The sequence below is a fragment of the Hevea brasiliensis genome, chromosome 9 (genome assembly GCF_030052815.1).
Source record: "Hevea brasiliensis isolate MT/VB/25A 57/8 chromosome 9, ASM3005281v1, whole genome shotgun sequence".
Taxonomy (NCBI): Eukaryota; Viridiplantae; Streptophyta; class Magnoliopsida; order Malpighiales; family Euphorbiaceae; genus Hevea; species Hevea brasiliensis.
Genome location: NC_079501.1, coordinates 98,170,625 through 98,242,713, shown reverse-complemented (window position 1 = coordinate 98,242,713; position 72,089 = coordinate 98,170,625).

The following is a 72,089-nucleotide window of genomic DNA, read 5'->3' as shown; positions in this document are numbered from 1 at the left end:
TAACGCATCATAAGGAGTAGAATACAACACCATCAAAATTTTCATACACATCACATCATAACAGTAAAAAGGCAATTTGGAGCACTCACACACCCAATAATGTTCAAATAGTACATATATAGGAGCTGATCCCCTAACAGCTCTCTTAATCCGACCTCTGCCAGCGAGTGTCTCTCAAGCCGGACTTTCGTTTGCTAAATCAAATGCGGGGGCCAGCGAGATTATCTCGAGTCGTGCCTACCCCAACTTATCCATAAAGGACAGCGAGTATCTCTCAAGTCACATCTACCCATCATATCCATATCTAACACCACACACCACACGCACGCCAACGCACGCACACGGCTCCAAATTACCATAAACAACATCCATGGCACTTTATCAATTAAGAATGCAATGTAAAATGTGCCTAGTATTTAACTACATAGATACATATTTATAAGTGATGCATGGGCATGCCTGAACATATAATAATATTGAAATTATAATTAAAATTAATATTTTACTCATAGACTTGAACTGAGGTCACTACGGCGGCTGGACAGAGGAGGAAGGCTATTCCGGCTCACCTGACAATTTCATTGCAATTGTTTAATATATTTGACTCAATACAAGTTTAGAAGGACCAAAGACGCCCTAAGTTGTGCTGAAAATCCGACAGAATAACTCTTATACCTAGGACCTACCCAATCTGTAAAAAGATTAAAAATACACTTCTATATCGACAAGTCACACATCTACAACTCAATCACATTACATGACCCCTCCTAGGCCCGTCCAAACAGTCAACAGCCATAATTTGAAAAATTACAATTTAATCCCTAAATTACCCTTTTTTGCAAAAACTACCCAAGTGAGCTCTAAAAATTCTAAAACTTTGCCCTGTGGTTCTCAGCAATATTATTAAGCTAATGCAAAAGGAATTATAATTTTCGAACCTACCATGAATATTTTATAGATTTTTAATCGAAATTAGGCATTAGATAATTAAGAAAAAATAAGGTTCGGATTTACCTATGTTAATTCCGACCTTGGGGACGTGTCTGGAACATTTGAAAATGGTAGGGCAGCCTATAATTTTGACCCAATTCTAAAATTTTTTTGGTAGCCTGTCTGCCCAACCCAAAATTGCAAACCCAAGCAACTATTGAATTTCCGCGAATTGAAGGTACGTACGGGAAGCCCACAATACGGGGGTTATTATATAATTTTTACGAAATTTTCTAAACTCATTTAATACTCGAAAAAACACTGCGAAGTTTCGCGGGACCCACTAGAAAACGATGTCGGAAAAATTCGAAACGAGTATTGCTGCGAAGCTCTCGTCGAGTGGAGCACTCTGCTACTCTCCAATTTTTGGTAGGGCTTACGATTTTCGAGAAATCTAGCCCAAAATTCAAAATGGATTAAAACTTTCCGATAAAAAATTAGACAAACCGCTCGATGGATTTTTATATTCTTAGTGTCTATGGAAAACTTTCGAGGTGTAGATGTGTTTTAGGATAAGACCCGGTCCAATCGGTGACCGAATCTGCCGGAATCGACCAGGGAAGATGAAGAGTAGCGCACGCAAAGGGAGAACTTTGGCGCGACTTTCCAGCCAGTTGGGGCATCGGTCGGCAGCTGGGAGGTGTCCTGGAGGTGCGTCGGCGACTGGGAAAGGCTGGGGTGGTGGCTAGTCGGTGAGGGGAGGAGAGAGAAAATGGAGTGAGAAGAGAGGGTGTTGGGCGCGCGAGGGAGAAGAGGTTCGATTCGACAGGTCCGAACCGATTCTATTCGATTTGATTCAGGATACCTGAAATTGAATTTTTACTTTACCTTGGGATCGAAAACGATGCCCAAAAATTTTGAAAAAATTCTAAAAAATTTAGAAAAATTTGTAGAGTCTAAATATATTTTTAGTTTTGTCACGTGGTTTTTAAATTAATTTTTAAAAATATCAAAGTTTTATATTTTTGAAAAATCGAACCTGATTTTTAAAATTCGAAAAATTTCAAATAATTTTCTAAAATTTAAATAAAATAAAATATTAATATTTATCTATAAAACAATTAATTTAAAAATTAATGGTGTTACATAACATTTTAATAAGATTATTAAAGTTTAAAAAATGAAAAATAATATCTATTTTTCAAAAGAGAAAAATGAGTTAATTTACCCTTTAACTAGAAATATATTTTCCGTTGATCAATTTTTTTAAATATTCTAAACATTAAAAAATACAGAAAATATTTTTTAGAAAAATATCTTTCATAAAATAAATAGGGCCTTAATATCATCTTCATTTAGTGTGAGTGTTGATTTCTATTTTGTTGAATCTATGTACAAAGCATAAAACTTATTTTATAGAGATTTTTTTTTTTAAAATAATTGCGGTTCATACTCTTTGTATTCATCATGTGCAACTAATTTCTAGATTTTTAATGGGTAATTACCATTTTTTAAAAAAAATGGATATTAGTTTATAGTTAATTTGTTGATATTGCTAATAAATTAAGTATTCTATCAGATCTATATGTTTCGGTATACAATATTAAAATTATTTTACATTTAAGTTAAATTATATTATATTGATATAAAATAATTAACTATTATTAACATGTGACAATTAAAAAAAAAGTTTATTCATTCCATCTACTTATGATTGTGAATAATTTATTTTATTAATATATTAAGTTAAGTTATCAAATTATTTTCAATTTTATAATTTTTTATATAGTAAAAGTATATCAAATTTTATCTATTTATTATTTTATAAAATTTTAATATATTTAATTTATTTGAAAACTTTCAATGAGTTTTGATTATATTAATTAAAGTTTTATTTGGGATCATAATTAAAATATTTTAAAAAATTAATTTTAAATTGCTTTTCTTTTAAAAAAAATATTATTGAGTTTTAATAATTAAAATATATTAATTTTAAATTTTATAAATCATTAATAAATATTTTAAAATATTATTTCAATAATAATTTAAATAATAATAATACTAAATAGACTTTAATAACTATAATCTAATGATTATTTTTTAAATTTTCACTATCTTCTCCATGAATGAGAAGAAAAGGATGAAGAACATGTAGAATTAAACAAGAAAAAGCAAAACAATGGAGAACTCAGGCTAAGGGATAATACTTAAAGCTTAATTACACCCTTATATTTATTAGAAAAGTTCAGTTTATTTCATTTTTATTTTTTTAATTTAATCTAAAAATTATATTTTAAGTTTAATTTATCTTAAAAATAGAAAAATAACCTTCTTAGTTTTTGAGTTTAAATTAAAAAATCAAGAAATTTAATCAAAAAATTAAGAAATTAAAATTATTAATTTTTTATTTAATTCAAAAAATAAAAAATTTAATTCATAAATTTTAAATTAAATTAAATTTAATTTTAAACTTTTAAATTAATTTAAATAAAAATTTAAAAATAAATTCAATTGAATTTTCTTAGGCTAAATTTAACATTTTTCAAAGGGGCATAAATGAAGTGGTGAGGAGAGGAAGAGTGATGAAGCATTAGGGTTCCCACATCGGTTGTGAATGCGTGTGTGTATGGATTTATAAGTATGTGCTAAGGCTCCACTCAATCAGTAATTGCTTGAATGTGAGTGTTGATACATTAACTCCTATACTCTTGTGTGTGTATTTGCCTTTCGAAAGAAAGAAATAAATAGGCTTTGAGCCGATTGTGGTTTGGTCAGTATGGTATGGTTGAGGTTCTATGTGAGTGAGTTTATAAGCACATACTAAAACTTTATTCAGTCAGTAATTATCTGAGCCCAAGTAAAGCCAATCTCAGAAAAGGTATATCATTAAACTGTGACCTTGGGTATAAATAACCCTTACAAGATAAGGTTTGTTATGATACAGCTATTGTAACAACACTTAACATTTATCTCTACAAAAATACACCTCTATCTAATACACTCTCTCAAGTTGAACTATCGATATGGGAAGATAGTCAACTTGGTTCGTAATTGCTGAAAACGCAGTTTAGTCAACGGCTTTGTTAAAACATCAGCGATTTGATCCTTTGTAGAGATGTATCGAACCTGAATATCATTAGACTGAACTTTATCACGAACAAAATGTACATCTATCTGCACATGTTTCGTTCTGCTGTGATAAACTGGATTTACCGTAAGGTTTGTAGCACCCAAGTTATCACTCCAAAGAACAGGGATTTTAGTTTGTACCCCCAATTCTTGTAGCAAGTTTCGAATCCAAAGTACCTCAGAAGTTGTGTTTGCAATGGCACGGTATTCTGCTTCAGTTGATGAACGCGAAACACTTCGCTGTTTATTGGACGCCCAGGAGACTAGATTCCGGCCAAGATAAATAGCAAATCCGGTCGTAGACTTGCGATCCTCTATGCTGCCCGCCCAATCAGAATCACTATATGCAGAGATTTCATAAACAGATGATGGTCGAAGAAGTAGGCCATATTCAGCTGTTCCCTGTAAATAACGAAGTACACGCTTCACCGCTTGCCAATGTTCCTCAGTTGGTCGATGCATATACTGTGCTAATCTATTTACTGTAAATGAAATCTCAGGCCAAGTGAAGAGAAGATACAATAAGCTGCCAATGGTACTTCGGTATAGCGTGGGATCTCCAAAACCAGAAGAAGAACATTGTAATCTGGAACTTGGTGCTTGTGGTGTAGTAACAGATTTGGAGTTTTCCATTTTGCATTTCTTCAATAAATCCAGAATATATTTTTGTTGAGTCAAGAGTAACGAACCATTCTGCCAATACACCTGTATTCCCAGGAAATAGTGTAGACGTCCCAAGTCTTTGAGCAAAAATTTCGACCTCAAGTGCTGCTGCAACTCCTTTTCCAACATTTCACTAGTTCCCGTCATGACCAAATCATCAACATATGTCAAGCAATAAAGCACATCACTGCCTCGCCGAAAAATAAATAGAGAGGTATCAAGCTTGGACTGCACGAAGCCAAAGTGAAGAAGAGCTTCTTTAAGACAGCTATTCCATTGACGCGGCGCTTGTTTTAAACCATACAGTGACCGTCGAAGTCTGCAAACATGGTTTGGCTTTGTATCATCAATAAAGCCTGGAGGCTGTTGCATGTAGACCGGTTCGTCTAATTGACCATGTAAAAAGGCATTAGAAACATCATATTGTTTAACAAACCATTTTTGAGAGACTGCAAGACTCAAGATCAATCTAACTGTCACTGGTTTAACAACTGGTGAGAAAGTTTCACCAAAATCTACACCAGGTCGTTGGTGAAACCCCTTTGCAACAAGCCGTGCCTTGTAGCGTTCCAAAGAACCATCTGAATTTTCCTTGACTTTAAACACCCATTTGCAGCCGATTACATTAGCATGTGGTGGTTTTTCAACAAGCTCCCAAGTCCCAAGCTGAATTAATGAGTTAATCTCATTATCAAGTGCCTCACGCCATTCTTTAAAGCACTTTGCTTCTGTAACTGTGGCAGGTTGTAGAGGTGGTGTAATTGCTGACAATGTCCTGGGCTTTGAATGACCTGTCTTTGACCTTGTAAGCATAGGATGAGTATTCCCCAGTGGTGCAGGTAGAGGAAGAACTATAACCGACTGATCTGGTTGTACCATTGGAGACAGTTGCGTGTCTGACAAATTTGAAATAGGAGCAGGTAGGGGCTCTGAGTCTGAACCCGATGCAACAGAAATAATCTCAGTATTAGAAACAACATTCGGTTCACGTTGAGAAGACACTTTTGGAAGTAAATGTACTGGTGGTGGCCCAAGAATACCGCGGCTTGAGTGCACAGATTCAGGAACATTATTATCCTGTACTTTAAGAGATTTAAAAGGAAAATTATGCTCATCAAATACCACATGTCTGGATATATACAACCGTTTTGCCAAAAAATCATAGCATTTGTACACCTTGTGCACCAAATCAGAGCCAAGAAAAATACATGGTGAAGACCTATTTTCCAGCTTATGTTTATTGTACGGACACAAATAAGGATAGCAAAGACATCCAAAAGTACGAAGACTGGACAAATCAGGCAAAGCTCCAAACAATTTTTCATAAGGCGATTTATGTATTAAAGGAGTTACTATCCTATTAATCACATAAGTTGCAGTTTCAAAAGCAAAATCCCAGTAATCCAATGGTAAAGTAGCAAAATTCAACATAGCCAAACCAGTTTCCACAATGTGCCTATGCTTACGCTCAGCACAACCATTTTGCTGTGGCGTATAAGGACAAGACAAATGCAGTGAAATCCCATTATCAGCCAAGTATGTAGCAAGAGACCGAAATTCGCCTCCCCAATCACATTGAAACATTTTTATTTTGCGATCAAAGAAAGTCTCAACAAATTTTTGAAACTTAATAAATGTAGACAGTACATCAGATTTTCGTTTGAGACAATATAACCATGAATATTTGCTGAAATGATCATAAAAAAGAACATAATAACGATTACCATTAATAGAAGGAATAGGGGAAGGACCCCATACATCAGAACAAATAAGTTCAAGTGGAGCAGACGCATTAAAAGTAGACAATGAAAATGGTAAACGATGTGATTTACTAACACAGCAAGATGAACATAGTTCTTTTTTATTGGAAGAAAAAATAATTTTATTATGCTTCAAGGTTGATAAAACAGCTCCATCATGAGCATGACCAAAGTAGAATGCCAAGACCGGAAAGAAATATGATGCATAGCAGCAGTCGGAAGACTAGATGCTGAAAGTTTATAAAGACCTTGTTCAACTGGGCTTTTGTGAAGAACCTTCCTCGTGGGGATATCCTTGATAAGAAAACAGTCAGGAAAGAACTCAAGTGAGACTTGATTATCATTTGTAAAATTTAGAACTGACAAAGAAACTAAATGGAGATTGAGCAGAAACAAAATATTGTTCAAACGAAAATCATGATTATTGTTCAATATTGTAATCGCCTACATGTGAGATGGGAATTGTATTACCATTGCTTATCAGAACTTCATCCGTCCTGTATATTCAGAATCAATCGTCAAGTTTCCAAGAGATCCTGTAAGATGGTGTGTAGCACCAGTATCAACAATCCAAGGCTGTGGCTGTGCACGATATCCCTGTGAACCTGAAGCAGCATTCCAAGCGTGAGCCGAACCAACAGGAACCGAAACTGTATGATAAGCTTGTGGTGGTGGCAAAACCGTTCGGCGTTGACTTGGACATTGTCTGGCAATATGACCCGAACCATTACAGTTATAACAAGTAGCGTAATCAAAATCGACTCGAGATTGCTGTGGTTGAACAGTAGGCGTCTGATAATTCTGAAACCGACCACCACTCTTACCGCCTCGATTACCTCGACCACCACGCCTTCCACGACCATTCGAATTAGAAAACCCCATCGCAGGTTGCTGATTACGCGTTGTAAGCAACACAGTCATTGGAGAACTAGAATTTTCATATTTTTTCTGCTGCAATTCTTCAGACAACAATAAACCATACAATTCTTCATAAGAGGGCATCTGCAGTTTCGCTTCAATGGAACGCACAAAAGGACGATAGTCCTGTCCCAACCCATCAAGAATCGCTCCAACAAGATCATCACTTGAAATCGGATTATTAAGTGCAAGAAGTTGATTACTAAGGGATTTTGCTCGCTGCATATAGACTTCAATCGAGTCTGTATTACGTTCCAAATGATGAATTGCGTGTTTTAAATGACGCACCTGGGCAGTATTCCCAGCCGCAAAACTCTGCTCTAATCGCGTCCAAATCTCCAATGCAGATGTAGCACCAACTGAACTCGATAACAAAGCTTCAGAAAGAGAAGCGTGAATCCAACTCATGACGATCTGATCCTCACGAAACCAGATAGTATAAGCTGGATTGGGAATAGAATCAGGCAGGGTAGGATTTGGTGGAACATAATTTTTGTCGATATGTTTATCAAGATTATAGCCACGCAATAATGGTAGCATCTGTGTCTTCCAAATAACATAATTGAGAGGAGTAAGCTTAACATGAATCTGATTGGAAACATTGGGAATAGTAGTAAAAGAATTTGAGATAATCGAAGAAGAAGAAAAAGAAGAAGAAGAAATAACAGCAGGAGAAGGAGACTCATCAAGAGCAGACTCTGTAGACATGATGAAAAACGAAAAAGAAAGAAAGAATTAACAAGAAAGGTGTTTAAACCCTAGGAGGGCTCTGATACCATAAAGCCAATCTCAGAAAAGGTATATCATTAAACTGTGACCTTGGGTATAAATAACCCTTACAAGATAAGGTTTGTTATGATACAGCTATTGTAACAACACTTAACATTTATCTCTACAAAAATACACCTCTATCTAATACCAAGTGACGGCCACTGACGAAAGCTTCAACAGTGCAGCCTCAGACTGACTTGGCAAACAACTGAATTTAAATTAAATCAAAGAAATTTATTCTAAATAATTTTATTTTTAATTGCTAAATTATTTAATTGCATTTCATTTAATTTTTTTTATTTTAATTTCACAAATTATGAAAAATAATGTGTCACACCTTACCCCTCTGTATGGCATAAGATGATCCTATAGTATACCCAATGAATTACCGACTCCGTCTACCGATAACCCATTAAATACACTACAAGGGATTTTAAAATAATTTTCTTACTTTTTGAAAGTGGTGAGCTTTTCTAGCAGGTATTAAAAACATTTACTTGAAGTTTAAAGATTTGATAAAACTTTTGTCTATTTTTATTTTTTTGCAAAATTTAGAAAAATTTTGGCAGAGTGCCGACTGTATTTGAGAAAACCGAAAATTTTACATGTAGAAAACACTTTCAATATAACACTTCATCAATTCACAACCACCATTATAACTCAAATCAGCACAATTTCCTCCAAACTCCACAATTCAATCAATATTTCACAACTCAAAATTTCAATTCAATTATTTTCAAAAATAGTAATAATTAATTTCATACACATTGCATTAAAGAAAAATTAATTTACATTTATCAGTTCAAAATTTACATCAGAAAATCCAAAATAATATTATTACAAAATCTGTACAACTACTCATGACCACTTTACAAATGTACATACAGTCAATTACATTAAAATAAACATGTACAATCAGGGTATAAAATTATACCCGACAAAAGGTCCAGAAGTAGCTCTGAAATCCCCAATAGCTCACTCTGCTCTCTACTAGTCTCTCTATCTGCAACAGCAATAAATAGCCATCGCTGAGTACTATGACTCAGTGGTGCACAACATACTAAAATAAAATCTTATGCATAAATCAATTCACATTTATTCACATATGGTATTGAAAATGAAAAACAAATACAAAACACAATTTATAATTTTAGTCAAAACAGTCTCATTTCGGAAGTCGCAAAACAGATTTCATAAAAATACACAGTTATATCATGCCATCAGTACAATGTTCATCTTAATAGCTGGAGGCTTATGAGAAATCTCAAGACTAGCTAGCTCAAACTATGGGTACCCATTCAATTTCTTCCTCTACTGGCACACACCTTAACACTTCAGCTAGAGAGGGAATTCAAAATTCAAAACTAATTCCTCCCACTAGGCATGCTAGTGAAACATTCAGATATATGGTCATGACACTGTGGTTTCAAAACTATCTTAACATTTTACTAACCATTTATTGACAATTCAAACACATACAATTAAATTCCAATAATTTAGGTGAAAAGCATAATATTCATTTCATTCACAAATTTGTAATTAAAATAAATCACAATTTATTCATCAAAACAAATTATCATGAGAATTTATAGAAAAATTTTATGTTGTGTGTCGCAATGGGATTTTGCGGTCGCCCGGACGATCACTCACCGAAGTGGGAAAGAGTGAGGAGTCGCCACCTTAGTTTTGAGGGGAACTAAAGAAAACCATTTAAGAAGATAAATAAAGAATGAAACCACTTCAAGACAGAGATTCTAGGTTCGGGGTCCGTAAACGGGTGGGGAAGGTGTTAGGCACCCCACCTCGTCCCTTAATAAGGGTAGGTAGATTTAATTTTGCGTCCTTTATAAATTAGTTAGAAGGGCTCGGATGGGAATGTTAGTCCTTTTGGTAAAAGGAATGTTTGATTTTTCACTGATTAGGATCACCCAGATACATAAGTAAATGAGACAACCTTAGTGAATTACTTTTGCATGTTAATTTTACTTAAAAAGGAATGTTTTATTTAAAATTTAATTTAGGAGATCGGATAAGAACTCTCCCCCGATCCTCTTTTAGATATTCATTAAAATTTTGGTTGGGGATCTGATAAGGACTCTCTTCCGATCCCTATTAAATATTTATTATATATTATATTTTGGGATCTGATAAGAACTCTCCTCCGACCTCTTTTAAGTATTCATTAAAATTTTAAGTCGAGACCTGATAAGAACTCTCCTCCAATCTCTATTAAGCATTTATTAAAATTTAAGTCGAGACCTGATAAGAACTCTCCTCCGATCTCTTTTAAATATTTATTAAAAATTTTGAATTGAGGTCGGATAAGAACTCTCCTCCGACCTCTTTTAAGTATTTATTAAGATTTTAAGTCGAGACCGATAAGAACTCTCCTCCGATCTCTTTCGGATTAGCAGAGCCTGGAAGGGGCTTTGCCGATCTCCGAATTTCAATTTCAGCTACATGTCACAAGAACCTAAAACTAAGGTTTCGCATTCAAAAATGCTGGAGGTTAGGTTTCTTGATACCCTATGACTAAATGGGTAATACTAAACTTGATTTACCGACCTTCCATGTAGTCATTTCACGATACCTATTAATGTCCGATCTGCTTTCGCCTAGTTTATTTTGGTTTTATTCCTCTTCATGGTATCTTGCCGAATTCCTGCTCACGCCACCTAATAGTTTGGCTATTTTCCGACGTGTTATTCAAGCTTTCTCTTGTAAAAGAGGCCCTTAAGTTGCAGATACCTATATTTTGCCCGACCACTTACACGCTACTAGGAGCTAAAAGCTCGTATTCGTAAATGACGAAATTGACGAAATGATGGACCGATCACTAAAGAGATAATTCGAGAGTAACGTTCTTTGAGATTTTTTCTTAGAATAAACTTAGAGTAAACTGCACGTAGAGAGAACAAAGAAAGTGCGAAAAGTAAACGCAAATACTTAATAAAACAAGAATATGAACTCTTACCGTGAGGAGCCAAATATATTGAAATAACTGAGGTGGTAAATAGTGATGAAGATGGCGGATTGATCACCGAGAGTTGATGTCTGTGAGGAGCCAAATGTATTGAAATAACTATGAGGTGGTAAATAGTGATGAAGATGGCGGATTAACCACCGAGAGTTGATGTCCGTCGTGAAACCGAGAGATGCTTTAGCTAAAAGTTAACCGGGTAAGAACCAGGTGGAAGGAAGTTGAGCTTGAAAATAAGAAAAGAAAGCAAAGATTACGAGATTATGACCAGATAATGAACAAACTGCAAATTTAGATTTCCAGTATTCAAAATCTTTTCCAAGAAAACACTCCTGAAAACTAGTTTCAAAAGTCTTTTGATCACTACAAAGCAGAGTAACAAACCGAATGAAGTTTGAGTTCCTCCACGATAATAGCAGCCTCTTGTCTATATTTTTGTCCGCTTTTTTCGTCCCCAATAGCTTTTTTCATGCAGTATTTATAGGAATCGGGTGCTCCCATGAAGGGTCGATTCATTTTGAGGGAGATGGAGGGTCGATTTTGAAGTACATGATCGGATGTTCAGAATTAAAGAGAATCAAAACGAATGGTCGAGATCGATTATCTAAGTATTTGTCCTTTTCCTCTTTTAATCCGACGGTCTTGAATCCTCTTGTCCGAACGATCCGAGGGTCGAGAGTGAAAACGCCGGTATTGTCATCTTCTTTTGATCCAAGGGTTCCTGATTCATCCTTACAAGTGAGATCAACGGTGGAGATTGGGATGTACAGACTGTCATGACATACCCGCACTCACAAGATTAAGGCGATTCTTAGGCGTATGCGGTGGAGATCTCGTCACACGCTTTAACTACCTCGCTCCGATTCGACGACGGTTATTGGAATTTGTCTTATTCTTTTTGTCTTCCGATCCTCCTAGCTCCTATTCCGATCTCTCATGCCGATCTCCTATCTCCGATCTCTTTTATCCCTTGATCACCGATTCGGTCCAAGCATTAATTACATCTCGATTTTCAAACGCCCGCTTGCTTTCCGCTCAGATTAAATGCCCATTTTCCCTATATATACCATCGTTGATAGTGGCATTTCCTTCATTCGATTTTTCTCTTTCTCCTTGTTTCTTGGTTCTAGCTTCCGGGAAAGTTCCGCTACAATCGTGGTTTTGATCCTCTTCCGATGGAATTCTATTCTCGATCAAAATTTACGATCCCGGTGATTGGATGGTCCTAATTGACGATGGTGAGAGAACCGATTTGACCGATCCGTATTGCGGGCTTTGGTTGTACCGATCTCGAGTTGCTCAACTGAGTTCATTCGGCTTCTCATCACATTGAGTGTTCCGACAGCGGTTTGCTCCCACATTGGGTGTTCCGACAGCGGATGAAGCATCCGGTCGGCAATATCCTTGGGATCAGTTATAAACTGATCCTTAGATCACCTGGGAGTATCCTTGGCATTAGTTATAAACTGATCCATGGATCTCCTGGGAGTATCCTTGGGATCAGTTATAAACTGATCCTTAGATCAGCCTCTTCAGATAGGATTTTTCACCGGTCTCTAGAGATCACAGAAATGATGTGATCCAATGTTAGTGTAATCCGATCTCTAGAGATCGCCCAAATGATGTAGTCTGTCCTTTATTGTAATCCGATCCCTAGAGATCGCCCAAATGATGTAATCCGATCTTTTTGCAAATAAAGACTTTATTTAGCAGTTATCATCTTATTATTTTTGCATTGATTATTTTCCGATCTCTAAGGTGGTTATCCGATCTGGTTCTTTACTTGAATGACACTTGACTAATCCTTTATTCAAAATATTTAACTTATTATGCCGATCTCCAATTAATCGATCTCTGAACATTCGGATATTTGAGAGAAGTGTCGTAACATTGCCGAGTCTCACCAATCGATGCGCCGCTAGAACCTCGCGAGCATTAAATGCTCTGACTAGTATAAATAGGGGAGGGTTAGCCGCTTGTTCTCTCATTTCATTTTCGCCTCCGCTCATAGCTTCAAGTTCTCTCATTTTCTCAGTTCCCGACGATTAGACTCGTAAGGACTTTGATCTTCTTTTTGTTTAAGTTCTTTGTTTCTTTTGAAAATGAGCGGTGCCGAAGGTCGAGAGCGCGAGCCCTCCTTCCATTGAGTTCTCTTGGTCATCGTCCCGATGAAGAAGAGGCAACGCCAAGCGCGCAACTGGACCCCTTAGGGTCCTCGCCTGTGTCGGGTCTGTCGTACCATTAAGGCGCACGCGCTCTTCTTTAAGGAGAGAGACCCTTCCTATAGACGAAGCTTCCATCGGTTCTTCGAATCCGATCCGCAATCGCTTGTTCAAGAATACAACATTTGTCCCGATTCATATGAGTGATCAAGTGCCATGGCGATCTTCGTGTCGATCATTCTTTTGAAGAGGATGACATGGTCATGGTGTACGAAGAACGCTTAAAGGCCGGTCCGAGGTTCCCTAGCCGATTTCTATAAGGAGGTCCTAAAATTTCACCGAATATCCATTGTTCAAATCCACCCCAACTCGTGGCGGATCTTGGTTGCTTTCCGAGGTCTATGCCGAGCTAAGGGAATCGCACCTACAGCCTAAAGTGTTCGCCAAGCCGCACCGCTAACTCACCGAAAGGACGATGACCATCGGTTCTTTCAGCGGCTAATTGCGGGCTCTTTTCCGATCCGCCTCGTCTCTTAAGAACCGGAAGAATCGCTTCTTCATTGTGAGGAGCAAAGATCCGAGCCGCTGAGGACTTCCCGCACTGGTGGTACCAGTGGACCCTTGCTTCCAACCATATTACCCCGAGCGAAGAGGAAAGTTTGATAGTGATGGATCAAGAGTGAGGCTGCCACTAAAAAGTATTCTTGTTTGGATTCGGATCGCCGAGCCGCACCATTGGACTGCTCACCGCCATCGCCAAGACCGCGAACTTCCGCTCTCTAACCTCGGCATCGGTATTTTCTATATCTCAATTCTCACGACCTTAGTGATCTCACTAACCTTTTCTTTGTGCAGTATGGCGGGTGGTGAGGGTTCAAGGAAACTAAGAAGGAGAGAGAGATCTCCTAAGATAAAGGAGATAAAGCGTCGAACGACTCCAAACGCCTGGCCACGAACCCGGGAGATACAAAGTGATCCTCCCCAACCTTCGGTCCGCCGACCACCGGTTACCCGATCTCCTCCTAGATCGGAGGAGCAGCCTCCGACTCTTGCAGCTTGTTCCAAGCAGGAAGGGGGCCTTCTCAAGCTTCGGGAGGACCTCTTCTCGGGCGCCAAGTCGATCGATCGCTTGAGGAATAACCGATCACAAGGAGAACTCGATTTCGCCAAAGTCCCGGGTCTACCATCTTCTTTCAGAGGATCGGACAGTTATCCTGCATGGTCTCGACGACATATTGACTCGGACCATGAGCTTAAACGTGGAGTGTCCGTGAACCGCACCATGATCCGAGAGGATTCAGCTACCGGGTAAGGAGATCGGAAGAAGAATCGAGGTGGATTCCTCCGATCCCAACTCTCATCCGCCGGGATTATATATCTCAAGTCGAGGGACGGCAAAGCTCCATGAAGACCGGTTGGCCGAATGTAATCGTGCTTTGATGAGAGGGACCGTGCTCTTAAGGAAGTCCAGTGCTTCATGCCAACGGTTGCTGTGTCGCTCAACTTATAGAGGAACTTGAGGCGAAGGATAAGGAGCTTAAGGAGAAAGATAAGGAGCTTAAGGAGAGGGATGAAGAGATGGTGACGGAATAGCCGAGGCCTATGTGAAGGCCCACAAGGATCTCTTGGCCGCACTCCGTGAGCGTTACCCGTAAGAAGACTTTTCTTGGATGGCCGATGTGGCTCCTGAGGACAATGATGAAGACAGAGAGGAAGAAGCAGAGGCTGAGAGGGAGAGAGGGAGTGATCCAAATGAAGATCAGGCTGGGGGTGATCCCCCAGCCGAATAACTTGTACAAATTATTACATTAAATTAAATTCCTTTTGTTCAATGAATGATTGTGATCGGAAAATTTTAAACCATTATTTGTCCGAGTATTTGATTGTATGAGCACAAGAAACAAAAACTAAATGTGATTATTAATCTAAGTTTGAGATATCTGACATCACTTTTAACATGAGTTCGGTTGGTAAGAAATGCTGAACAGAACTTGACCGAAAATTAAACTCGAACACTTAATATAGGAATCGAACCAAAACTTTAGCTCTTAAACTTTCGGAATGGAGGTCGGCAATAAACCGGTAGGAAAAGATCTAGTGCCCGCTCATTTTATTCATCAACAGAGATCAGAATATTCTTGACAGTCCTAAATCCGACATCGGGTTTGAGAGGTCGGTAAAATGATTTTGAGAGATCGGCGAGGCTTTAATGAATGTGAGGACTTAGCATTGATTCAATTCTCTGTGAGGAGAGATCGGAAATGTGACCGCCTATCAAAGAGGGACTGGAAACGTGATTAGCTGTTCAAAAAAAGATTTTTTTATTGATTCTAGGGATCGGCCAAAATATGGTGTCGATAATGCCTCTTTTACATAATTTCAATTAAAGGAAAAATTTCCGTATAGGAATTATGTAAAGATTCCGACTCATATTTTGGACGATTAGGTATTTGAAATTAAGGAACTAAAGCACACCTAAATTAATGACCTAGAGAATTAAAATCAACTTGGATCTAGAAACCAGAGGTTGATAACAGGAATGTAAATTGCATGAAATTAAAATCAACTTGGATCAAGGAACCAGAGGTTGATAGCAGAAATGTAAATTGCATGAAATTAAAATCAACTTGGATCAAGGAACCAGAGGTTGATGGTGGAAATTTAAATTGCAGGAAATTAAAATCAACTTGGATCAAGGAACCAGAGGTTGATGGTGGAATTGCAGGAAATTAAAATCAACTTGGATCAAGGAACCAGAGGTTGATAGCGGAATTTAAATTGCATGAAATTAAAATCAACTTGGATCAAGGATCCAGAGGTTGATGGTGGACATTTAAATTGCAGAAATTAAAATCAACTTGGATCAAGGAACCAGAGGTTGATGGTGGAATTGCAGGAAATTAAAATCAACTTGGATCAAGGAACCAGAGGTTGATAGCAGAAATGTAAATTGCATGAAATTAAAATCAACTTGGATCAAGGAACCAGAGGTTGATGGTGGAAATTTAAATTGCAGGAAATTAAAATCAACTTGGATCAAGGAACCAGAGGTTGATGGTGGAATTGCAGGAAATTAAAATCAACTTGGATCAAGGAACCAGAGGTTGATAGCAGAAATGTAAATTGCATGAAATTAAAATCAACTTGGATCAAGGAACCAGAGGTTGATAGCAGAAATGTAAATTGCATGAAATTAAAATCAACTTGGATCAAGGAACCAGAGGTTGATGCAGGAAATTAAAATCAACTTACAAGGCGAGTCTAACCCTGACACATGAAGTTCTTTCCCTGAAGAAGTGTACTTAACAAGATAACGAAGGCGAATGATTAATGGAGGAGGAGTTGCAAGACCTGACCTATGATCTCATTCTTTCGGATACCCCTTTTTCATTCCCGACTTTCTTCTTACTCTACGGAGAGCGCCCTTGCAGGTTTTCACTTTCTCTTCGTCCATTCGACCAGAAGCGCCCTTTCGGGTTTTCACCTCTAGAAGTTTTTTTTTTTTTTTTTTTTTTTTTTTTTTAGGCTATTTCCTGCAAATCTCATAATAAAGTACGTGAGGTTATCAATTTTCAAATTCAAATCTTATGGCAAAAATTTTAACTAATTAATAGCGCATTAAACAAAGAGAAAGGATAGCATGGGGAAAATAACAACAGAAGGAGTGAAGTATAACTTTATTAGAAAGAATAGACTTTCAAAGGAGAGAAAAAGGTACAAAGATAGATCTCACATATTCCTTATGGTTAGTTTTAAAGTCTTTAACCGCCATTATTTCAAGTTCTCAAGCTTCATGTCGCGACGCTTTCTTATCCCTCCGTGGTTTCATCCCCTCTTCCTTCTTCCCCCACATTGGTTCTTGGGATGCCCTTTTGGGTTTTCACCCCAATAATTTTTTTTTTTTTTTTTTTTTTTTTTTTTTGGATGCCCTTTCAGGTTTTCACCCTTTCCCCTTTTATGCATAGTATCTCTTGACAAAGGTTTCGGCATTGATCGGTCTCGAATTCTTCACCGCCTATGTGGGTCAAGATCAAGGCTCCTCCGAAAATGTCTTTTAACCACATAGGGTCCTCATAGGTTGGTGACCACTTGCCGGGGTCGCTTTTGGTTCAAAGAAGACTTTCTTCAAGACTAGGTCCCCGGGTTGGAATTCACGCAGCGTACATTTTTATCAAATGCCCCGCCATTCTTCTCTCGTATAATTGTCCGTGACATGCCGTTAACCTTTTCTCATCCAAAGAAATTCAATCGATCCAACCTTGATCGATCCATTCTCGACTCTTCGATCCTCGATTCCTTCAAAATCCTTAGGGACGGATTTCAACCTCAATAGGCAATACAGCTTCCATACCGTAGACCAGTGAGTATGGAGTTTCACCGGTCGAGGTTCTTACTGAAGTCCGGTATGCGTGAAGAGCGTAGTGAAGCATATCATGCCACTCCCTATATGTGACCGTCATTTTCCTGATTATTCTCTTGAGGTTTTTGTTTGCGCCTTCCACCGCTCCATTCATCTGGGGACGGTATGGGGAGGAATTGAGGTGTCGGATTTTGTATTGATCACATAATTCCCGAATCTTCGGACCATTCAAGTTCTTGGCATTATCAGTGACAATTTCATTCGGAAGACCATGCCGGCAGATGATATTGCTTCTGAAGAATTTGAGAAACGTGTTCGCGTGATGTGAGCATAGGATGTCGCCGACCCACTTGGAGAAATAGTCGATGGCTACAAGGATGAATCTGTGCCCATTGGATGCCTTGGGATTGATGGGACCAATCACATCTATGCCCCACATTGCAAAAGGCCATGGTGAGACGAGATTGAACAGCTTGTGAGGTGGCACATTTATCTGATCTGCAGAATCGACACTTGTGGCACTTCCTAAATACTCGATGCAATCCTTTTCCATTGTGATCCAAAAATACCCACATCGCATGATTTGCTTCGTCATCATGTGTCCATTGGCGTGAGTGGCACAATTTCCCTCATGAGTTTCACAGAGGATTCTCTTTGCTTCTTTTGCATCTACGCATCTCAGTAATTCGCCGTTGGAGCTTCTTTTGTATAGGGTTTCTCCACTGGGAAAGTACCCTAATGCTAACCTCCGAATCATCTTCTTTTCATTTTTGCTTACCCCTGAGGGGAATTCTCTGGTTCTACAGTAGACTAGGATGTCATGATACCAAGGCTTTCCGTCGGGCTCTTCTTCAATCATGAAGCAATAGGCTGGCTCATCCCTTACCTTAATCTTCAACGTCTGAAATGTCTGCCCTTCTTCGATTTGAGCCATAACAGCTAGAGTAGCTAAGGCATCAGCAAATTGATTCTTGTCTCTACTCAGGTGAGTGAAAGAGATTTCTTCGAATTTCTTGATCAACTCCAGTAAGTACTTCTGATATGGGATCAACTTGGGATCCTTAGTTTGCCATTCTCCCTTGACTTGATAGATTATCAGAGCCGAGTCTCCGTACACCTCCAACTTTCTGATTTTCATCTCTATAGCGGCATGTAGACCCATTACACAAGCTTCATACTCTGCGACATTGTTGGTACAGTCAAACCCTAATTTAGCAGCTATCGGGAAATGTTTTCCGTCCGGGGATACTAGTACAGCTCCGATTCCATTTCCTGATAAATTGACTGCTCCATCAAAATACATTTCCCATACATCGGTTGGCTGCCTTCTTTGTAGTCTACCTCATTAATATGTTCATCGTGAACTCAAATTCGAGCTTCATAATCCTCGATAGGGTTTTCTCGCTAGGAGGTCAAGCAATCACGCTACCTTTCACCGCTGGTCATGTAGACTATGTCGTATTGGGAGAGTATAACCCGCCACTTGGCTATCCTTCCCGCATCGAATGGGCTTTCGAATACATATTTGATAGGATCCATCCCGAGATAAGCCATGTCTTGTGATTCAACATATAGTGCTTGAGGCGATTTGTCATTCATGCTAACGCTGCAAAGAAGTCTTTTCTAAGAAGGAGTACCTTGACTCACAATCATTGAACTTCTTGCTCAGTAATAAATGGCCCTCTCTTTTCGCCTAATTATCATGCTGTCCCAAAACACACCCCATAGAATTCTCGTTGGACCGCTGTGCAGGATTAAAGGCCTTCCCGCCATGTGGGACCAATCGTGGATTTGACAAATACTGCTTGATTGTCTCGAAAGCCTTTTGACAATCCGAATCCCATTGGGTAGGGTTGTTCTTCCGGAGTAATCTGAAAATAGGCTCAGCTTTGGCAGTGAGATTAGAAATAAACCTCGAAATGTAGTTCAACTTTCCCAGAAAACTGCGCACCTCCCTTTCTGTTTTTGGGGACGGCATTTCTTGAATAGCTCGAACTTTGTCTGGGTCCACTTCTATCCCTTTCTCGCTTACTATGAATCCCAACAATTTTCCCGATCTAGCTCCGAATATGCACTTAGCAGGGTTCAGCTTCAACTGATATTTCCTGAGCCTTTCAAACACCCTCCTTATCACCTGAACGTGGCTCTCCTCTCCCCGGGATTTGATGATCATATCATCCACATACACCTCCACTTCTTTATGCATCATATCGTGGAATAATGTGACCATTGCGCGCTGGTAAGTAGCCCCGGCATTCTTCAACCCGAAGGGCATGACCCGATAGCAGAATACCCCCCATTGGGTGATAAAAGCAGTTTTATCCTTGTCTTCCTTGTCCATCGGAATCTGATTGTACCCTGATGCCCCATCAATACACGAACATCTGCCCAAACCCGCGCATTGTCAACTAGCACATCAATGTGGGGAGAGGGAAATCGTCTTTCAAACTAGCTTTATTAAGATCCTGGTAGTCAACGCACACCCTGACTCTCCCGTCTTTCTTCATTACCGGGACGACGTTAGCCACCCATTGGGGGTATTTGACCACTTCTAAGAACCCGGCCATATCGCTTTCTTGACTTCATCCCGAACCTTGAGCAGGTATCGATTCATTCTCCTCGCCGCTTCACCGGATCGCTCCCTAATTAAAGGAATCTTGTGCGCCACTATCCGAGGGTCCAAACCGACCATATCGCCATAGCTCCATGAAAATACGCCGAGAAATTCCTTAGCTGCACCGATCATATCTCCCAATTCCTCACTCTCCACTACCTTAAGTTCCTTTTACTTCTTCCGTGCCTAAGTTTATTGTGTGCGTTTCATCTTCACAAGGCACGAGGGAGGGTTCATCTTTTTCATTGCTTTCCTCTGTAAGGTCTTCCTCAGAATCACTTGAAGTAATGGCAGTTATGGGGATTTCAAAATTAACCAGAGGAATTTCAGTCTATTGGATTATTATGTGTTTATTGATGAATTGTCCTTAAGGAATAAAGAATAGAACATGTTATAAGGATGGAATTAAAAAGGAAAGAAAAAGAGTATTGGATTAAAAATGCGCTATTAATTCATTAATATTAATGCCATAAGAAAAGATCCATTTACAGTATTACACTTGTCACCATGGACAAAGTGATCAAGTGTAGATAACCTGCAGGTACTTTACTCGAGATTGAGTACAGGATATCCTCCGTTGTCCAGCTTGTCAAGCTCCTCGCTCTTCACCATTGGCGAAACTAGGGCCTCATACAAGGAATCCAGCTTGGATGACATCTATGGATGGATCATCAGTGATTCTTCCAGACTTGCCGGATGTTGAATGACCGGTTTAGTGAAGATTTCCGTGATTCTCGGACTACTTTCACCTTTCCCATCTTCTGGTCAAATCTCTGATCCCGAAGCATTTTTCTCATCCAGAATCGCCCATCCGCGAGGGCATCCTCCTCATACCCCAAACCATAACGGCCTATCTTTTGAATGGCCGGTATAGGCTCGAGAATCCCTTGTAATGTGGCGCCTAGGCCTTTACCCTCTTCATACCCACTTCTTGACATTACTTTGGCCACCATAGCCATGGCCCCCTCCTTCCCAAAGATCTTGCAACTCGAGGGCCTGGAAAGAACTTTCCAATGACTCTCTACCGCTTCCACATAAGGGAGTGATTGCGGCTTGGTGACCAAGATGGCCTCTTCGCCTCACCGTGATGATTTTGCCGCCCTTAATGTATTTGATCTTCCGTGCAAAGTCGAAGGAACAGCATTCGCAGAATGGATCCAAGGCCTCCCTAACAGCATGGTGTAGGCTGGCTCAATGTTCATCACTTGAAACGTGATATTGAAAGTACATGCACCGACCTGGATTGGCAAGTCAATGTCCCCAAAGACTCTCTCCTTGTTCCACAAAAGCTCTCACCACCATAGCACTTTGACGTATGTCTGATTGGTCAACTGGCAATCTAGCCAAGGTAGCGCTAGGCAGTACATTGAGGGCTGATCCGTTATCGATGAGGACCTTGGCCACTATACAGCCTTTACATTTCACCGTTATATGCAGAGCTTTATTATGCCCTAAGCCTGCAGGGTCTACCTCCTCTTCAGAAAAAGCTACAGAGCTGGATGCCTGGATTTGTCCCACTAACTTCTCAAACCGCCCGAGTAATGTCGTGGTTGACAAAGGCCCGATCCAGATTCTCTGTAAGGCTTGCTTGCACTTCCGAACTCAAAATCAGCGATAACAAATAAACTGAGCGGTGTCTTTCTCAACTGCTCCACCACGCCATACTCGCTCGCTTCATTATTTGGAGCAACAGCTTCTTCATCTTCTCTATGCTCAATGTGCTCGCTTCCCCTCGCTTTCTCAACCTCCTCTTCCGTGTTTCTTGATGACTCTCCCATCTTTACTTTCCTTTCTTTTCTCTTTTCTCTTTCCTCGTAACACCTCCCACTTCGGGTTATAAACTCGACTTCTTGCTCAGGTGGAGAGGGTTTTATTGCAATAACAGGCTGGGGACTTGTTTGGGGAGTGATGTTGCTGGCAGGTCCAGCATAAGTCATCCTGAAGTACTCGTGAGGAGCGAAACATGGCTTTGGTAGTGCCGGAGGTGAGGCAAGGCTAGGAGCGGATGTGCTGCTTGACGCCTCGAGTAAAAACTTGGAAATTATAGTTCCAAGGGACAGCATGAGTGTTGGTGATGGGGAGCTGTGGCGGAGTCTGAATAACTGTTACTGGTGGTGAGGCTACTGGGGGTGAGAAGGTGATTCTGGGCTTGGAGGTAGAAGCAGTTTGGCTGAATCTTGTGGTGTTCACTTCCACTTCCGTCTTTGACCTCTTCGACATCTCGTAACCTTAAAAGACAATAAGTTCCGACCTCTTGCCCGAACCCTCACAATCTCGCACTCATGATCACCGCCTCCATGGTAAGGACACCGTATTCTCCTCTAATCCCGCTGCTCGGGGCAAAGGTGACCCTCTCTACCGATATGGCAAAAATTTCTTTGAAGTAAGGGACCAACTTGTCCACTTCCTGTCGATCCTTCTCCTGACTCAATCATATTTACACCACTACCCGCATTATGGTTGGGCAAAGGATTTGAGGTGACATTGGGGAGGGAACCATTCCCTCAATCTTCAACCACCCGCTCGGACAAAGCGTGCACTCTCCTCCGAGTGCCCGCAGCTTATCGGTTGAATGCCCTTGTGCCCTCCATGGTACTCACACCGGCAAGGCATCATACCACCCGGGATATGGCGGTGGATTGGGTCCAAAGGGACTGCACGATTTGGTTTATACCGACAAGGTATCGGTATATTTCACCGAGAGGAGGGGAAGGTGGATCAGATTCCTTGGAGGTCTCGGGTTATTTTGTGGTGGTCGTGGTTGAGTTGGTGGAGGAGGTGGTCTTGGTTGGAAATTTGTGGGTGGGGCGATTGTGGGCGTGTTTGTGGATAATTAGGAAAGGAGGTGGAATGTTGGCGATGGTTTGGCCATGAGAGGGGAATATGGCTGTAGTTATTTTGGGGAAATTGGGGTAATTATTTGACGGTGACAGAGTGTACATCACCTTCCTTCTTCTTGCCAAAATTGGCGGGCTTCTTCACGTGGTTTTCACCAACTCCTGTAGTCTTCCTATTTTCGCATTAGCTTCAATTCTCTCACCGCTTGGATGATATCCGAGAAGCTATTGGAGGTATTGCCAATCATCAAAGTTGAAGTAGGAGCCTTTAATGTTTCGATGAATAGGAGCAAAGTTCATCATTTGGCCACCGAGGATGTACTTCAGCCTTCTCCTCCATCGTTGGGCGATCGCTTGAAACTTTCCCGCCTTTTCTGCACTGTGCTCCGAGGTCCCTCCTTGTGGGTGCCGCATCACAATTGAATTTATATTGCTTTAGAAAGGTATCGGCTAAATCCTTCCAGAGTGTAGCTTGCTCCCGCCCAATTGTATGCACCATCTCGTAGCCGCCCGAGAGGCTCTCGTGAAAAAGTGAATGAGAAGTCTATCGCCTTCCGTTAAGGCGCATTTTGGCAATGTAGGTTGCCGTGGATGCGGGATCCGAAGTTTCGTGTACTTGTAAATCCGAACCTTGAATTTGGGTGGTACCACCACATCCGCACCAATCTCGGTGATTTACACATCGATCGAACCATACATGTTCAGCCCTCTATTGCTCTCGCCTTTCTTCTAGGCGATAGTTTCGTTATCTCTCGCCCTATGTTCTCCTTCCATCAGATGATATGCTCCTCCAACCGAGCCGAGGGGTGGAGTAAATCGAGGGATCGGGATTGAATGGTGAGGCTCGGCATTTGAGACGGCCGGGTAATAGGAAAAAGGTGGGTCATTATTTATGGTCACCGGATTGACAGTGATTGTCGGGTCCGGAATGGGAGACTGAAAGGTAAAAGAGGTTGAAGCTTGTTGAGGATCATTTGCTGTAGGGGGCGGAGGAGGTAATGGTGGGCTAGGTTCTGAAGTAGGTTTGTTCTGAGACATTTCCTTCATTAGTCTCATAATTTCAGAAAGCTGATCTTTCAACTCGGAGACCTGCCCCTGTAGGTTCTGTACTTGCTCCTGATTTTCCATTATTTTCCTTGTTCGAGATCTTGTTAAGTACACTCGCTTGGGTTGAACCGTGTGTTTGGTCAGACTTGCCTTGTTTGAATCAATATTGATTTCCTGTGAGGAGTAAAAAAGAAAATTTTAAATAAAATTTGAATTTTTGCAGAGAAACTAAAAGTCCTGGTCTGGACGAAGGATACAGTGGCATTTGAGAGCCAAGTTGAAATCTGTAAAAAGGATAATTGCCTCAGCTTTATCATGGCATCGTTCGATAGTCTGACCGTGAATGACGGGATTGAATGCGCATTTATGATACCTGTCCATATAGCGCGTTTCAATTTTTCACATAACCCTAGCGAGGAAGTTCCTACGGGAGTCATACTATTCATTCACAATTTTTGCTAAACAATGGTCCAAAAATCACTTCATTAACTGAGTAATTTGTACATCGTTTCTTTTACATTGGCCTAGGCTCTGGAAGATTCTTTATAATAAGATGACATTTTCTGAGATACCCATATAACCTTTCTTCTTGCTTGGCAGGGTCGAACACTTTCAGAGCATACTCGATCTGTAATAGTTCCTTTTTTCCCTGTGCTATCATCTTCTCCAACTGGTCCACATTTTCTTTCAGTCCTTGATAGAGGGCAGCTTGTTTCTCTTTCTCCTTCCTTTCTTTAGCGCACTCTTTCAAGATGTCGTTGATGAGGAGTGCCTGTTCTTTTAATTCTAGCTTCTTCTTCTTGTTTTCCTGTTTATACTCTTCAACGAGTACCTCTTGATACTTCATCCTTTCCTGAAGCTTACTATTCTCGCCTCTTTCATCTCTTTAACCTCACTTGAGAGAGTCTCTGTCCTTTTCCCACTGGACCTCTTGCTCTTCGAACCCTAATGTTTCGGCCCTTGCCTCTTCCCTGAGCTTTCGTATCCTCCTCTTCATTTTCTCGCTGGTCCTTCACTGCTTTATTTGTTCCCGCAATTGTGAGTTCTCGTATTTGCCTTTTGTAGCAAGTCGACCAGCGACATCGCCTTCCTCTAATAAGCGCCTTGGCGAGGGTTGTCGCCCTGAATTCTACAAGAGAGTGTTCTCGGCCCCCTGTCGCTTCTCGATTTATGATTATCGCCGGAGGCACTTGGGCCTTTGGGTGATTTCTCTATCAGAGTGATGCTTTCCCAGGACTTGCGAGCCATTTTCAACCCTTCTTCTTCCTTGAGCTCATGGTAGAAGTGACCTTGGTGGTATTCTTCAATGTTGATCACAGATTGTGTTGAGCCGAACTGCCTCATTACCAATGCCGGAGTGTAACTTGTGTACCCGGTTATCCCAATTAGGGACACCGACTGAATACCTCCTGTACCGATCAAGAAGGGTTGACTTGACGTCCACAACTTCCTCCAACAGTAACCATGGCTATTGAAACTCAAAATCCGTTCCCGCCACTGTTTTTCATTCTTCGGGCTGATCACTAACCGGGTCATCTTCTCAATGGGAGGCTGGTCAAGGTACCAAGTCAATCCTTTTGTCTCCACAGGACACATGTGACTGATAGTCCAGAGGTATAACAACTGAGAGCAACATTTAATGGACCCTTTCCCCTGTTGTCTGCAGTAAGTTAGGGTTAACAAGGTTTCGGCAAGAATTGCTGGTATCGGATTGATCCTCGCCTTTTCATCGCCCAAAATACCTCCATCAGACCGCAAGTGATAATCCTCAATGGCCCCGAACAGGATCGCACCATAGATTCCCAAGGCGAGTGCCATGGAAGCTTGATCCCACTGCTTTCTTGGAGGTAATGATCTAACCGCTTCTCAAGGTACGCCCAATACCATCCATGCGTGTTCCCTTGATCGCTTTCTCGACTTCACTTCTTCCGGGGAAAACCCAACATGTGTGCCAACCGCTTCTGTGTCCGTCTATGCTCGAGGTGTAAGTAGATCCTGCTCGCAAGGAGTATGGGATCCCCAAAGAATGCCCGATATTCTTCCATAGTGGGGACCGTGTCAATATCATTGAAAGAGAATACTCGCACTTAGGATTCCAAACCGACAACATGGCTTTTAATGCCGGATTTGGACCTTGACTTGCATTAAGGTTGCAATCCTTCCGCATTTTTCTTCAAACCGCACCTTGACTGATCGAAGCGACCTCCATCTACTAGATGCACTCGAGGTTGTTCATTTTGACCTCTATTTTATCCAAATCCAGTGAAGGTAGCGAGCCAGCAGCGCCTCAAAGCATCATTTTGGGAGGGTACCGACTATGAGCCGATCTGCACCAAAGTTTAGCATTCGAACCTTTTCGCGATCGACTCGAGGATGCCATGATAAAAATGATGCCTATCCTTCTACAAACTCTTGGTTTGGTAATGCCTGTGAGAAGATTCGTTAGTAAGACAAATTAGGGTAATTTTGAATCATACTGTTGACAGGTGACACGCATACATTTATCAAAGTAGGAAAATGTGTAGGTGTTTCAAAGAGATTCAAGATTACCCTCACAAAATGAACGAAAGGAAATCAAAAGAGAGCAAAGTAAGAGTAAACATGTCCCTTTTTGTCCTATAATAGGGAGACTCCTGATACCGGGTAAGCGCTACCTATTTGGATTAGTTCTATCTTATAAGGTAGTTTACTACGGCTTTCAACTATCGTGACGGTTTAGCTCAGGATCTAATTTTTCTAATAGCAAAAGCTTCCCAAATTGCCCCTCATCAGAACAAGAGAGCCCCATTCTACCCCCATGATATTGTCTGAAAATTCCACTGTATCACGGTAAATAGAACGAGTTTCAATTTGAGCAAGCCTTCACGGATACTAACGGGTAAAACCCACTGCATCGCTACATGACCCTCCTACTTTCCTAAAATGGTAAGAAAGCCCGGGTTAGGACCATAGTGTGTGAGGACATTGTGTAAGTGTTCAGTGTGTGAAGGGACACCTTTACCTCTTCCCAATTCAGGGGGATTTTATTTTCCATTTTTTTCGTTTTTCTTCCTTTTTGAAATGAAGAACACTGTGAGAAATAGAACATGCAAAACAAAATAGTTAGCGGCAGTAATAATTAACATATAAGACATCGCCGAGTGAGCCCATCTAACTATAATTTGATCGGACAAAAATTAAATCTAATTTTGGACCACTAGACCGGGGTTAAGTCGGTATTTCCCCAGCGGAGTCGCCAAGCTGTCGCAATGGGATTTTGCGGTCGCCCGGACGATCACTCACCGAAGTGGGAAAGAGTGAGGAGTCGCCACCTTAGTTTTGAGGGGAACTAAAGAAAACCATTTAAGAAGATAAATAAAGAATGAAACCACTTCAAGACAGAGATTCTAGGTTCGGGGTCCGTAAACGGGTGGGGAAGGTGTTAGGCACCCCACCTCGTCCCTTAATAAGGGTAGGTAGATTTAATTTTGCGTCCTTTATAAATTAGTTAGAAGGGCTTGATGGGAATGTTAGTCCTTTGGTAAAAGGAATGTTTGATTTTTCACCGATCAGGATCAACCAGATACATATGTAAATTAGACTACCTTAGTGAATTACTTTTGCATGTTAATTTTACTTAAAAAGGAATGTTTTATTTAAAATTTAATTTAGGAGATCGGATAAGAACTCTCCCCCGATCCTCTTTTAGATATTCATTAAAATTTTGGTTGGGGATCGGATAAGGACTCTCTTCCGATCCCTATTAAATATTTATTAGAGATTTTAATTTGGGATCGGATAAGAACTCTCCTCCGACCTCTTTTAAGTATTCATTAAAATTTTAAGCTGAGACCGGATAAGAACTCTCCTCCAATCTCTATTAAGCATTTATTAAAATTTTAAGTCGAGACCTGATAAGAACTCTCCTCCGATCTCTTTTAAATATTTATTAAAATTTTGAATTGAGGTCTGATAAGAACTCTCCTCCGACCTCTTTTAAGTATTTATTAAGATTTTAAGTCGAGACCTGATAAGAACTCTCCTCCGATCTCTTTCGGATTAGCAGAGCTCGAAGGGGCTTTGCCGATCTCCGAATTTCAATTTCAGCTACATGTCACAAGAACCTAAAACTAAGGTTTCGCATTCAAAAATGCCGAGGTTAGGTTTCTTGATACCCTATGACTAAATGGGTAATACTAAACTTGATTTACCGACCTTCCATGTAGTCATTTCACGATACCTATTAATGTCCGATCTGCTCGCCTAGTTTATTTTGGTTTTATTCCTCTTCATGGTATCTTGCCGAATTCCCTGCTCACGCCACCCTAATAGTTTGGCTATTTTCCGACGTGTTATTCAAGCTTTCTCTTGTAAAAGAGGCCCTTAAGTTGCAGATACCTATATTTTGCCCGACCACTTACACGCTACTAGGAGCTAAAAGCTCGTATTCGTAAATGACGAAAATTGACGAAATGATGGACCGATCACTAAAGAGATAATTCGAGAGTAACGTTCTTTGAGATTTTTTCTTAGAATAAACTTAGAGTAAACCGCGTAGAGAGAACAAAGAAAGTGCGAAAAGTAAACGCAAATACTTAATAAAACAAGAATATGAACTCTTACCGTGAGGAGCCAAATATATTGAAATAATCGAGGTGGTAAATAGTGATGAAGATGGCGGATTGATCACCGAGAGTTGATGTCTGTGAGGAGCCAAATGTATTGAAATAACTATGAGGTGGTAAATAGTGATGAAGATGGCGGATTAACCACCGAGAGTTGATGTCCGTCGTGAAACCGAGAGATGCTTTAGCTAAAAGTTAACCGTAAGAACCGTGGAAGGAAGTTGAGCTTGAAATGTAAGAAAAGAAAGCAAAGATGACGAGAGTATGACCAGATAATGAACAAACCGAAATGTAGAGTTCCAGATTCAAAATCTTTTCCAAGAAAACACTCCTGAAAACTAGTTTCAAAAGTCTTTTGATCACTACAAAGCAGAGTAACAAATCAATGAAGTTTCAGAGTTCCTCCACGATAATAGCAAACTCTTGTCTATATTTTTGTCCGCTTTTTTCGCCCCCAATAGCTTTTTTCATGCAGTATTTATAGGAATCGGGTGCTCCCATGAAGGGTCGATTCATTTTGAGGGAGATGGAGGGTCGATTTTGAAGTACATGATCGGATGTTCAGAATTAAAGAGAATCAAAACGAATGGTCGAGATCGATTCTCAAAGTATTTGTCCTTTTCCTCTTTAATCCGACGGTCTTGAATCCTCTTGTCCGAACGATCCGAGGGTAGAGTGAAAACGCCGGTATTGTCATCTTCTTTTGATCCAAGGGTTCCGGATTCATCCTTACAAGTGAGATCAACGGTGGAGATTGGGATGTACAGGATCACATGACATACCTCGCACTGTCAAGATTAAGTGCGATTCTTAGGCGTAAGGTGGAGATCTCGTCACATCACGCTTTAACTACCTCGGCTCACGATTCTCGACGGTTATTGGAATTTGTCTTATTCTTTTGTCTTCCGATCCTCCCTAGCTCCTATTCCGATCTCTCATGCCGATCTCCTATCTCCGATCTCTTTTATCCCTTGATCACCTGGATTCGGTCCAAGCATTAATTACATCTCGATTTTCAAACGCCCGCTGCTTTCCGCCAAATTAAATGCCCATTTTCCCCTATATATACCCCTGTTGATAGTGGCATTTCCTTCATTCGATTTTTCTCTCTTTCTCCTTGTTTCTTGGTTCTAGCTGCTCCGGGGAAAGTTCCGGCTACAACTGTGGTTTTGATCCTCTTCCGATGGAATTCCCTATTCCTCGACTGAAAATTTACGATCCCGGTGATTGGATGGTCCTAATTGACGATGGTGAGAGAACTGGATTTGACCGATCCGTATTGCGGGCTTTGGTTGTACCGATCTCGAGTTGCTCAACTGAGTTCATTCGGCTTCTCATCACATTGAGTGTTCCGACAGCGGTTTGCTCCCACATTGGGTGTTCCGACAGCGGATGAAGCATCCGGTCGGCAATATCCTTGGGATCAGTTATAAACTGATCCTTAGATCACCTGGGAGTATCCTTGGCATTAGTTATAAACTGATCCATGGATCTCCTGGGAGTATCCTTGGGATCAGTTATAAACTGATCCTTAGATCAGCCTCTTCAGATAGGATTTTTCACCGGTCTCTAGAGATCACAGAAATGATGTGATCCAATGTTAGTGTAATCCGATCTCTAGAGATCGCCCAAATGATGTAGTCTGTCCTTTATTGTAATCCGATCCCTAGAGATCGCCCAAATGATGTAATCCGATCTTTTTGCAAATAAAGACTTTATTTAGCAGTTATCATCTTATTATTTTTGCATTGATTATTTTCCGATCTCTAATGTGGTTATCCGATCGTTCTTTACTTGAATGACACTTGACTAATCCTTTATTCAAAATATTTAACTTATTATGCCGATCTCCAATTAATCGATCTCGAACATTCGGATATTTGAGAGAAGTGTCGTAACAAATTGTCGAGTCTCACCAATCGATGCGCCGCCTAGAACCTCGCGAGCATTAAATGATCGGACTAGTATAAATAGGGGAGGGTTAGCCAGTTGTTCTCTCATTTCATTTTCAGTCTCCTGCTCATAGCTTCGAAGTTCTCTCATTTTCCAGTTCCCGACGCCGATTAGACTCTGGTAAGGACATTGATCTTCATTTGTGTTTAAGTTCTTTGTTTCTTTTGAAAATGAGCGGTGCCGAAGGTCAGAGAGCGGCGAGCCCTCCTTCCATTGAGTTCTCTTGGTCATCGTCTGATGAAGAAGAGGCAGTCGGGCCACGCGCGCAACCTGGACCCCTTAGGGTCCTCGCCTGTGCCTGGCCTGTCGTACCATTAAGGCGCGCACGCGCTCTTCTTTAAGGAGAGAGACCCTTCCTATAGACGAGCTTCCATCGGTTCTTCGAATCCGACCGCAATCATTTGTTCAAGAATACAACATTTGTCCCGATTCATATGAGTGATCAAGTGCCATGGCGATCTTCGTGTCGATCATTCTTTTGAAGAGGCTGACATGGTCATGGTGTACGTAGAACAGTTAAAGGCCGGTCTGAGGGTCCCTCTAGCCGATTTCTATAAGGAGGTCCTAAAATTTCACCTAATATCCATTGTTCAAATCCACCCCAACTCGTGGCGGATCTTGGTTGCTTTCCGAGGTCTATGCCGAGCTAAGGGAATCAGACCTACAGCTAAAGTGTTCGCCAAGCCGCACTGGCTAACTCACCGAAAGGACGATGACCATCGGTTCTTTCAGCGAAGCCTAATTGCGCTCTTTTCCGATCCGCCTCGTCTCTTAAGAACCGAAGAATCGTTTCTTCATTGTGAGGAGCAAAGATCCGAGCCGCTTTGAGGACTTCCTGCACTGGTGGTACCAGGACCCTTGCTTCCAACCATATTACCCTCGAGCGAAGAGGAAAGTTTGATAGTGATGGATCTCAAGAGTGAGGCTGCCACTAAAAGTATTCTTGTTTGGATTTGGTGATCGCCGAGCCGCACCATTGGACTGCTCACCGCCACTGCCAAGACCGCGAACTTCCGCTCTCTAACCTCGGCATCGTTATTTTCTATTTATCAAGTCTCTCGACCTTAGTGATCTCACTAACATTTTCTTTGTGCAGGTATGGCGGGTGGTGAGGGTTCAAGGTAAAGTAAGAAGGAGAGATAGATCTCCTAAGATAAAGGAGATAAAGCGTTCGAATGACTCCAAACGCCCTGGCCACGAACCCGGGAGATACAAAGTGATCCTCCCCAACCTTCGGTCCGCCGACCACCGGCTACCCGATCTCCTCCTAGATCGGAGGAGCAGCCTCCGACTCTTGCAGCTTGTTCCAAGCAGGAAGGGGGCCTTCTCAAGCTTCCGGGAGGACCTCTTCTCGGCGCTCAAGTACCGATCGATCGCTTGAGGAATAACCTGATCACAAGGAGAACTCGATTTCGCCAAAGTCCCGGGTCTACCATCTTCTTTCAGAGGATCGGGACAGTTATCCTGCATGGTCTCGACGACATATTGACTCGGACCATGAGCTTAAACGTGGAGTGTCCGTGAACCGCACCATGATCCGAGAGGATTCAATACCGGGTAAGGAGATCGGGAAGAAGAATCGAGGTGGATTCCTCCGATCCCAACTCTCATCCGCCGGGATTATATATCTCAAGTCGAGGGACGCAAAGCTCCATGAAGACCGGTTGGCGAACAGATCGTGCTTTGGATGAGAGGGACCGTGCTCTTAAGGAAGTCCAGTGCTTCATGCCAACGGTTACTGTGTCGCTCAACTTATAGAGGAACTTGAGGCGAAGGATAAGGAGCTTAAGGAGAAAGATAAGGAGCTTAAGGAGAGGGATGAAGAGATGGTGACGGAATAGCCGAGGCCTATGTGAAGGCCCACAAGGATCTCTTGGCCGCACTCCAGAGCGTTACCTAAGAAGACTTTTCTTGGATGGCCGATGTGGCTCCCGAGGACAATGATGAAGACAGTGAGGATGAAGCCGAGGGTGAGAGGGAGAGAGGAGTGATCCAAATGTAGATCAGTGGGGTGATCCCACCAATAACTGGTACAAATTATGCCATGAACTGAAATGCCGTTTGTTCAATGAATGAGTGTGATCGGAAAATTTTAAACCATTATTTGTCTGAGTATTTGATTGTATGAGCACAGCAAAATAAAAACTAAATGTGATTATTAATCTAAGTATGAGAGATCGGAAAGCACTTTGAACATGAGATCGGTAGGGAAGAAATGTCAATGTAACTTGACCGAAAATTTAACTCGAACACTTAAGATCGGAATCGAACCAAAACTTTAGCTCTTAAACTTTCGGAAAGGAGGTCGGCAATAAAACTGGTAGGAAAAGATCTAGTGCCCGTTCATTTTATTCATCAACAGAGATCAGGAATATTCTTGACAGGTCCGGAAATCCGACATCGGGTTTGAGAGGTCGGTAAAATGATTTTGAGAGATCGGCGAGGCTTTAATGAATGTGAGGACTTAGCATTGATTCAATTCTCTGTGAGGAGAGATCGGAAATGTGACCGCCTATCAAAGAGGGACTGGAAACGTGATTAGCTGTTCAAAAAAAGATTTTTTTATTGATTCTAGGGATCGGCCAAAATATGGTGTCGACATTGTGCACAAACCTTGTGCGAGTCGCTTCTAGGCCTTGACTCGATGTATCGGGTTCTTTCTCGGTATTCTTTTCAACTGAAACACACAATTTTATAGTGTTTCAGTATCATAACGTATAATAAATTCAATAATAAATTCACAATTACTTATGCCTAGCTCTAATATACTTAATTTAACGTTCTTTGAATTTTGCATTTTGGGTTTACTATTCACGATACTATTTAAGTTAAATTGTTGACTTTCTTATGTTTAATAGGTATGGGAATTTCAATTTCACCCACATACCACATTTTGGTTGCTTAATTTGTTGATTTTGGTTGCCCCTTCAATTTTTAGGTCTCCTAGGCATAATTTCAAATTTTCAGTTTTAATGTCCTGTTTTGCACTATTCCATTGGTCATGTTGCTGTAGGAATTTGGCTAAGTGTTCTTCATAGAAGTTATTCCTTATTGTCTTAGCTTTATTTCCCTTTTTGAATTACTCTATTCAGAGTTTTGTAGCCCAAGATATGGCCATTTGAACATGACTGGCCGGATTGGTTTAACCCAAATTTCTGGGCACCTAATTTGGTTCTGGCAGTTTTGGGCCACTAACTTTAAGTGGCAAAATGACTAAGTTATGGGCAGAATTTGGGTTGTGTTCTTCATAAAAGTTGTAGTGCTATGTCATACCTTTCCAATGCCATAAAAATCAGGTCATTTGGACCTGTATACCCCAAGTTATAGCCAAATGAACAAACATTGTTCATTTGGTCATTTGGGTACAGTGGCAGTGCACAACACTCAGGTTTGACCTAATTGTTCACTATGTTAATGTCATTTTCTGGGCATAGTTCCTGAATGAAAAATGTGCCATTATGTGTCTATTTTCATTTCCAATTGGCTCACACTAATTGGGTTGATAAATTTTCAGTTTTAGTCCCTGAAATAAACCTAGGTCAAGCTGCCAGAATAGTGACTCTAACCAATCCGAATTGCACTTGGTTTCTACCAATTCAAATATACCACAAATGGTCCCAATTGACCATTTCTTACTTCAATTAGGGTCATTTGCACCAATTGACCATTTCCTCAATTTTTCAAGAGGCTTAAGAACCCTAATTACACAATTATGCAATCTAATGCAATTAAAGTGTATAAATCTTGTTTACATGCTTAATTACACTCAATTATCTCTTTAATTTCATCAAACTCATACCCTTATAACTCCCTTAAATGCTAGCCAAAAATTCCATTTATCCCCCAATAATTGTTTTTGTTTGATTTATCATTAATTCTAAGTTAAATTAACTTAAAACATATGCTTTAACTAAAAATTTCAATTTAAATTACTTACCTTAACGCTTGATTTCTAAGTCTCTAAATCTTCACTTTTCTCCTTCCTTTTTCTTCTTCAATCTTCTTTTCTAGTAGAGATAACAAGGTTTTATGAAGATTTTTGAGGGAATTTAGGGTTAATTGATGGAATCAAAAGCTTGAGACCAAGCTTTCATGGAAGAAATAATGGAGGAGGAGGAAGAGAGTTTTGGCCAAATTGCTTGGAGAAGAAGAAGTGAATTTCCTTTTTAATTTTTTTAATGTATTTTAGGTGTAATTATGTGTGTTTGAGTTAGTAAAAAAAATGTGGGAAAATTAAAATTAATTTTGACATCATATGTGATGTCATCACATGATGTAATAAATCAACTTTGTAATTCTTTTTCTTTTTCCTTTATTTTTTTTTTCTTTAATTTAATTCTCAATTTCAAAATTTTTGTTTCTCCAATTTTATTGGACAGTTAGGTCAGGAGTCCTCTCTAGGGGTGAATTGACTAATTTGCCCTTCGCCGGTCTGATCCAGTTTGTAAGTAATTCGATATTTCTTCCGGATCCCTGACCTAATTATTTGACCTGCTTAACAACTCTTTTTTGTGATTTTCTCTTTTCCACTGTGTTCGCAATAGTCCTAAGGACCGCGGCATCACATTTTCGATTCAAAATTTGGGTTAAGACTGACCTCGTAGTCACTTCCTGGGAAGGTCACCCATCACTGTGACTCCTGGCTCATTTAACCTTTTATGTTCTATTTTTCTTATTTATACTTAACTATCTAGCAATCACTAATTATTTGCATTCCGGGCTTATCTAGGTGTCTTAGATATGGTTCTAATTCCCTTAATTGTCTGGACTGACACCGGTCACTGAAACAGTGAAATATACCAGGCTATGCAAATAGGGGTGTTACAATTCTCTCCCCCTAAAAATAAATTTTGTCTCGAAATTTTACCTGGTATTAGTCTCTGAATAGCTATGGGTACTACCTCCTCATGTCCTCCTCACGTTCCCACGTAGCCTCCTGGCCTGAATGATGATTCCACAGCACCTTTACCAGTGGTATTTGCTTATTTCGTAGCTGTTTCACCTCATAAGCCAGAATCTCTATAGGTTCTTGTTCATATGTGAGGTCTGAATTTACTTCAATTTCTTCCAATGGTAACACATGAGATGGTTCAGATCTGTACCTCCTCAACATAGACACATGGAAGACATTATGTATCTTTTCCAACTCTGGAGGTAAAGCTAAACGATATGCCAAAGGACCCACTCTTTCCATAACCTCATATGGTTCGATGAAACGAGGACTCAATTTCCCCTTTTTGCCAAATCTCATAATTTTCTTCCAGGGGAAAACTTTGAGGAATACTTTCTCACCCACTGTATACTCAATATCCCTTCTCTTCAGATCAATATAGGACTTTTGACGATCTGATGCAGCCTTGAGTCGATCTTTAATCAATCTGATTTTCTCCTCTGTTTGCTGAATAATTTCTGGCCCAATCAACTTTCTTTCACCTACTTCATCCCAACACAAAGGAGTTCTGCACTTTCTACCATACAAAGCTTCATATGGAGGCATCTCAATACTTGATTGGTAGTTGTTGTTATAAGCAAACTCAATCAGAGGCAAGTGTGTGTCCCAACTACCCTCAAACTTAATCACATAAGCCCGTAGTATGTCCTCTAAGATTTGAATTACCCTCTCAGATTGGCCATCTGTCTGTGGGTGGAATGCCATGTTGAAGTTCAATCTAGTTCCTAGGGCTCTCTATAGACTACCCTAGAATCTAAAAGTGAACCTAGGATCTTTGTCAGATACAATCGATACTGGCACTCCATGCAATCTCACTATCTCATTAATGTATAGCTTGGCCAATCTTTCCAGGCTATAGTCCATCCGAACTGGTAGAAAGTGAGCAGACTTGGTCAATTTGTCCACTATGACCCATACTGCATCATGACTCTTCTGTGTCCTCGGAAGTCCCATCACAAAATTCATCGATAGTCTCTCCCATTTCCATTCTGGTACTGGTAGTGGATGTAATAAACCAGCTGGTACTTGATGTTCTGCCTTCACTTGCTGATAAGTTAGGCATTTGGATATAAATTCAGCTACATATCTTTTTATACCCATCCACCAGTAATGTTCTTTCAGTCCTCTGTATATTTTAGTACCACTAGGGTGCATAACAAAAGGAGATTCATGTGCTTCCTTCATAATGATCTGTCTCAAGTCAACGTCATTAGAAACGCACATTCTGCCCTGGTGTAGCAGTAGGCCATCTTCTCGCACTAAAAATTCAGGTTTCTTGCCCTGCCAGACTTCTTCCATTAGCTTCTGATATTTCTGATCATTCTGTGCAGCCATTCTGATATGATCACTCAACACTGGCTGTACATGCCATGCAATTGCTGTCTGCCCCTCATCATTAATCTTTAAGCTGGCATACAATGCTCTCAACTCATGTACCATAGATAAAGGAGAAACTCTCAGACTTGCCATAGTCTTGCGACTTAAGGTGTCAGCCACCACATTAGTTTTCCTTGGCTAATAGTCTATCAGACAATCATAGTCTTTAATCAGTTTTAACCATCTCCTCTGTCTCAAATTCAACTCCTTCTAAGTACCCAAGTACTTCAAACTCTTATGATCTATGTAGATGTAGCACTTCTCCCCATACAAATAGTGTCTCCATATCTTAAAAGCAAATACAATAGCTCTAAGCTTTAAGTCATGTGTCGGATAGTTCCTCTCATGCGGTTTCAACTGGTGTGATGCATAAGTAATGACATTCTGATCTTGCATAAATACACAACCTAACTCATTATGAGAAGCGTCGCTATAAACTGTGTATTCTTTACCTGGACGTAAAGTCAAGACTGGAGCTTCTGTCAAACATCTCTTTAACTCATCAAAACTCTGCTGGCATTTATCTGTCCACTGAAATTTCACATCTTTTCGAAGCAGCTTGGTCAGTGGAGAAGCTAACATAGAGAACCCCTTCACAAAAAGACGATAGTAACCAGCTAGACCCAGAAAATTGTGAATTTCTGTGACATTCCTGGGTGGCTTCCAATTAAGGACAACTTCTATCTTGCTGGGATCTACCTTAATGCCTTCTGCCGATACTATGTGCCCCAAGAAGGATATTTCCTTTAGCCAAAATTCACATTTTGATAATTTTGCATATAACTGTTTCTCCCTTAAAGTCTGTAATACAATCCGCAGATGTCTATCATGCTTCTCTGCACTCCTCGAATACACCAATATATCATCAATGAATACCACCACAAACTGATTGAGGTATGGTCTGAAGATAGTGTTCATCAAATCCATAAATGCAGCCGGAGCATTAGTTAACCCGAATGGCATGACCAGGAACTCATAATGGCCATATCGAGTTCTAAAGGCAATTTTAGGGATACTCTGCTCTTGCACTTTCAGTTGATAATAACCTGATCTCAGGTCAATCTTGGAGAACACAGCTGCACCCTTCAACTGATCAAACAAGTCATCAATGCAGGGAAATGGATATCTGTTCTTTATTGTCACCTTATTCAACTGTCAATAGTCAATACATAAATGGAGAGCGCCATTTTTCTTCTTAACAAATAGCACTGACGCTCCCCAAGGTGACACACTAGGGAGAATAAAGCCCTTATCAAGCAGCTCTTGCAACTGCACTTTCAATTCTTTTAATTTTGCTGGTGCCATTCTGTATGGTGTTATGGAGATTGGGTCCACACCAAGCATGACATCAATCTCAAATTGTACCTCTTTTCTGGAGGTAATCCTGGCAACTCATCAGGGAACACATCCGGAAAGTCGCATACTGTAGGGATGTCCCTCAATGCTGGACTCTCCACTTGGGTGTCTATCACATGTGCCAAGTATGCTTCACACCCTTTTCTGATCATCTTCCTAGCTAGTGCAGCCAAAATAATATTTGATGGCAATAACTGCCTCTCCCCATTTTATTCCACATCACCGTACAGAGGGAGACCAAAAGTGACTGTCTTCAGTCTACAGTCAATCATCACGTGATGCCTGGCTAACCAATCCATACCCAAAATGATATCATAATCTCTGAAGGGCATTTCAATCAAATCTGATAGAAAAACATGTCCTTGGATCACCAAAGGACAATCTCTATAGATTCTGTTGACCCAGACCTCTTGTCCTAACGGACTAGTTACTAGCACCTCAAATCCCATTTTAACACATGGATCAGCAAGGGAGCTGACTATGCTAGCACTAACATATGAGTGGATAGAACTCGGATCAAACAAGACAAAGACTTCTTGATCAGAGATAGAAAAAATACCGGCTACAACATCAGAAGTCTCAACCTCTTCCGCTGTCTCATAGTGTATACTCTGGCCAGAGCACTCCCTTGTTCTGATTGGTTAATGGTACCTTGACTGCTAGAAGCATTGCCTCTACCTCTGCCTCTTCCTCTGCTAACTGGTTGTGAACCTCCGATAGCAGAACTCTGAATGGATCCTTCTGCAGTAGTAGGAGCTGGCTCAAATCTAAGGGCGCTGGTGCAGTCCTTGGCAAGATGGCTCATGCCCCCGTAGTTAAAACAGGCTCCTGAAGTCCAATAACATATCCCACTATGGGTCTTGCCACATGTCTCATAAGGGCGAGGAGGGTGAGAACTCCTAGACATCTGCTGACCAGACCAAGGGGGTCTCTACGTAGAAAATCTACCTCTACCAGACCTTCCACCTATGCCTGATTCCCTAAATTTCTTTCTTTTTCCAGTATTGCCATTGAAACTTTGATCCAATGCCTTTCCACTTTTCTCTTTTTCTGATTTCTCTGTCTTCTCTGTTTTCTCTTTCACTGGTGCCCCTTCTGACTCAATTCTTTCTAACTCAAGTGCTTAAGAGATGAGCTCAGAGAAGTTATTATGTCTGAATCCAACCACTTGCATCCTCAGACTGGGCTTCAAGCCGGTTTCAAACCTCTTACATCTTTCTCTGCTAGTAGATAGGTGACTCTCTGCATAGTGACTTAAACGGGAGAACTCCCTTTCATACTCTACCACAGACCGATTCCCTTGCTTCAGACTTAAAAATTCTTGTAGCTTCTGGTCCACATATGCATCTGGGACATATTGTAACACTCCTACATGCATAGCCTGGTATATTTCATTGTTCCAATGACCGGTGTCAGTCCGGACAATTAAGGAGATTAGAATCACATCTGAGACACCTAAATAAGCCCTGAATACAAATAATTAGTAATTGCCAGATAGTGAAGAATAAATAAGAAAAATAGAACACAAAAGGTTAAATGAGTAAAGTCACATGATGGGTGACCTTCCTGTGAAGTGATTGCGAGTCGATCTTAATCCAGTCAGTGAAAAATATAATGCTGCGGTCCTAAGGACTATTGTGAACCTAGTGAAAAAGAAAAAATCACATAAAAGAGCTGATAAATAGGTCAAATAATTAGGTCAGGACTTTGGAAGAAATACCGAATTATTTGCAAACCGGGTCAAACCGGCGAGGGACAAATTGGTCAATTCACCCATAGAGGTGACTCTTGACCTAACTGTCCAATAAAAATGGAAAAATGAAAATTTCGAAATATAGAATTAAATTAAAGAAACAAGAAAAAATAAAGGAAATGGAAAAAGGAAAGGAAATTGAATTTTCATATCACTTTAGTGACATCATACATGATGTCAAAAATAAATCTAATTACTTTAATTTTTGACTAAGTCAAAAAGTAAGTTAAATACACAAAAATTAAAGGAAAAAAAAAAATAAAATGTCATCTTCTTTCTCCCATGGTTGCCATCCACTCTCATCTCTCTCTCTCTCTCCAAGCAAAATCTCCATTGAAGCTTGACCTTAAGCTTCTCAAACACTAAAAACTCCCCATAAATTCCCTTAAAATTCTTAAATTTCCTTACTTTGGCAACTTAAAAAGAAGCTTGAAGAAGAAAGGGAAGAGCGAAAGTGAAGGAATTGGTGAATTGGAAACCAAATATTAAGGTTAGTAATTTGAACTTATAAATTTTAGTTAAATTCTTATATTTCTAGTTTAATTAACTTAGATTTTAACTTGAAATTTAAAGAAAACCATTATGAGGGACCAAAGGGGATTTTTGGCCAGCAATTAAGGGAGTTAGTGCTACATGAGTTTGATGAAATTGAATGGCTAATTGAGGTGAATTAAGCATTTAGATGATGAATATATACTTTAATTGCATTAGATTTCATAATTGTGAAATTAGGGTTCTTAAGCATCTTAAAGATTTGGGACAAATTGGGGAAATGGTCAATTGGTACAAATGACCATAATTGAAGTGAGAAATGGTCAATTGGGATCATTTGTGGTGTGTTTGAATTAGTAGAATGAAATTGCAATTCGGATTGGTTAGGGTCACTATTCTGGCAGCTTGACCTAGGTTTCTTTCAGGGACTAAAACTGAAAATTTACTAACCCAAATGATGTGAGACCAATTAGGAATAAAAATAGACACATAATGACACATTTTTTATTCAGGAACCATACTCAGAAAATGACACTAATATAGTGAACAATTAGGTCAAACCCTGGTGTAGTGCACTACTACTGTACCAAAATGACCAAATGAACAGTGTTTGTTCATTTAGCCATAACTTGGGCTATACAGGTACAAATGACCTGATTTTTATGGCATTAGAAAGGTATGACATAGCACTACAACTTTCATGAAGAACACCAACTCAAATTCTGTCACACCTTACCCCTCTGCAAGGCATAACATGATCCCGTAGAATACCTAATGAACTACCGAACTTCACCTACCGATAACTCATTAAGTACCCTACAAGGGATTTTAAAACAATTTTCTTATTTTTGACAAGTGGTGAGCATTATCTAATAAGTACTTAAAACATTTAGTTAAATTAAAACTAGTTAATATTTTTGGCCCATTTTATTTTTACGCAAATTTTATAAAAATTTTGACAGAGTTTCATCTGTATTTGAGAAACCAGTTCTTCAAATACCTGAAATAAAAGCACTTCCAATAATTTTCTAACCACTGCTTCAAATTCATACTCAATCTCAACCAATTTCTCAAAATTCACAAGTTCAATAATTCTCAAAATACTGTCAAACAATATCATTCATATTTCATTAAAAACAAAACAATTTATACACATCCTTACAATTTTATATCAAAAGAAACACAAACTAAACTTTATTATAAACTTCATACAAATTTGTGTACAAGCTGCTCAAGACCCATTTTTACATGTCCATACATTTTTGTGCAATATATACATCAAAAGAAGTATTTACAGTTAGGGTATAAATTATACCCGAAGACTTCAAGCTGATGACTTCACACACCTCAGCAGCTCAGTCTGCTGCTCCTCTAGTCTCTGTATCTGCGACAGCAATAAAAGCTATCGCTGAGTACTAGGACTCAGTGGTGCACAATATACTAAAATAATCTTTATGCAAAACTTAAAGCACATTCATTCAAAAATTTGGCTAAACATGAAAATTAAATACAATCATGCATTGTAAGATTTTATATGTAAACCAAGTTCATTTCAAAGTATCAAAACACATTTCATAAAACCCACAGCTAGATCATGCCATTCGAAACAAATAGAATCTCAATAGCCAGAGGCTAAAGAGAAATCACATGAATCTCAATAGCCAGAGGCTAAAGAGAAATCATATCACAAGGCTAGCTAGCTCAGATATATGGATATCCATTCACATCCTCTTCTACTGGCACACCTCAACACTTCTCCAGAGAAGGAATCAAAATTCGAAACTAATTACTCCCACTAGTCGTGCTAGTGAGGTGTTCAAATATGTGGTCATGACACTGTGGTTTCAAAACTTATCTTAACAATTTGCTAAACATTGTCTTTTCAAATATACATAATAACTTTCAACAATTTAGATCAAACATCATAAGAATGCCATAATCCAATATTTCACATTATTCAAAACGATATGCAAAAGATAATTATAAAAGTATATGTTGTGCACAAACCTCAAACGAGTCGTCCTTTAGCCTCGACTCGGTTCCTCGGGTTCCTTCCCGATATTCTTTTCAACTGAAACACACAATTTTACAATGTTTCAGTACTAGAACTTAAAATAAATCCAAAATAAACTTAACTTCACATTTAGCTAGCTCTAACGTGTTAAATTCGACGTTCTCAAAATTTTGTGTTTCGGGTTACTATTCACTGCACTATTCAAGTCAAATTATTAACTTTCTAAGGCTTAATAGGTATGGGAACTCCAACTTCACCCACATACCACATTTTGGTCACCAAACTTGTTGGTTTTGGTCATTTGTTTAAAGCTTAGGTCATTTTAGCAAAATTGCCAATTTTCAGTTTTGGTTCTCCGAAGTTGCACTATTCCATTGGTCGATCTACTGTTGGAATTTGACAAAACTTCCTTCATAGAAAATGTTCCTTATTGTCTTAAGTGTATTCTCATTTTTGGATCACCTCAATCGGAGTTTTGTAGCTCAAGTTATGGTCAAAATAAGTTTACTGTTCACGTGCACTGTTCATGCTGCAATTTTGGGTTCTGGCAGATTTTGGTCCAACTTTGGTCAATAATTTGATCAAGTTAAGTTCATAATTTGGTCTCTCTTTCTTCATATGAAATGTTCTACTATGTCTTAGGTTTCCATCGGTTCAAGAATCGCCTAAATCCAAGTTTTCTAGAGGGAGTTATAGCTATCCAAACATTGCTGCTCAATGAAAATTCTGCAGAGTTACAGGTTTGGTAACCTAACTTTGCTCAATAATTTGAATGGGTTAATGACATAATTTGGGGTGATGTTCTTCATGAAAGTTTTAGATCTATATGCCCTCTAACCCCTGGCCAAATTTCAGGTCAATTTGACCTGTCTAACTCGAGTTATGACCAAATGAACAGTTACTGTTCATTTGGTCAGTTTAGTGCAGTGGCAGCCTGCAATCAATCCACTTTGGTCAATTGTTTCACCAAGTTTTGGTCAGTTTTTGGCCATGGTTCCTTAATGAAAATTGTGCTCTTTTATGTCTATTTTCATCTCCAATTGGTGGCATATCAATTGGACTTGTAAAATTTGAGTTTTGGTCCTTTAAAGTGGGTTTGGTCATGCTGCCAGCAGCATGACCATTGACCTACGAATTTGATTTTTATTCCAACAATTCCCACACAACTTATTTGGTCATAATTGACCATTATTTCATTTCAAAATAGGTTAAACATGCCATTTATGTATTTCTCCAATTTTTGGTTCATAAACCCTAGCATTGAAACCCTAATCTCACTAATTCATTATATTTAACTACTTTCAAAGCCTTAAACCATAATAACTCAACTACTTAAGGTTCATATATTCATTTAAGTCAATCAAACCATGAAACAATACCTTCATACCATGCTGGCTGAAATCTTTATGATCCCTTATCTTAACATTTTGTTTTAACTTTTATCAAATTCCAACTTAATACAAATAGTTAATCATTAATATAAAGAAAAATTTAAGAGATAAACACTAACCTTGCTTGGTGGGTTTCTAGGTTTTACTTCCTTCAAGTCTTTCTTTTTCTTTTTACTCTCTAATGCTTCTTCAACATGTAAAGAGAATTTTTAATTTGGGACTTTGTGAAATTATGGAAGTAAGTAAGGAAATTCAAGCTTTCTAATTCTTAAAAATGGTGGAACAAGTGAGTGAGAATGAAAGGGAGAGATGGGTGGCACTTGATGGAAGAAGAAGAAGAAAATCCCAATTTTTTTTCCTTTTGTTTTCCTTTACACGTTTTTGGCTTATGGAAGACCCCTAAATCCAAATTAATTAATTCAATTTTTTAATTTAGTTATGACATCATGCATGATGTCATAACTTTTGACTTTTCCAACCTCTTTCCTTTTCTCTTTTTATTTTTTTTATTTTTCTATTAGTTCTTTAATTTAATTCTCGATTCTGAAATTTTCTTTTCTCCATTTTATTTGACAGTTAGGTCAGGAGTCAGCTCTCGGGGTCAATTGACCAAATTGCCCCTCGCCGGTTCATCCCGGTTTGCAAATAATCCAATATTTCTTCCGGCTCCCTGACCTAATTATTTGACTGGCTTAACAGTTCTTTTTCATGATTTTCTCTTTTCCACTGTGTTCATAAGGGTCCTAAGGACCGCAGCGTCACTTTACGGTTGAAATTTGAGTTTAAAGCGACTTGCGATGCGTTCAGGAGGTCACTCATCGCTGTGACTCTCGGCTCGTTTAACCTCTTATGTTCTGTTTTTCTTATTTATAGTTAACTAATTAAACATTACTAATTATTTGTGTTTATGGCTTCTCAAATTGTCTTAAGTGTGGCCCTAATCCCATTAATTGTCCGGACCGACACCGGTCACCGGAACAGTGAAATATACCAGGCTATACAACGGGGGTGTTACAAATTCTGCCCATAACTAAGTCATTTTGCCACCCAAAGTTAGAGATCCAAAATTGCCAGAACCAATTAGGTGCCCAGAAATCTGGGTTAAACTAATTTGGCCACCCATGTTCAAATGGCCATATCTTGGGCTACAAAACTCCGAATTGAGTGTTTCAAAAAGTGGATTAAAGCTAAGAAAATAAGGAACAACTTTTATGAAGAACATTTAGCTAAATTACTACAGCAACATGACCAATGGAATAGTGTAATACAGGATATCAAAACTAAAAATTTAAAATTGTGCCTAGGAGACCTAAAAATTAAAGGGGCAACCAAAATCAACAAATTAAGCAACCAAAATGTGGTATGTGAGTGAAATTGAAATTCCCATACCTATTAAGCATAAGAAAATCAACAATTTGACTTGAATAATGTCATAAATAGTAATCCCGAAATACAAAATTTAAAGAATATTAAATTGAGCATATTAGAGCTAGACATAAGTAATTGTGAATTTATTATACGTTATGATACTGAAACACTGTAAAATTGTGTATTTCAGTTGAAAAGAATACCAAGAAAGAACCCGAGATATCGAGTCAAGGCCTAGAGGCGACTCGCACAAGGTTTGTGCACAACATAAAATTTTTCTGTAAATTCTTTTGATAAATTTTTTTGATGAATAAATTGTGATTTATTTTTATTGCAAAATTGTGAATGAAATGACTATTGTGCTTTTGACTTAAATTATTGGAAGTTTAATTATATGTGTTTGAATTGTTAATAAATATTTAGTAAATTGTTAAGATAGTTTTGAAACCACAGTGTCATGACTACATATCTAAATGTCTTATTAGCTTGACTAGTGGGAGGAATTAGTTTTGAATTTTGAATTTCCTCTCTAGCTGAAGTGTTGAGGTGTGTGCCAGTAGAGGAAGAAATTGAATGGGTACCTATAGATTGAGCTAGCTAGCCTTGAGATTCCTTATAAGCCTCCGGCTATTGAGATGAACATTGTACTTATGGCATGATATAACTGTGTGTTTTTATGAAATTTGTTTTGGGACTTCCGAAATGAGACTGTTTTGACTAAAATTATAAATTGTGTTTTGTATTTGTTTTCATTTTCAGTACCATATTGGAATAAACGTGATTTGATTTATGCATAAGATTTTATTTTAGTATGTTGTGCACCACTGAGTCATAGTACTCAGCGATGACTGTTTATTGTTGTCGCAGATAGAGAGACTAATAGAGCAGCGGAGTGAGCTACTGAGAATTTCAGAGCTACTTCTTGACCTTTTGTTGGGTATAATTTTATACCCTAATTGTACATGTTTATTTTGATGTAATTGACTGTATGTACATTTATAAATTAGTCATGAGCAGTTGTACAGATTTTGTAATAATATTATTTTGGATTTTCTGATGTAAATTTTAGACTGATAAATGTAAATTAATTTTTCTTTGATGCAATGTGTATGAAATTAATTATTACTATTTTTGAAAATAATTGAATTGAAATTTTGAGTTGTGAAATATTGATTGAATTGTGGAGTTTGAGGAAAATTGTGTTCACTTGAGTTGTAATGGTGATTGAGATTAGTTAAAGTGATATATTTGAAAGTGTTTTCCACATGTAAAATTTTTATTTTTCTCAATTATAGCCGGTACTCTGCCAAAATTTTTTCAAAATTTGCAGAAAAATAAAAATGGACAAAAATTTTACATAACTTTTAAACTTCAATTAAATGTTTTTAATACCTGCTAGAAATGCTCACCACTTTCAAAAAGTAAGAAAATTGTTTTAAAATCCCTTATAGTGTATTTAATGGGTTATCGGTAGACGGAGTCGATAATTCATTAAGTATACTACAGGATCATGTTATGCCTTATAGAGGGGTAAGGTGTGACATGTTTTAGTGGTATCAGAGTAAATTTTTAAAGTATGTTTTGACTTGTGAATTTGTCTATTTCTTTGATAAGTACCATTGCTCAATGTCCTTATTTGTTACATACAGTGCATTACATTATAAATATAAACTAACAGAGAAAAATCTCCTTGTGTTATTTGTCCAGGAGATATCCTACCCCCGATTTGAAATGGAAGAAGGGGACTGCTCAGTTGAGCAATCTGTAGAGGCTGAGGCACAAGAGGAAGCCCCAGCTCTTCAAAATGTCAGTGGTTCAGTGGCACCATCCCACAAATACCGCAGTTTCCTGCACAGTATGCCTGCTCAAGCTCCACTCCAGACACCGGTGGTGCAACCTCAGGCTCCAGCCAGGCAATATGATAAACTACTGAAATATGGGGCTACAGAATTCAAGGGTACAGTAGATCCTCTAGAGGCAGAGCAATGGCTGGAGAGAATGGACAGAGTATTCAAAAAACTGCATTGCCTGGATGAATTGAAGTTTGAATATTCAGTGTCTTTGCTACAAGGGGATACGTATGACTGGTGGAAGACCATCTCCCACAGCTTGGTGGAACCTCCAGTGTTGACCTGGGACGAGTTCATCAGAGAGTTCAGACAAAAGTATGTCCCCGATGCCTATGTGGATTAGAAGCTGCAAGAGTTCTTAAGTCTGAAACAAGGAAGCAGATCAGTGATAAAATATGAAAGAGAGTTCTCCCGCCTGAGCCACTATGCGAGGAGTTTACTTTCTACCAGCAGAGAAGATGTAAGAGATTTGAAACTGGTTTGAAGCCCAGTCTGAGGATGCAAGTGGTTAGATTCAGACATAATAACTTCTCTGAGCTCATCTCTCAAGCATTTGAGTTAGAAAGAATTGAGTCAGAAGGGGCACCAGTGAAAGAGAAAACAGAAAGATAGAGAAATAAAAAAAAAAGAAAAGTGGAAAGTCAGTGGATCAAAGTTCCAGTGGCAATACTAGAAAAAGAAAGAAATTTGGGGGATCAAACAGAGGTGGAAGGTCTAGTAGAGGTAGATTTTCTGGGCAGAGACCCCTTGGTCTGGTCAGCAAACGTCTAGAAGTTCTCACCCTCGCAGCCCTTGTGAGACATGTGGCAAGACCCATGGTGGGATATGTTACTGGGCTACAGGAGCTTGTTTTAACTATGGGGGTATAGGGCATCTAGCTAAAGATTGTACCAGTGCCCGTAGATTTGGGCCACCTCCTATTATTGCAGAAGGATCTATTCAGAGTTCTGCTATCAGAGGTTCACAACCAATTAGCAGAGGTAGAGGCAGAGGCAGAGGTCGGGGCAGCACTTCAGGCAGTTAAGGTACAGTAAACCAGTCATAATAAGGTAGTGCTCCAGCTAGAGTCTACACTATGAAACAGTGGGAAAAAGCTGAAACTTTTGATATTGTGGCCGATACATTCTCTATCTCTGATCAAGATGTATTTGTACTATTTGATCCGGGCTCTATTTATTCATATGTTAGTGCTAGCATCGTTAGTTCCCTTGCTGTTCCGTGTGTCAAAATGAATTTTGAGGTGCTAGTAACAAGTCTGTTAGGACAAGAGGTCAGAGTTAACAGAATGTATAGAGATTGTCCTTTGGTGATCTAAGGACAAGTTTTTTTGTCAGATTTGATTGAAATGCCCTTCAGAGATTATGATATCATATTGGGCATGGATTGGTTTGTAACACCCCTCACCCGACTACAATGTAGCCGAGTAAGGTGTGCTACATTCGGTGCCAGAGAACCCTATCTTATCTTACTTTATTCCTTTAATAATTTTGTTCTTGTTATATTTTAATATCAATTATTTTTCTAAGGAGAAACCAGCAGAGTTTCTTCTATTTTATTATCGTTTGGCGTATTTCAATATTTACCTGTTTAAAAATCTCAACAATATTTTCCATATAATAATTCATCCATACTCATATCATCATTTCAAAAATCATTATGTAATTCAAATCCATACTCATTTGTACAAATTCATTCATGCTTATTACATATATCAAAATTCTCAATTTCATTAGTTTACATAATTTGCAAACTAATTGCATAAATTCATAATTTACATTACATACCTATTAATTATATTTTCATAATTTACATTATAATACTATAACTAAGCATTTTATACAACATACAAATTATGACCCATATGGGCCCTATCTACATGCATTGCTGAGGAGGTGACAACCTTGAATAATTCAGACACTTCTGCAGATCAGACTCTAAAATCTCTGTTTAATATTCGTTGGGCTTTACCTTCAGTACCTGCGCGAGGAAACAAGTCCATCGCGCTAAGCATTGCTGCTTAGTGGTGCAATAATATAACAAAAAAATAATATACAATAAAGAAAGAAATGGATCAAAATATGGATATCTAATTTCATATAATACTTCTAGTATTAACTATCCTTTGTTCTAATTTATTCCTCTTCAAAAGCGCTCAATTCTTTCATAATAATTAAATTTTAATATCGTTCTAATTCATTTCAATTTTTTTTTTCTGCTAAATAACTAATCTAATTTATTTTAAATATTCTTACTCATTTATTTAATTGCTAATATTTTCAGTTGCTAATATTCTTATGATATTAACTCTTTCTAGCATTTTATTAATCATTTTTTTTATAATTTTGAGCCTCTTTTTATTGTAATCATTCTTGTTCTTTATCTTGATATTTAATTTCCTTACTTCCTTTGATAATCAATTCAATTACATTTATACTTTTCCATGCCTAAGTAACCTATACAAATTGATCGGACTGGATAAATGGGTAAACTAGCACTGGGTACCAAGCACCTCGGGCCGTCACACCATTGGTCACAATGTGTCTCCCGGTGTGCAGACAGAATGACTAATAAGCCATAAAAGCAATAAGGCATAAAGCCAAGTATCACATCATAATCAGTATAGCCATAGGCTATCATATCACAGAATGGCATGAAGCCACACGCAATACTGCTATCAGAACCTTATTGGCATGCCAACCTATCCAAACCAATCACACTAGGCCTACTAGGGCATATTACAAAGTTATTTCTTGAATATTTATACTTAACATGTAAGGTTACTATTCATTTGATCATTTAAGTCAAAATATTGACTTTTTCATATATAATAGTTACATGCATTTTAATCACATAGATTTACCACATTTTGGTTCCCAAAATTGTTGGTATTAGTTGCCAATCATTGCTTCTAACCAATGGAGAATAAATTAAAAATTTTAGTTTTTGGTGCTAGAGTTCACTGTTCCATTAGGCCATTCTACAGTGAGAATTTGGCCAAATATTCTCCATCAAAGTTGTTCCTTATTGTGTCTAGTTACATTTCACTTTTTGAATCACCCCATTTGGAGTTTTCTAGCTCAAGTTATGGCTATTTCACCATAACTGGTCGGATTGCCTTTACCCATAATTTTTGGGCAATTTTGGTTCTGTTAGATTTGGTAGTTCAATTTTAGCTAGCAATTTCATTTAGTTAAGTCTAGAATTTGAGTTTATGTTCTGCATGAGAGTTTTTCTAAATTGCCTCAGCTTTCCATTGATATAAATTTCAGGTCAATTGGACCTTTCTACACTGAGTTATGACCAAATGAATGAATACTGTTATTTGGTCATTTTGCCCAGGCAGAATTGGTGCTACCCAGATTTGGTCAATTTTTAGGGCATCCTAAGTTTGTTTTCTAGATAGAGTTCCCTCATCAAAGTAGTTCCATTATGTATCTAATTTCATGTCCAATTGGCCTTGCACCAATTGAACCTACACAACCCAAGTTATAGCTGCCCAAACATGCTGGACTCACATCCAGACCTGCACGGCACATTGGACAGCATATCTAACCTCCAATTCCTTGGCACCATTCACTCAATTTCCTACTCAAACATGACCAAAGGGTCACTAATTGACCATTACAACTTCTTTTCATCAATACATAAACAAAATCCCAAATTTGGTGCCCAAACCCTAACTCCAACAACTACAATTCTTCATATACATACAATCCATGAATTAAAACACCAAAATCATGTTCAATGGTAGCCATACACAACTATTATACAATTCAAATTGATGAAACCCTAAGGTACCCTAAGGCTGCCAAAATTTCATAGGGTAAGTTCATGCATCTTTAATTCATTTTTCTTCAAATTTTCAACTTAACTCTACTTAAATTCATGCTTAGAAAAGAGTGGAAGCAAGAAAATTAGCACTAACTTTATTGAAACCAAACTTGAGCTTGTTATTCTTTAAGATTTCTCCTAGAATCATAATAATCATAATCAATTATAACTTCACTTTTCCAAATTAAATATCCAATAAAAATTCAACAGTATTTCCCCTTAAAGTGGACTAAACTCCTATCATAAATCTCAAATCCACAAACTATTAATACCCAATCTGGCAGCTTGTGCATTCAAATTTCTATATGATGATCTAACCATCAGATAAATCCCAAATTTTAACCATATATTCAAGACATCCCTATACAGTATCAATAAAACTTTTAGCATCAAATCATCTCTATATCATGAGATATCAAAATATTCATTCAACCCTTCAAAATCTGAATTTTTGCAGAAATCAGTCTTACTCAAACAGCTCATGTAAAACAATTTATATCTCATAAACCACAAGTCTAAAATTCACCAAATTTTAACACAACATCCTCAACAGCCCAAATATCATTTGTACCAAATTTCATAATTTTATAAGTATCCTAACTATTTATTTTTCTCAAATTTTAGTAGCCAAAATTCAGAATTTAACTTACAGACAGCCTGTGTTCAACAATATATTTCTCCAAATCCAATAGTTGAACAATCACCAAATTTTAACCATAACTTCTACACATACATAACTCAAACATATCCAAAAATCAACAATATAAGTTGAGCCAAACTCAGCTGGACGGAAGAGAAACTTGCTGCCCCTGTTGAACCCCTGTTTCTGCTACTATTTACCTCCTTCTCCATTCCTCTCTTTTTAATCCTTGTATCTTAGACCAAAACCCTTCTTTTCCCCTTGTTAGTATTCTTTCTTGCTAGAGAAACTCAAAAAAAAAAAAATCAGCACCAACTCCCTCTTCCCTTCTCTTCTTCTCCTTCTTCCTTTCTTTTTTTCTTTTCCTTTCTTTTTCCTCCTCTCCTCTTTCCCGATTCTGCTGTCCTCTTCTTCTCTTTTATATATTTATTTGTTTATAGAAACTGCTGGAGAAACCATCTCATGTGGATGTGCAGCTGCTGTCCACTTTTATCCCTTAAGCAATTTTGTTAAGTTGTGATTGGTAGAGAGCTCCCTAATGACATCATGTGATGTCATAATTCTACTTTTCTTTCATTTTCTTTTCTTTTCTTTAATACTCATTTTTAATTTAATTTTTAGCAATATTTATTCATATTTTATGTCATAATAATTATTTACTTAATTGGACAAGTCTGTCAAAAATCATCTCCGAAGACGAAATGACCAAAATGCCATCTGTTTGGCTTATCGAGCCAAAATCATCTGTACCAATCTAAAAATTTTTCTAAACATTTTCTTGGCATTCTAATACCATAGAAACCTCAATGACTTTTCTCTGGAGTTCCAAAAATTATTTCATAAATTTTCTCCTGGGTTTAGGGCTTCTAGCTGCGAAGACTACAACTTCCCACTGGGTTACCTATCGCTAGGGCACCGGCTCATTTAACTTGGTTGTATTTTATTTCTAAAATTTTTCCTAAAATTTTCTTACCATTATTTGAGTTATTTATGACTCCTGACTCTAGTCTAAATATTTTTTCAGATATTCTAGCTGTCTAGACCGACACTGGTCACCGAAACAGTAGAATGTACAAAATTGCTACAGTGAGGGTGTTACATGGTTAGCCAGGCATCATGCAATGATTGACTATAGATTAAAGACAGTCACTTTTGATCTCCCTTTATACGGTAATGTGGTAATACACGGGGAGAGGCAGTTATTGCCATCAAACATCATTTTGGCTGCACTAGCCAGAAGGATGATCAGAAAAGGGTGTGAAGCATACTTAGCACATGTGATAGACAACCAAGTGGGGAGTCCAGCATTAAGGGACATTCCTATAGTATGCGACTTTCCGGATGTGTTCCCTGATGAGTTGCCAGGATTACCTTCGGAAAGAGAGGTGCAGTTTGAGATTGATGTTATGCCTGGTGTGGACCCAATCTTCATAACACCATACATAATGGCACCAGCAGAATTGAAAGTGTAGTTGCAAGAGCTGCTTGATAAGGGCTTTATTCACCCTAGTGTGTCACCTTGGGGAGCGCCAGTGCTGTTTGTTAAGAAGAGAGATGGCACTCTCCATTTATGTATTGACTATCGATAGTTGAATAAGGTGACAATAAAGAACAGATATCCATTACCCCGCATTGATGACTTGTTTGATCAGTTGAGGGATGCAGCTATGTTCTTCAAGATTGACCTGAGATCGGGTTATTATCAGCTGAAAGTGAAAGAGCAGAGTATCCCGAAAACTGCTTTTAGAACTTGATATGGCCATTATGAGTTCCTGGTCATGCCATTCGGGTTAACCAATGCTCTAGCTGCATTTATGGATCTGATGAACACTATTTTCAGACCATACCTCGATCAGTTTGTGGTGGTATTCATAGATGACATATTGGTTTATTTGAGGAGTGCAGAGGAGCATGATAGACATCTGCGGATTGTGCTACACACTTTAAGGGAGAAACAGCTATATACCAAATTGTCGAAGTGTAAATTTTGGCTAAAGGAAATATCCTTCTTGGGGCACATAGTATCGGCAGAAGGCATTAAGGTAGATCCCAGCAAGATAGAAGCTGTTCTTAATTGGAAGCCACCCAAAAATGTCACAAAGATTCACAGTTTTCTGGGTTTAGCTGGATACTACTGCCGATTTGTGAAGGGATTCTCTATGTTGGCTTCTCCATTGACCAAGCTACTTTGAAAAGATGTGAAATTTCAGTGGACGGATAAATGCCAGCAGAGCTTTGATGAGTTGAAGAGGTGTTTGACTGAAGCTCCAGTCCTTACTTTACCTACCCCAGGTAAAGAATACACAGTTTACAGTAATGCTTCTCATAATGAGTTAGGTTGTGTATTGATGCAAGATCGAAATGTAATTACATATGTATTATGCCAGCTGAAACCACATGAGAGGAACTATCCGACACATGACTTGGAGCTTGCAGCTATTGTGTTTGCTCTTAAGATCTGAAGACACTATTTGTATGGGAAAAAGTGTTACATCTACACAGATCATAAGAGTTTGAAGTATTTGGGCATTTAGAAAGAGTTGAATTTGAGACAGAGGAGATGGTTAGAGTGGATAAAAGACTATGATTGTCTGATAGACTATCAACCATGGAAAGCTAATGCTATGGCTGATGCCTTAAGTCACAAGACTATGGCAAGTCTGAGAGTTTCTCCTTTGTCTATGGTACATGAGTTGAGAGCATTGCATGTCAGCTTAGAGATTAATGATGAGAGGCAGACAGTAGTTGTATGGCATGTACAGCCAGTATTGATTGATCAGATCAGAATGGCTGTATAGAATGATGAGAAATATCAGAAGCTATTAGAAAAAGTCTGGCAGGGCAAGAAACCTGAGTTCTCAGTGAGAGATGATAGTCTCCTATTACACCAGGGCAGAATGTGCGTTCCTAATAACGTTGACTTGAGACAGATCATTATGAAGGAAGCACATGAGTCTCCTTTTGCTATGCACCCTGGTAGCACTAAAATGTACAAAGGGCTAAAGGAGCATTACTGGTGGATGGGTATGAAAAGGGATGTAGCTGATTTTGTCTCTAAATGCCTAACTTGTCTGCAAGTGAAGGCAAAACATCAAGTACTAGCTGGTTTGTTACATCCATTATCAGTACCTGAATGGAAATGGGAACAGATAATGATGGACTTTGTGATGGGACTTCTGAGGATACAGAAGAGTCATGATACAGTATGGGTTATTGTTGACCGACTGACTAAGTCTTCTCACTTTCTACTAGTTCGGATGGACTATAGTCTAGAGAGATTGGCCAAATTATACATAGATGAGATTGTGAGACTGCATAGAGTGCCAGTATCAATTGTATCAGATAGAGACCTTAGGTTCACTTCTAGATTCTGGGGTTGTCTTCAAAGAGCCCTACGAACTAGATTGAACTTCAGCACGACATTCCACCCACAGACAGATAGCCAGTATGAGAGGGTAATTCAGATCTTGGAGGACATGCTACGGGCTTGTGTGATTGAGTTTGAGGGCAGTTGGGACACACACTTATCTCTGATTGAGTTTGCTTATAACAATAGCTAACAATCAAGCATTGGGATGCCTCCATATGAAGCTTTGTATAGCAGGAAGTGCAGTACTCCCCTGTGTTGGGATGAAGTGGGTGAAAGAAAGATGATCGAGCCGAAATTATTCAGCAGACTGAGGAGAAAATCCGATTGATCAGAGATTGAATCAAAGCTGCATCAGATTGTCAGAAGTCCTATATTGATCTGAAGAGGCGAGACATTAAGTATGCAGTGGGTGAGAAAGTATTCCTCAAGGTTTCCCCTTGGAAGAAAATTATGAGATTTAGCAAAAAGGGGAAACTGAGACCTCGCTTCATTGGACCATATGAGGTTCTGAAAAGAGTGGGTCCTTTGGCATATCGTTTAGTCGTTTAGCATTATCTCCAGAGTTGGAGAAGATACATAACGTCTTCCATGTGTTTATGTTAAGGAGGAATATATCTGACCCATCTCATGTGTTACCAGTGGAAGAATTTGAAGTAAATCCAGGCCTCACATATGAAGAAGAATCCATAGAGATTCTGGCTTATGAGGTGAAACAGCTACGGAACAAGCAAATACCATTGGTAAAGGTGCTGTGGAACAATCATTCAGGCCAAGAGGCTGCTTGGGAATGTGAGGAGGACATGAGAAGGCAGCACCCACATCTATTCAAAGACTAATAGCAGGTAAAATTTCGAGTTGAAATTTATTTTAAGGGGGGGGAGGATTGTAACACCCCTACATGCATAGCTTGGTATATTTCACTATTTCGGTGACTGGTGTCGGTCCGAACAATTAAGGAGATTAGAATCACATCTAAGACACCTAAATAATCTCTGAATACAAATAATTAGTAATTGCCTAATATTTAAGTATAAATAAGAAAAACAGAACACAAAAGGTTAAATGAGTTGGGAGTCACAGCGATGGGTGACCTTCCAGGGAAGTGACTACGAGGTCAGTTTGAATCCGAATTCTGAATCGAAAAATGTGATGCCGCGGTCCTAAAGACTATTGTGAACCTAGTAGAAAAGAGAAAATCACAGAAAAGAGCTGATAAGTAGGTCAAATAATTAGGTCAAGACTCCGAAAGAAATACCTAATTATTTACAAACCGGGTCAAGCCGGCAAGGGGCAAATTAGTCAATTCACCTCTAGAGGTGACTCCTGACCTAACTGTCCAATAAAAATGAAAAAATGAAAATTTCAGAATATAGAATTAAATTAAAGAAACAAGGAAAAATAAAGAAAATGGAAAAAGGAAAGGAAATTGAATTTTGACATCACCTTAGTGACATCATACATGATGTCAAAAATAAATCTAATTACTTTAACTTTTGACTAAGTCAAAAAGTAGGTTAAATACACAAAAATTAAAGAAAAAAAAAACAAAATGTCATCTTCTTTCTCCCATGGTTGCCGTCTTCTCTCATCTCTCTCTCTCTCTCCAAGCAAAACCTCCATTGAAGCTTGATCTTAAGCTTCTCAAACCCTAAAAACTTGCCATAAATTCTCCTAAAATTCTTAAATTTCCTTACTTTGGCAACTTGAAAAGAAGCTTGAAGAAGAAAGGGAAGAGAGAAAGTGAAGGAATTGGTGAATTGGAAACCAAATATTAAGGTTAGTAATTTGAACTTATAAATTTTAGTTAAATTCTTATATTTCTAGTTTAATTAACTTAGATTTAACTTAAAATTTAAAGAAAACCATTATGAAAGACCAAAGGGGATTTTTGGCCAGAAATTAAGGGAGTTAATAGTGCATGAGTTTGATGAAATTGAATGGCTAATTGAGGTGAATTAAGCATGTAGACAATGAATATATACTTTAATTGCATTAGATTTCATAATTGTGACATTAGGGTTCTTAAGCATCTTGAAGATTAGGGAAAAATTGGGAAAATGGTCAATTAGTACAAATGACCCTAATTGAAGTGAGAAATGGTCAATTGGGACCATTTGTGGTGTGTTTGAATTGGTAGAATGAAATTGCAATTCAGATTGGTTAGGGTCACTATTCTAGCAGCTTAACCTAGGTCTCTTTCAGGGATTAAAACTAAAAATTTACTAAACCAAATGGTGTGAGACCAATTGAGAATGAAAATAAACACATAATGGCACATTTTTCATTCAGGAATTTGCCCAAAAAATGACACTAACATAGTAAACAATTAGGTCAAACCCGGGTGTAGTGCAGTGCCACTGTACCAAAATAACCAAATGAACAATAACAATGTTTGTTCATTTGGCCATAACTTGGGTTATACAAGTACAAATGACCTGATTTTTGTGGCATTAGAACTACAACTTTCATGAAGAATACCAACCCAAATTCTGCCCATAACTAAGTCATTTTTCCACCCAAAGTTAGAGATCCAAAACTGCCAGAACCAATTAGGTGCCCAAAAATCTGGGTTAAACCAATCTGGCCAGCTATGTTCAAATGGCCATATCTTGGTTACAAAACTTCGAATAGATTGATTCAAAAAGGGGATTAAAGCTAAGATAATAAGGAACAACTTCTATGAAGAACACTTAGCCAAATTACCACAGCAACATAACCAATGGAACAGTGCAAAATAGGATATCAAAACTGAAAATTTAAAATTGTGCCTAGGAGACTTAAAATTTGAAGGGACAACCAAAATCAACAAATTAAGCAACCAAAATATGGTATGTGGGTGAAATTGAAATTCTCATACCTATTAAGCATAAGAAAGTCAATAATTTGACTTAAATTGTGTCGTGAATAGTAACCCAGAAATGCAAAATTCAAAAAATGTTAAATTAAGCATGTTAGAGCTAGACATAAGCAATTGTGAATTTATGATTGAATTAATTATACGTTACGATACTAAAACACTATAAAATTATGTGTTTCAGTTGAAAAGAATACCGGGAAAGAATTCGAGATATCGAGTCAAAGCCTAGAGGCGACTCGCATAAGTTTTATGCGCAACAAAAATTTTTTTTGTAAATTCTTTTGACAATTTGTTTTGATGAATAAATTGCAATTTATTTTTATTACAAAATTGTGAATAAAATGAATATTGTGCTTTTGATTTAAATTGTTGGAAATTTAATTGTATGTATTTGAATTGTCAATAAATGTTTAGTAAATTGTTAAGATAGTTTTGAAACCACAATGTCATGACCACATATCTGAATGCCTCACTAGCTTGACTAGTGGGAGGAATTAGTTTTGAATTTTGAATTCCCTCTCTGGCTAAAGTGTTGAGGTGTGTGCTAGTAGAGGAAGAAATTGAATGGGTACCCATAGATTGAGCTAGCTAGCCTTGAGATTTCTCATAAGCCTCCGATTATTGAGATGAATATTGTACTGATGGCATGATATAACTGTGTTTTTATGAAATTTGTTTTGGGACTTCTGAAATGAGACTGTTTTGACTAAAATTATAAATTGTGTTTTGTATTTGTTTTCATTTTCAGTACCATATTGGAATAAACGTGATTTGATTTATGCATAAGATTTTATTTTAGTATGTTGTGCACCACTGAGTTATAGTACTCAGCGATGACTGTTTATTACTATCGCAGATAGAGAGACTAGTAGAGCAGCGGAGTGAACTGCTGAGGATTTCAGAGCTACTTCTTGACCTTTTGTCAGGTATAATTTTATACCCTGATTGTATATATTTATTTTGATGTAATTAACTGTATGTACATTTGTAAATTGGTCATCAGCAGTTGTATAGATTTTGTAATAATATTATTTTAGATTTTCTTATGTAAATTTTGGACTGATAAATGTAAATTAATTTTTTTTAATGCAATATGTATGAAATTAATTATTACTATTTTTGGAAATAACTGAATTGAAATTTTGAGTTGTGAAATATTGATTGAATTGTGGAGTTTGGGGAAAATTGTGTTGACTTGAGTTGTAATGGTGCTTGAGATTGGTTGAAGTGATATATTTGGAAGTATTTTCCACAGGTAAAATTTTTTATTTTTCTCAATTACAACTGGCACTCTGCTGAAATTTTTCCAAAATTTGTGAAAAAATAAAAATGGACAAAAATTTTACATAACTTTTAAACTTCAATTAAATGTTTTTAATGCCTGCTAGAAATGCTCACCACTTTCAAAAAGTAAGAAAATTGTTTTAAAATCCCTTGTAGTGTATTTAATGGGTTATCGGTAGACGGAGTCGGTAATTCATTAGGTATATTACGAGATCATGTTATGCCTTACAGAGGGGTAAGGTGTGACACATATTTCTGTCTGAACTCTCTGATGAAGTCATCCCAGGTCAATACTGGAGGTTCCACCAAGCTGTGGGGGATGGTCTTCCACCAGTCATATGCATCCCCTTGAAGCAAAGACACTGAATATTCAAACTTCAATTCATCCGGGCAGTGCAATTTCTTGAATACTCTGTCCATTCTCTCCAGCCACTGCTCTGCCTTTAGAGGGCCTACTGTGTAACACCCCTCATCCGACTACAGTGTAGCTGAGTAAGGCGTGCTACATTCGGTGCTGGAGCACTCTATCTTATCTTACTTTATTCTTTTAATAATTTTTTTTCTCGTTACAATTTAATATCAATTATTTTTCTAAGGAGAAACCAGCGGAGTTTGCCCTATTTTCTATTACTATTTAGCGTATTTTACTATTCACCTATTTGAAAATTTCAACAATAATTTCCAATAATAATCTCATCTATACTCATATCATCATTTCAAAAATCATTATGTAATTCAAATCCATACTGTAACACCCTCCTTGTAGCAACTCCGTACATTTTACTGTTCCAGTGGCCAGTGTCGGTCCGGACAGCTAGAACGTCTGGAAAAATATTTTAACATAAGTGAAGAACCATAATTAACTGAAATATTAATAAGAAAAATTTAGGAAAAAATTTTAGAAATAAAATACAACCAAGTTAAATGAGTCGGTGCCCTAGCGATGGGTAACCTAGTGGGAAGTTGCAGTTCTTGCAACTAGGAGCCCTAGATCCGAGGAAAAATTCATAAAATAATTTTTGGGACTCCAGAGAAGGGTCATTGAGGTTCCTATGGCATTAGAATGCCAAGAAAATACTTATAAAAGTTTTTCAATCGGTACAGACAATTTTGGTCTGTTAAGCCAAACGGAGGACATTTTGGTCATTTCGCCTTCAGAGGTGATTTTTGGCCGACTTGTCCAGTTAATCAAATAATTATTATGACACAAAATATGAATAAATATTGTTAAAAATTTAATTGAAATTAAATAGACAAGAAAAGGATAGAAAATGAGAGAAATTAGAATTATGACATCATAATGATGTCATTATAATCCTCCCACCCAATCAAATGTTGACACATGGAACTAATTTGTTTAAAAAGACTTAATGGGTAGAAAAATGAAGAAAAAAAAAATCAAAAGCTCCTTATCTCCTTCTTCAAGCCGAAACTCTCTTTTCTTGTTGTCCACCATTATCAAGCTTCTCAAGCTTGATTTCTTTGGTTCTCACCCATTAAAGTCTAAGTTTTCCAATACAAAAACTTGTTTTTTCATCTTGGTGAATCTTTTGGGAGCAAAAAGAAGTGAAAAAGATGAACCCTAGCAAGTTTGAATTTCACTCCATTAGAGGTTAGTGACTTAACTTGCTTTTCTCTTTCAATTCTTATTGGAGGAGTATGATTGAGTTTAAATTTACAAAGAAATTTAATCAATAACATGTGTATGCCCATCCACCATTTTCCGCAGCCTTGGATGTGGTAAGGTTTTGAAGATTTTATGGAACTAGAAATGGTAGTATGGCTTCCTTAACATTAGTCTCTTAAGTGAAATAATAAAATGCAAGTTAAATACATGATTTGTGATAGTTGAGTTAGGGTTTGGACCCAAATTGAGACTTTGTTCATGTATTTGGTTCAAGAGAGTTTTAATGGTCAATTATTGACAATTTGGCTATGTGTGAATCAGAAATGAAGTGGTTTGTGTAGTGGGAATTGAAGTTAGTGGGGCTGCCCTTGGTGACCTACAAGACTGGGCATGAGTCTAGCAGTTTTGGGCAGCAATAACTAGAGTTGTAAAGGTTCAATTGGTGCAAGGCCAATTGGAAATGAAACTAGACACATAATGGCACAACTTTGGTGAAGAAACCATGCCCAGAAAACCAAACAAAGTTGATCTAAAGATTTTCCTAATCTGGGTGACCTGCAATCTGCCAAGGTAAAATGACCAAATGAACAATATTTAGTCATTTGGTCATAACTTAGTGTAGAAAGGTCCAACTGACCTGAAATTTTACTAGCAACAAGCTGAAATATAGACCTACAACTTTTATGAATAAATATAACCCAAATTATGATCATAACATATTCAAAAAGTGACCTGCAATCACTGCTCAAAATACTATAGATTTGGTCAGTGCAAAAAATTTCGAAAATTTGTAATCCGACCAATTGTGGTTTTTGGGCCATAACTTGAGCTAAAAAACTCCAAATAGAGTGATTCAAAAAAATAAATGTAACTAGACAAAATAAGGAACAACTTTCATGTTGACCACTTTGCCAAATTCGCACTGCAAAAATGACTAATGGAATAGTAAACACAAAGCTTGAAATCTAAAAATTTTGAACAATTAATAGTAAGCTTAGAACAATTTTAGAATACAAAATATGGTATGTTGGGAGTATTAAAACTAATGTACCTATTGTCTATACAAAAGTCAACATTTTTGTTGATTAATGGAATGAATAGTAACACCTAAACTTAAATTTCAAGAATTGTATAAATTAAGAGTATAACATGCCCTAGCACACCTAGCAAGATTGGTTTGGATAGGTTGGCATGCCAATAGGGTTCTGTTAGTAGTACTGCATATGGCTTCATGCCATTCTGTGTTTTATGGTCTCACGTGCCATTCTGTGACATAATAGCCTTTGGTTATGTTGATTGAGTTGTTATACTTGAGTTTTTATCCCTGATAATAATTACAGCTTATTAGCTGTTCTGTTGCACACCGGGAGACACAATGTGACCGATGGTGTGATGGTCTGAGGTACTTAGTACCTAGTGCCAGTTTACCCATTTATCCAGTCCAATCGACTAGTAGGGGTTACTTGGGCAATGATAATGAATCTTACAAAATTTTAATCAAATGTCCGAAATTAAGTCCACCTAAAGTGTGAACATACATTCTGCATATTTATATTATTTTAGTTATTTTATTTTATACCGTCACCACTAAGCAGAATTGCTTAGTGTGTCACTTTTGCTACACGCAGGTACTGGAGACATAGCTAGGGAGTCCAGCAGACCTCATACTGGGTGAGCTTTCAGATATGCACACAGAGTTCAGAGTCACCTCACATTTGCAGTGCATTTGGTAGGACATTAGGCCACTTTTGGTATTTCAGTATTTTGTATTTTGCAAACTTCTGTAATGTATCTTATAAACTCATGTAATTATGCTTTTGATGTAATTATTTATGAACTATGTTTAGTAATAAATTTAAGTATTTTTTATTAAATTGAGTATGATATGAAGTGAATTGAATTTTGAGATATTGAAGTCAATTGAGAAATTGTGGAAAATATGTTGGTGGTTGACTAAGATTGAATTTATGATTATATTGGAAGTGTTTTCAACAGATTCAGAAGAACTGTTTTTCCAAATTACAGCCGGCACTCTGCCGGATTTTCTATAAAAATTGCGAAAAAATTCAGATTTATCAAAAATTTTAAATAAATAAATAAAAGGGATAAATTGAAATGGCAATATGAATTGGTGCTCCAGCACACTGAGTGGCATATCTTGCTCGGCTACACTGTAGACGGGTAAGGGGTGTCACATTTAGTGGTATTAGAGCATCGGTTTAGGCGTTTCTGGGCCTAGATAGAGTGCATACCATTGCATTGCATTTGTAAGTGTTGAGGTGACACTAATGCAGATCTATTTGTTATGTTATTTTGATCAGGATATGAATCCTGCTTCTCAAAGAGCAGTTGATGAAGAGTTGGCAAGTCATGCTCCACCAAGGGCTGAATCTGGAGGCAGAGGAGAATCTGCTCCACCAGCAGCTGAGACACCTACCCAACCTCAGTTTGCATTATTTCAACAAATGACCGAGTTTTACCGGCAAATGATGGGGGCAATTCCACCACCATAACCACAGCCACAACCTCCCCCAGCACCATAGAAGTCCCATCTGGAGAAACTGCGAAAACATGGGGCTGTGGATTTCTTTGGGAAGAAGAAGGATGATCCCATGACAGCGGAAAACTGGTTGGCTCGAACAATCAGAGTATTAAAATAGCTTCATTGCACCCTCGAGCAGAACTTGGAGGGTGCTGTGTCCTTACTTCAGGATGATGCATACCAGTGGTGGGACACAGTCACCAGTGAAGTGCAACCGGATCAAATCACCTGGGATTACTTCCTAACAGAGTTTAGGAAGAAGTATGTTAGTAAGGTGTATTTAGAAAGAGAGAAGAAGAGAATTTATCAGTCTGAGATAGAGGCAACTATCAGTGGTAGAGTATGAGCGAGAATTCATCAGACTGAGTCGGTATGGGAGGGAGATAGTCCCTACAAAGGCAGAGAGGAGCAGAAGGTTTGAAGAAGGGCTCAATGACAATATCAAAGTCATGATAATAGCATTGGAGATCACAGATTTTGCCAAATTAGTAGATGCTGCATCGAAAGTAGAAAGGGTCCGAATAAATGAGCAAACTAGAAGGGAAAGACAGCAGAAGAGGGGTCCAGGTCAATCCAGTTCATTTTCTGCTCCCAGTAACAAGAGTAAGGGTCCTCCTGCTTAGGGTTCAAGATAACCACAAGGTCAGGGTCAGTCCCAGGGGCCCAGACCACAGTTCACACCTAGGAGAGGCCAGTCCACACCATCAGTAGGCAGCTCTCCAAGGACGGTGTTCAGGGGACCAACCCCAGCATCTTCTGCCTATCCATAGTGCCAGAAGTGGCATAAGGGGGACTGTTGGCGAGTGACTGGTGTATGCTTACGGTGTAGATCTACAGAACATCAGATCAAAAATTATCCAAAGAGGACTACTGCAGCTGCTCCAACACCAGTAGATAGACCTGCTCCTGCACCACAAAGGGGTAGGAAGCCCGGTAAATCTGAGGCAGCTGGTCCATCACTGAGGCCTGCATCTGAGTCAGCTAAGAGGCCAGAGACTAGAGTACCTGCTAGGGCCTATGCCATCAGAGCTCAGGAGGAGCAAGATGCCCCGGACGTCATTAGGGGTACATTCTCTCTCTATAACACATCTGTGCATGCATTGGTGGATCTAGAATCCACTCATTCATACATCTGCATCAAACTACCCATAGAGAGGGGAGTTTCAGTAGAGGAGAGTGATCAAGACATTCTAGTCACAAATCCACTAGGCCACAGTGTGGTAGTGAATAAGGTGTATAAAGGTTACCCGTTGAGGATTCAAGGGTGTGAACTCTCGGCAGACCAAATTGAATTGCCCTTCCACGAGTTTGACGTGATTTTGGGAATGGACTGGTTGTCACATCATCAGGCAATAGTTGATTGCAAATTAAAGAGGATTTCTTTGAAAACTTCTGAGGGTAATGAGATTACTGTTGTGGGTGAAAGGACAGATTTCCTGTCCAATGTTATCTCAGCCACAGTTGCAAGAAGATTGATGAGAAAAGGCTGTGAAGCTTACCTAGCACACGTGGTTGATACTAGGTAGGCTAAGCCGAATCTATGTGATATACCCATAGTAAGAGACTTCTTAGATGTATTTCCTGAAGAATTGCCTGGTTTACCACCAGAAAGGGAACTCGAGTTTGCTATTGAGGTAATACCGGGTACAATATTAATTTCTATTGCTCCTTATAGGATGGCACCCACTGAATTGAGAGAGTTGAAAATTCAGTTAAAAGAGTTGCTTGATAAGGGGTTCATACGCCCCAGTGTGTCACCATGGGGAGCTCTGGTGTTATTTGTGAAGAAGAAGGATGGAACCTTGAGATTGTGTATTGATTACCGGCAGTTGAACAAAGTAACTATGAAGAATAAATATCCATTGCCCAGAATTGACGATCTATTTGATCAGTTGAAGGGAGCTGGTGTATTTTCAAAAATTGATCTTAGATCAGGGTATCACCAGTTAAGGGTAAAGGATGCAGATGTGTCAAAAACTCCATTCAAAACCCGGTATGGGCATTATGAATTTCTAGTGATGCCGTTTGGGTTAACAAATGCACCAGCAGCATTTATGGACCTTATGAACTGTATCTTTCATCCATATTTAGATCGGTTTGTAGTGGTCTTTATTGATGATATTCTGGTGTATTCCAAGACCAAGGAAGAACATGATGAACATTTAAGAATTGTTCTGCAAACCCTGTGAGAAAAGAAGCTGTATGTTAAGTTGTCCAAGTGTGACTTCTGAATGAGTGAAATCTCCTTCCTTTGACATATAGTTTCAGCTGAGGGGATTAGAGTGGATCCCAAAAAGATAGAAGCAGTGATGGAATGAAAGCCTCCCAGAAATATAACCAAGGTCAGAAGTTTCTTGGGGCTAGCTGGGTGTTACAGAAGATTTGTGAAGGGGTTCTCTCTTATAGCTGCTCTAATGACCAAGTTGTTGCACAAGAATGTGAAATTTGGCTGGAACGACAAGTGCCAAGCCAGTTTTGAGAGGCTAAAGGCTATGTTGACAGAAGCACCAGTGTTAACACAGCCAGTGTCGGGAAAAGACTTTGTGGTCTACAGTGATGCCTTGCATAATGGGTTAGGGTGTGTATTGATGCAAGAGGGGAAAGTGGTCGCCTATGCTTCTAGGCAGTTAAGACCACATGAATAGAATTACCCTACTCATGACCTGGAGTTAGCAGCAATAATCTTCGCACTAAAGATATGGAGACATTATTTATTTATATGGTGAAAAATGCTACATATATACAGACAACAAAAGTCTAAAATATTTACCAACCCAGAAGAAGCTCAATCTTAGACAGAGGCAATGGATTGAGTTCCTAAAGGACTATGATTGTGTGATAGATTACTATCCTGGGAAGGCAAATTTAGTTGCTGATGCCTTGAGCAGAAAATCCATCACAGCTTTAAGATCACTAAATGCCCGTCTGTCCTTAGCTCAAGATGGAGCTATTTTGGCTGAGTTACAAGTGAGACCATACCTGCTACAGCAGATACAAGATGAGCAGAAGGCAGATGAAAAATTAATGGCTATTGTGGGTAAAATTCCAGAAGGAAAAGAAACTGATTATGAGGTGAAAACAGATGGGTGTCTGTATTACAGAGGAAGAGTGTGTGTACCAGATGATGGGAAACTGAAGACTAGTATTCTGAAAGAAGCACATACTAGTATTTATGCTATGCACCTGGGAAGCACAAAAATGTATAATGATTTGAAGCCTCATTATTGGTGGCCTGGTATGAAGAAGGATATAGCTGACTATGTGACTAAGTGTTTGACATGTCAGCAAGTTAAAGCAGAACATCAAGTTCCATCAGGATTGCTACAGCCTATAAGCATACCTGGATGGAAATGGGACCGGGTCACTATGGATTTTGTTAGTGGTCTACCTCTCACCCAGAAGAAGCATGATGCAGTATGGGTGATAGTGGACAGATTGACAAAATCAGCACATTTTCTACTAGTTAGGACTGACTACTCACTGGAGAAGCTAGCAGAATTGTATATCAGTGAGATAGTTAGACTGCATGGAATTCCACTTTCCATCATATCTGACCGAGACCCAAGATTTACATCGAGATTTTGGAAAAAGTTGCAAGAAGCCTTGGGCGCACAACTCCATTTTAACACGGCTTTTCATCCTCAGACGGATGGACAGTCAGAACGAGTAATCCAGGTAAACCTAGACCTAATTGAATTTCCATAATTTACAAATTGAAATGATAGTAACAATGTGAATTATGTAATAGATCCTGGAGGATAAGCTGAGGAGTTTTGTCATTGAGTTTGAGGGGAGTTGGGATAGATATCTCCCACTGGCAGAATTTGCATATAATAATAGCTACCAAGCTAGCATTCAAATGGCCCCGTATGAAGCACTGTATGGGAGAAAGTGTCGTATGTTGGACTGAATTGGGCGAAGATAAGCTGGTAGGACCAGACCTAGTGAAACAGACTGAGGAGAAAGTGAAAATAATCAAAGCAAATTTGAAGGTTGTCTCAGATAGACAAAAATCTTATGCCGACTTGAAGAGAAAAGAGATAGAGTATGCAGTTGGTGACAAAGTGTTTCTCAAAGTCTCACCGTGGAAGAAAGTACTGAGATTTGGAAGAAAGGGTAAGTTAAGTCCTAAGTTCATTAGCCCATATGAAATCATTGAACGTATGGGTCCAGTGGCCTACAGGCTAGCTTTACCACCAGAGCTGGACAAGATCCACAATGTGTTCCATGTGTCTATGCTAAGAAGATACCGCTCAGATCCTTCACATGTCATCTCCATGGAAGAAATTGAAGTACAACCGGACTTGACATATGAAGAAGAACCAATACGGATCCTGGCTCGGGAAGTGAAAGAGTTAAGGAATAAGCAGATTCCACTGGTGAAAGTGCTTTGGAGGCACCACAACACCAAGGAGGCAACTTGGGAAAGTGAAGAGATGATGAGGCAATAGTTTCCTCAATTGTTTGTATCAGGTAAAATTCGAGGACGAAATTTAAATAAGAAGGGAAGAGTTGTAACACCCTCCTTGCAACAACTTTGTACATTCTACTATTCCAATGATCAGTGTCGGTTCGAATAGCTAGAACGTTTGGAAAAATATTTTAACTAAAATGAAGAACCATAATTAACTCAAATATTAATAAGAAAAATTTAGAAAAAATTTTAGAAATCAAATACAACCAAGTTAAATGAGTCAGTGCCCTAGCGATAGGTAACCTAGTGGGAAGTTGCGGTTCTCGCAACTAGGAGCCCTAGACCCAAGAGAAAATTCATAAAATAATTTTTGGGACTCCAGAGAAGGGTCATTGAGGTTCCTATGGCATTAGAATGCCAAGAAAATGCTTAAAATTTTTTTTCAATTGGTACAGACAATGTTAGCTGTTAAGCCAAACAGAGGGCATTTTGGTCATTTCGCCTTTAGAGGTGATTTTTGGCCGACTTGTCCAGTTAAGCAAATAATTATTATGACACAAAATGTGAATAAATATTATTAAAAATTTAATTGAAATTAAATAGACAAGAAAAGGATAGAAAATGAGAGAAATTGGAATTATGACATCATAATGATGTCATTATTATCCTCCCACCCAATCAAATGTTGACACATGGCACTAATTTGTTTAAAAAGACTTAATGGGCTGAAAAATGAAGAAAAAAAAATCAAAAGCTCCTTATCTCCTTCTTCAAGCCAAAACTCTCTCTTCTTGTTGTCCACCATTATCAAGCTTCCCAAGCTTGATTTCTTTGGTTCTCACCCATTAAAGCCTAAGTTTCCCAATACAAAAACTCATTCTTTCATCTTAGTGAATTTGGGAGCAAAAAGAAGTGAAAAAGAAGAACCCTAGCAAATTTGAATTTCACTCCATTAGAGGTTAGTGACTTAACTTGCTTTTCTCTTTCAATTCATGTTGGAGGAGTATGATTGAGTTTAAATTTACAAAGAAATTTAATAAATAACATGTGTATTCCCATCCACCATTTTCGGCAGCCTTGGATGTGGTAAGGTTTTGAGGATTTCATGGAACTAGAAATGGTAGTATGGCTGCCTTAACATTAGTCTCTTAAGTGAAATGATAAAATGCAAGTTAAATGCATGATTTGTGATAGTTGAGTTAGGGTTTAGACCCAAATTGAGACTTTGTTCATGTATTTGATGAAAGAGAGTTTTAATGGTCAATTATTGACCATTTGGCTATGTGTGAATCAGAAATGAAGTGTGTTGACCCCACAAGCTCAAAGGAGCATAGATTTTGATGATACCAAAACTCAATTAGAATCAAACTAATATTGTTTTAAGTGTTGTGCCTCTCAAAGAAAAAGACACAAGGATTTCATGATGGATTCATGCTTTTGAAGAAATGATGACATTCTAAAGACAATACAGGACTAATCAAAGGAGATAAAAAAAGAAAAGGTTACCTTCTAAGGCTACATTGAAAATCAGATTTAAAGGTACATATAGTATAAAGAGTCAGTTTTATTTTTAGGATTACTTGTGAAAAGAATTGAGGAGTAAAAGTCAATGATGCTTATTTTCAATCCCTCAAAAGATTTTTTCTTTTAAATATCATTATTGGCCTAAAAAGTATTTGACTATGATTTGGTGTAAAGTTTTATAGTTTTGAAAGTTATGCAGAAAAGTTTTCCTGGTATGCTAACTGGTTTGCTACTTATTTTAGTATGTTAACTGGTTTGCTATTTTCTCCAGTATGCTAACTATCTCAACTCTGCACAACATCGCAGAAAAAGACAAAATAATGGCTATTTTCTTAAAATTCGTAACTGTAACGTTCAAATGAGTTCTCAAACGGTAAAAAATGTTCCAAAGCTATAAATACACCTACCTTTGGCCATTTTGCACTTAATGAAAGTCTCTCCACTGTTCAAATTCATAAAAGCTTTCATTCAAAGTGCTCAAAGTGTTTTTATCGCTCATCATTGGCTTATTTACTCATCTCTTCTTTATAGATTCTGTTGTATTGAGTGAGAGTGAGTTTTAAACACATTATTATCATTTATGAGAGGTCATTCAAGCACCTATTGAAGCTTGATTGTGAAAAGTGTTTGAGATAACACTTGGTAGAAGTGTGAAGCTACTTGTAAAAGCTTTGGTGAGAAGATTTGTAAAAGGCTTTTTGTCTCTTGCCTTTAAAAGAGAAGAATAGTGAAGTGAATACTCAAAGTGGGATCTTTGAGAGAGTGGATGTAGGCTAGTTGAGCCGAACCACTATAAAATTTCAGTGTTCATTTTCTCAACCCTTGCTCTTTACATTTATGCATTTTAACTTTATGATTGATATGTTTTTGCTAACATGAAAGTTGAGGCCATTTGCTGTTAACCTTGCTGCAAACTGAGAAAATTAATTTACTGCTAAATCTGCTGATATTTGATTTAATCTGCTTGTTGATCTGCTGTTAGTTAGTATATCTGGTATACTGCTCTGGTTGCTGTGTTAAAAACTTATCCAGATTACTGATATCTTTACTGAATGCTAATATAATTTGTTAGATCAGTATATTGATTGCATATAGCCTAACTTTGAATCAACTTGTCAATATAAGCTGTATTGTTCATATTTCACATTAGTCAATTGAGTTGAACCTAGCTGCAATTTTCAAAGGTTTTGAGCAAGAACTGAAAATTGTTTTTAGAGTCTAATTCACCCCCCTCTTGGACATATTTTGGGACATCAATTTGGTATTAGAGCTTGTCTCTCTTGCTTGAGGATTAAACCCCTTAGAGTGATCCATACACATGGCTAGTTCATCTAGAAACTCAGCTGGTATACCTGCCCCCTTAGCTGAAGGTTATTCCATCACTAGACCACCACTTTTTAATGGCATAAATTACTCCTTTTGGAAAACTAGAATGAGAAACTTTATACAATCTGTTGACATTGATGCGTGGAGAATAATTAAAGATGGTCCTTATATTCCTTATAAAACCAGTGAAGGAACTGTACAAATTCCTAAAGCTGAAGTTGAATTTGATGATAATGATTGGAAGAAAATTTCTACAAATGCCAAGGCTATTAACATTCTTCATTGTGCTCTTGATATTAATGAGTATAATCGTATTTCAGGATGTTAAACTGCAAAAGAAATTTGGGACAAACTAGAAGTCACATATGAAGGAACTGATGTGGTGAAAGAGTCAAAGGCAAACCTCCTCATCCGTGATTATGAGTTATTTGAGATGATACCTGGTGAAACTATTGCTGAAATGAGTACCAGATTTACAGATCTTGTCAATCTTCTTAAAGCTCTTGGAAAGAGATTTGAGGAACAAGAACTTGTAAAGAAAATTTTGAGATCTCTTCCAAAGTCATGGGAAGCAAAGACCACTGTTATTTAAGACACCAAGGATTTCAGAAAATACACCTATGATGAGCTAATTGGTTCTCTCATTGCACATGAGATGATCTATAAGAAAGATGAGAAAGAAAGTGATCAAAAGAAAAAGAAAGGTATAGCTTTCATATCTGAAAAGGTAGATGAGAAAAAGAAAAGTGTTGTTCTTAAGGTTAGTTCAAGTGATGATTCAAGTGCTTCAAGTAATGATGATGAAGATATGGCTATGATAGTCAAAAAATTCAAAAGAGCATTTAAAAAAGGTGGAAGCAAATACAAGAAGTTCACAAAGAAATATACTCCAAAGACTCCAAATCAATCAAGTGAAATAGTTTGTTATAAGTGTAACAAACCAGGCCACATTAAGCCAAAGTGTCCTACATTGAAGAAGAAAAACAAGTTTAGAAAGGATAAAAGTAAAAAGGCTATGGCAGCAACATGGAGTGATAGTGACTCTTTATCAAACGATGAAACAAGTGACAAAGAAGCTGCAAACACTTGTATGATGGCAATTGAAGAAAAAGGTAAAAGCTCACACATCGAAGATAGTGAAACTGAGGTAAATCTTGAATTTTCTAATATTGATGAATTAGAACTTGCATTTGTAAAGACATATGATAAATATAGAACTTTTAAAAAGAAATGCAAAATTTTAGTTCATGAAAATTGTGTTTTAAGATTAGAAAATATTTCCTTGAGTAAGGCTTCAAAGAAAAATGAATTTTACAAATCACAAATGAAATTATTTAAGGAAGTTAATGATGAGCTACAAAGATCAAAAGAAGTGTGTGGACAACTTCTTGAGA